The following is a 70,706-nucleotide window of genomic DNA, read 5'->3' on the forward strand; positions in this document are numbered from 1 at the left end:
TGGACTGGAAAACCAGCTGATTATTCAAACCTCCATGTATTTGGAAGTATAGTGTACGTGATGTACAACTCCCAAGAAATTTCAAAGTTGGATCCAAAATCCAGGAAATGCAAATTCTTGGGGTATGCTGATGGAGTAAAGGGGTATCGCTTGTGGGATCCCACTGCCCGCAAAGTGATCATCAGTAGAGATGTTATCTTTATAGAAGATAAACTACAAAGAAAAGAAGACGATGATAGCACTGAAAAGTCAGAGACTACTCAGATACATGTGGAAAAAGAGTTTGCACAAGGAGATTCTTCTGAAGTAGAACCAGCACATGATGAACAAGAACCAGAGAGTTCTGAAGCTCCAACAACTCGTCAATCAGATCATGTGAGAAGACGTCCCAATTGGCACTCAGATTATGTAATATTGCATACTGCCTTTTAACAGAGGACGGTGAGCCATCAACATACCAGGAGGCAATAAACAACTCAGATGCTTCACTGTGGATGATGGCGATGCAAGAAGAAATTGAAGCCCTTCATAAAAATAATACATGGGACCTTGTGTCACTACCACAAGGAAGGAATCCAATTGGTAACAAATGGGTCTTCAAAATCAAGCGAAATGGTGACGATCAAGTTGAGAGGTATCGTGCAAGACTGGTGGTCAAAGGATATGCTCAAAAAGAAGGTATTGATTTCAATGAAATATTTTCTCCTGTGGTTCGACTAATAACAGTTCGAGTAGTTTTGGTAATATGTGCTACATTGAACTTACATCTAGAGCAGCTAGATGTTAAAACAGCTTTTCTTCATGGAAATCTTGAAGAAGAGATTTATATGCTCCAGCCTGAAGGTTTTGAAGAAGAAGAAAAGAAGAACTTGGTTTGCAGGTTGAACAAATCTCTGTACGGTCTAAAGCAGGCGCCGAGGTGTTGGTATAAGAGATTTGATTCCTTCATTATGTGCCTTGGATACCACATACTTAATACAGACCCTTGTGCTTATTTCAAGAGGTCTGGTGATAACGATTTTGTTATATTGTTGTTGTATGTGGATGACATGTTGGTTGCAGGACCCAACAAAGATCATATTGAAGAATTGAAGGCACAATTGGCTAGGGAATTTGAAATGAAGGACTTGGGATCAATAAACAAGATTTTAGGGATGCAAATACACCGAGACAGAAATAATAGGAAGATTTGGCTTTCACAAAAGAATTACTTGAAAAAGATCTTGTCACGATTCAGCATGCAAGATTGTAAGCCAATTTCTACCCCTCTTCTTATTAACTTCAAATTATCCTCCAGTATGAGTCCTAACAGTGAAGAAGAGAGGATGGAGATGTCTCGAGTACCGTATGCATCAGCAGTTAGAAGTTTAATGTTCGCTATGATATGCACAAGACCAGACATTACACAAGCAGTGTGAGTGGTTAGTCGGTACATGGCGAATCCAGGCAAAGAGCATTGGAATGCAGTAAAGAGGATCCTGAGATACATCAAAGGAACCTCAAATATTGCATTATGTTACGAAGATCAAACTCACTAATCAATGGGTATGTAGATTCTGACTATGCAGGGGATTTAGATAAAAGCAAATCTACGACAGGATATGTGTTAAAATTGCTGATGGAGCTGTAAGCTGGGTTTCACAATTGCAGTCAGTTGTGGCTACATCCACAATAGAAGCAGAATATGTAGCAGCTACACAAGCTAGTAAAGAAGCAATTTGGTTGAAGATGCTATTGGAGGAGCTTGGGCACAATCAAGAGTATGTCTCCTTGTTTTGTAACAGTCAAAGCGCCTTGCATCTAGCAAGGAATCCATCATTTCATTCAAGGACAAAGCATGTAACAACCCGATAATATCAAAATAATAGTTAAATGGAATTGAAGATTTAATTGTGAAAATTGGTAATTTTTAGGGACTAAATTGAAAGATTTTAAAACTTGTAGCTTGTTTTAGAGTTAAAGAAAATTCAGGGACCAAGCCCTGAATTTACCCAAAAAAGTTAGGTATTTGGTTTATATATATGATATATGCGTGAATTGGGTTCTGAAAATCAGAACCCAATTCCTCCCAAATTTCCATTTCCTTACCTCAACTTCCGACGACGATTCCGACACCGTCCGAATTCCGATCGTCGTTTTGAAAGTACCATCGTGTTCGTTATCGAGTCAGGAACAATTCCCTCAATTTAATTGAAGCGAAACGCTGCCAAACACCGTGAATTTCAAGTCAAAGCATCGACATTTTTTTTAAGCTCAATCGCCTAGAAAATTCTAAATTCATCGTCGATCGCTACTCCGTTTACGACACCTCCCGCACCATCGTGTTCCTTGTGCCGTTCCGAGTCCGCCGGTGTCATCCTCGATCTCCGTTGACGGCGGCGCGTGGGGAGGTGGATCAGTCAAAGATTCGGCCGAGTCGAAATCGAGCTCTCCCCCGTTCAAAAATTTGAACCGATCTTAGTAAGTATCTCGAAATCGCTCAAAAATAATTTTTAGAAATTTTGCCATGATTTTTAGAGCCCAGGAGGACGTCGCACGCGCCACACGCGCCGCCGTAGGCGAGTGAAAGCTGGAAACCGGTTTTAACTGGTTTTGACCGGTTTAACCGGTTTTGAACCGGTTTGACCGGTTTTGAACCGGTTTGACCGGTCACGACCCGACCCGTTGACCCGACCCGACCGTTGACCCAACCCGACCCGTTGACCCGACCCGACCGTTGACCCGACCCGTTGACCGGTGCTATTCTGGGAATTAATTTGGTTTTGGTGCTATTTTGGGAATTAATTCAAAAAGGGTGCTATATTGGTAATTATTTTAAAAAGGGTGCTATTTGTATAAAATGTTTGCCAGTTTGTTGACCTCTTTTGACCAAAACTTTGATCGGATTTGACCGGCTATTAAACGACCTTTATTTTCGACCACAAATACCTATCCTGATAGTTTTCGACGTCCCGAATCCGTTTTTGGGGTCCGTTTCACTAAATTCAAACTCGAAAGTCTCTAAATCGTCAGTCAAACCTGTTGACTTTATTTTTGACCAAGAATTCGAAATTTCAAAAGGTCATACTTTATGTTTTTCGACGTCCTGAATTTGATCCCCGAAGTCCGTTTTGCCAAATTCTGACCCGAAATTCCCGAATCGAGCTTGTAAACCCAAAAGGCTTAATATTTTAATATTTTGATTATTTAAATGAGATTTGGTCAAGGATTTATTCAATAAAAATATTTTATGAAGGTACTCGTGTTTCACCTGAGCAAGGATCAATTAGGTCCGGTGTTATCCGTTCGTTAGATCAGCCTGAATCGTGTACTACGAGAATTACCCGTAGGTTTCCGTATATTATTTAAATAATATTTAGATTATTTATATTAGGATTCCAATATGGATTTTTCCAATTCGTAGGGTCTAGCGCTGCAGCAGAACGTGATCGACAGACCAGTAATAGGCTTCCCTATCTGATTTCCCAGACTGTTACAGGTGTGTGTTTCCTGACAGTGTTATTTTACTGTTTTAAACTATCATATAAATAGTTTATCTGATTTTTGACCTGGATTCTGATATGATATTTGACCTAAATTTTTATATGATACTTGACATGGACTCTGTTTTGTACTTGACTTGAATTATGTTTTAATTTTTGATATACATATATCCGTTATAAGCGGAATATGATTATTTTGGGGGGAATAATGTTGGAGGAAGTATACCTGGAGGTTCCTCTGCTGTGTGCTCAGGACCTTATTTACCGGCTCCTCTGCTGTGTGCTCAGGACCTTACTGGACTTGTTGGTGGGTGTATGGTTCTGGGGAACCTACACAATTTGGACTTAATGGATGGGGGTAGTATATATATATAAAACATGTTTGATAATTGATTTTACTGGAATATTTTATTCGTACGTTTTATACATTGTTTGGAGCACACTGAGCTTTTTAGCTCATTCTATAGTTTTTACCCTTTTTCAGATAATAGCAGACCATAAGCTAGCAGATTTGGCATCAGGGGAGATCAACTACTTATTTTGTACGAACATATATTTCTATATGTTTTTTCAGTTATATTTTGTGACATGTATTTGCTATCGTTTTGGACATATCTGTAATATTAATATATTTTGTTTAATATTCTATAAGTTGTAAAAAAAACTCTGAACTGGATATGTGACCACTTAAGTTTGGGTCTAACTTACAGACCAGGTCTGGGGGGTTACATTTGGTGGTATCAGAGCTTTCGGTTTTAAACACTCGGACTGTATATGGGTCCTAAATTTTGGATTTTTAAGAAATAAAAAAATGTCACCTTATGTTATGATTTAATGTTTTCTCGAGATCCCTGATGCTAATCTGACACATGTTTCAAATGCTTTCTGTAGAGCCTTATAGATCCAACGATGAATGCTGCTAGAGGTCGTAGGACAGGACGTGGACGTGGTAGAGGGCGAGTCACTCGACCTTCTGTTACGATAGACGATCCGATGTCACCACATGATCCTCCTGTTCTGCAAGTAGATCCGACTCTTTCTCATGATGATCAGTTTACTCCCGTGAGAGACCCTCCCGTCACTGAGGATGAGGATACTGAGATGAATGAAGACGCCATTACTAGAGCTATCTTTCGCACGTTTCAGAGAGCTGCTAGAGCCCCTAGTAACATGACTGCAGTGGAGATTTCAAATTCTTTGGTCGTTGCTGGTGTAGTTCTATTTGAGGGTATTACTGGTGGACCTCCGACAGACGCTGAGTATTGGCTGGAGGACATAGAGAGGATTATGGATGAATGGACCTCAGACCTGAGCAGAAGTTAAAGGGGGCCGTAACTATGTTGAAGAAAGAAAGCTTCAGATGGTGGCAATCCATTTCTGGTAGTATTCCGAGGAACCAATTAACATGGGATCTTTTCAAGACGCGCTTCCGGAGTCGCTACATCGGAGAGAGATATCTGCAAGAGCGACGCTAGGAGTTTCAGAATCTGGAACAGGGTAATATGTCTATTATGGATTCGAGGTTGAGTTCATCCGATTGAGCCAATATGCTCCTGGACTTGTGGACACTGAGATATATCGATGCTTGAGGTTCGAGAATGGACTCAGGTATGAGATCAGGAGTCGAGTCGCTACCCATCGAGAGAGGAATTTTGATGCTTTGGTTGAGATAGCCAAGACTGCTGAGGAAATAGAGCGACTGGGTATGGAGCACAGGAGAGATAGTGATCGATCTCAAACCCGATTCAAGAGGCCTTCTGGTTCTGTTAATTCTTCTGCACATCCTAGCAAGAGAGGCAGGGGTGATTCATTTCAGAGAGGCGGTGCGAGTGTCAGACCTGTTGCATCCGGTTCTTCAATTGTACATTCTTCTAGACATGGTGGATTATCTGGGTTGCAACCTTTGAAGATATGTGATTACTGTAGAAAACATCATATTGGAGAATGCAGAATGAAATTGGGCACATGTTATAAGTGTGGTTCTGGTAACCATTTTTTGAGGGATTGTCCAGAGCGAGATCGTTCATTTTAGACACCAGCTCGTACTCCCGCTCGTACTCAGAGTACTGTTCAGACTCCAACAGTGATTCATAGTCAGGGCAGAGTACCAGGATCGGCTAGTAGAGGCCGAGCATCTCAGAGTAGAGGTCCAGTGAGATCTGATGCCAGATAACCTGCATTGGTTTACACTGCCAGACTTCGACAAGATCGTGATGGGCCAAATATGACTGCAGGTACTATTACTATTCATTCAGTTCCATACTTTGCATTGTTTGATAGTGGCTCTACAAATTCCTATGTATCACATTCCGTTTCTGAGGGTCTAAATATTCCTGTTGAGAATACTGAGCGTTCAGTGATAGTTCAAAGCCCCTTAGGCAAATCCATCGTGTTGGATCGTATTTTTAGAGAGTGCCCTGTAGAGATCAATGGGGAGATTTTTATGGCTGATCTGATGGAGTTACCCTTTGAAGAGTTCGATTTGATTGTCGGCGTAGATTGGTTGGACAAACATCGAGTAAATATTGATTTTGAGACTAAGAGAGCTATTCTGAAGACCCTAGATAATCGAAAGATTGTAATGATCGGGGAACGACGTGGATTTCTGACGAATGTTGTGTCTGCCTTGGTAGCGGAGAAGATGATCAGGAAGGGTTCCGAGGCATTTCTTGCTTATATTTTGGACACTAGGAGATCGCAATCCGATATTGTAGGCATCCGAATTGTTAAGGAATTTCTTGATGTTTTCCCGAGGAGTTTCCTAGATTACCTCCAGATAGAGAAGTCGAGTTTGTGATTGAAGTCTATTCTGGTTCCACCCCGGTTTCAATGGCTCCTTATCGTATGGCCCCAAAGGAGCTTAAGGAACTGAAAGTTCAACTTCAGGAGTTGTTGGACATGGGATTTATTCGACCTAGTGTATCACCGTGGGGAGCCCCAGTTCTCTTTGTCAAGAAGAAAGATGGGACGTTGAGACTCTGTATCGATTATAGGAAACTGAACAAGCTCACGGTGAAAAAAAAAATATCCTCTGCCTAGAATCGACGATCTATTTGACCAATTTTTGAGGGGCTTCTATCTTTTCAAAGATAAACTTACGATCTGGTTATTATCAACTCAAAGTGAAAGATTCGGATATTCCGAAGACTACTTTCCGTACTCGATATGGGCACTATGAGTTTTTAGTGATGTCATTCGGGTTAACTAATGCCCCTGCTGCTTTTATGGATCTGATGCATAGGGTGTTTCGACCTTATTTGGACCGGTTTGTAGTTGTATTCATTGATGATATACTGGTGTATTCTAGAGGTGAAGTAGAACATGAGGAGCATTTAAGGATTGTTCTTCAGACTCTAAGGGAGAATAAGCTATACGCTAAGTTGAGCAAGTGTGAGTTCTGGCTCAGCAAAGTGACTTTTCTTGGACATATCGTCTCTGCTGATGGCATTCAGGTGGATCCAAGCAAAGTGGAGGCTATTCTAAACTGGAAGCAACTCAGAAACGTCTCTGAGATCTGTAGTTTCTTGGGCTTAGCTGGTTACTACTGTCGTTTCGTTGAGAGGTTCTCCCTTATTGCAGCTCCTCTGACGAAACTATTGCGGAAAGATGTTCCATTTGTCTGGTCTGAGGACCAACAAGCTAGCTTTGAGAAATTGAAGACTGTTTTAACTCAAGCCCCAGTGTTGATTCAGCCTGAATCTGGGAAGGATTTTTCTGTCTACAGTGATGCTTCTCATTATGGATTAGGATGTGTTTTGATGCAAGAGAAGAAGGTTGTCGCTTATGCGTCACGTCAGTTAAGGCTGCATGAGCGTAATTATCCTACTCACGATCTGGAATTAGCTGCGGTGGTTTTTGCTTTAAAGGTCTGGAGACACTACCTATACGGAGAAAAGTGTTATATCTATACTGATCATAAGAGTCTGAAGTATCTGCTTACTCAGAAAGAATTGAATTTGAGACAGCGTCGCTGGTTGGAGCTTTTAAATGACTATGATTTTGAGATAGAATATCATCCAGGGAAGGCTAATGTAGTGGCAGACGCCTTGAGCCGTAAGGCGATATCAAATCTCAGAGCCTTATTTGCCAACTTGAGCTTATTTGATGATAATAGCCTGTTAGCAGAGTTACAGGTTAAACCTACTTTGGCCGAGGAGATTAAGGCCAAACAACTCCTTGATAGCTCGTTGCTTCCCATTATTGAACAAGTTAAGCATGGATCGAGTTCGGAGTATATTGTGGATCAGGATGGTATTTTGTGTTTTCACGGTCGTTATTGCGTCCCTAAAGATGATGAGTTGAGACAGATTATTCTTCAGGATGCTCATAATAGTCTTTATGCTATGCATCCTGGTGGGGACAAAATGTACAATAATCTCAAAGAGCGCTACTTTTGGACTGGTATGAAGAAGAATATTTCAGATTTTGTGGCAAGGTGTTTGACTTGTCAGCAGGTTAAGGCAGAGCACCAGCATCCATCTGGATTGTTACAGTCAATTAAGATTCCTGAGTGGAAATTGGAGCGTATTACAATGGACTTCGTTACTGGTCTTTCTCTAACTCCTTCTAAAAAGGATTCTATCTGGGTGATTGTTGATCGACTCACCAAGTCAGCGCACTTTATCCCTATTCGGGTTAATTATTCTCTGGATAAACTGGCTAAGTTGTACATTTCTGAGATCGTTAGACTTCATGGTGTTCCGTTGTCTATCATATCTGATCGAGATCCGAGATTCACTTCCAGGTTCTGGAAAGCTTTGCACGAGGTTCTGGGTACTCGTTTGAATTTCAGTACAGCTTTTCATCCCCAAACTGATGGACAGTCTGAGCGAGTGATTCAGGTGTTGGAGGATATGTTACGGGGTTGTGTGATTGGTTTCCGTGGTAGTTGGGAAGATTTCTTGCCATTAACTGAGTTTGCTTACAATAATAGTTATCAGGCGAGTATTCGCATGACACCGTACGAGGCTCTGTATGGACGTAGATGTCGTACTCCTATATGTTGGACAGAGTTACATGATAGAAAAACTTTGGGTCCAGACTTAGTTCAAGAGACTGAAGATACTGTCAGACTGATCCGTGATCGCTTAAGAGAGGCATTTGATAGGCAGAAGTCATACGCAAATAAGCGACGTAAGGATATCGAGTTTGAGGTTGGAGATCAGGTTTTTCTCAAGGTATCTCCATGGAAGAAGGTATTGAGATTTGGACGTAAAGGTAAACTGAGTCCGCGATTTATTGGGCCATATCGTATTCTGAAGAAAGTTGGACCTGTTGCTTATCAGCTTGAGTTGCCTTCCCAGCTCAGTCGTATTCATGATGTTTTTCATGTTTCTATGTTGAGGCGATACCGTCCAGATCCAGATCACATCATCCAGGTTGATGAGGTAGAGTTGAGACCTGATTTGTCATATGAGGAGGAGCCTGTTCAGGTTTTAGAGAGGGATGAGCGAGTCCTTCGGAATAGGCGTATTCCAATGGTCAAAGTGCAGTGGAGTAATCGTAGCCCCTCAGAAGCTACTTGGGAGACATTGGAGTCAATGGAGGTTCAATTTCCTCATCTGTTTTCATAAGGTAAATTTCGAGGACGAAATTTCTTGTAGAGGGGGAGAATTGTAACAACCCGATAATATCAAAATAATAGTTAAATGGAATTGAAGATTTAATTGTGAAAATTGGTAATTTTTAGGGACTAAATTGAAAGATTTTAAAACTTGTAGCTTGTTTTAGAGTTAAAGAAAATTCAGGGACCAAGCCCTGAATTTACCCAAAAAAGTTAGGTATTTGGTTTATATATATATGATATATGCGTGAATTAGGTTCTGAAAATCAGAACCCAATTCCCTCCCAAATTTCCATTTCCTTACCTCAACTTCCGACGACGATTCCGACACCGTCCGAATTCTGATCGTCGTTTTGAAAGTACCATCGTGTTCGTTATCGAGTCAGGAACAATTCCCTCAATTTAATTGAAGCGAAACGCTGCCAAACACCGTGAATTTCAAGTCAAAGCATCGACGTTTTTTTTAAGCTCAATCGCCTAGAAAATCCTAAATTCATCGTCGATCGCTACTCCGTTTACGACACCTCCCGCACCATCGTGTTCCTTGTGCCGTTCCGAGTCCGCCGGTGTCATCCTCGATCTCCGTTGACGGCGGCGCGTGGGGAGGTGGATCAGTCAAAGATTCGGCCGAGTCGAAATCGAGCTCTCCGCCTTTCAAAAATTTGAACCGATCTTAGTAAGTATCTCGAAATCGCTCAAAATAATTTTTAGAAATTTTTCCATGATTTTTAGAACCCTGGAGGACGTCGCACGCGCCACACGCGCAGCCGTAGGCGAGTGAACGCTGGAAACCGGTTTTGACCGGTTTAACCGGTTTTGAACCGGTTTTGACCAATTTGACCGGTCACGACCCGACCCGACCGTTGACCCAACCCGACCCGTTGACCCGACCCGACCGTTGACCCGACCCGTTGACCGGTGCTATTCTGGGAATTAATTTGGTTTTGGTGCTATTTTGGGAATTAATTCAAAAAGGGTGCTATATTGGTAATTATTTTAAAAAGGGTGCTATTTGTGTAAAATGTTTGACAGTTTGTTGACCTCCTTTGACCAGAACTTTGATCGGATTTGACCGGCTATTAAACGACCTTTGTTTTCGACCACAAATACCTATCCTGATAGTTTTCGACGTCCCGATTCCGTTTTTGGGGTCCGTTTCACTAAATTCAAACCCGAAAGTCTCCAAATTGTTAGTCAAACCCGTTGACTTTATTTTTGACCAAGAATTCAAAATTTCAGAAGGTCATACTTTATGTTTTTCGACGTCCTGAATTTGATTCCGAAGTCCGTTTTGCCAAATTCTAACCCGAAATTCCCAAATCGAGCTTGTAAACCCAAAAGGCTTAATATTTTAATATTTTGATTATTTAAATGAGATTTGGTCAAGGATTTATTCAATAAAAATATTTTATGAAGGTACTCGTGTTTCACCTGAGCAAGGATCAATTAGGTCCGGTGTTATCCGTTCGTTAGATCAGCCTGAATCGCGTACTACGAGAATTACCCGTAGGTTTCCGTATATTATTTAAATAATATTTAGATTATTTATATTATGATTCCAATATGGATTTTTCCAATTCGTAGGGTCTAGAGCTGCAGCAGAACGTGATCGACAGACCCAGTAATAGGCTTCCCTATCTGATTTCCCAGACTGTTACAGGTGTGTTTCCTGACAGTGTTATTTTACTGTTTTAAACTATCATATAAATAGTTTATCTGATTTTTGACCTGGATTCTGATATGATATTTGACCTAAATTTTTATATGATACTTGACATAGACTCTGTTTTGTACTTGACTTGAATTATGTTTTAATTTTTGATATACATATATCCGTTATAAGCGGAATATGATTATTTTGGGGGGAATAATGTTGGAGGAAGTATACCTGGAGGTTCCTCTGCTGTGTGCTCAGGACCTTATTTACCGGCTCCTCTGCTGTGTGCTCAGGACCTTACTGGATTTGTTGGTGGGTGTATGGTTCTGGGGAACCTACACAATTTGGACTTGATGGATGGGGGTAGTATATATATATATATATAACATGTTTGATAACTGATTTTATTGGAATATTTTATTCGTACGTTTTATACACTGTTTGGAGCACACTGAGCTTTTTAGCTCATTCTATAGTTTTTACCCTTTTTCAGATAATAGCATACCATAAGCTAGCAGATTTGGCATCAGGGGAGATCAACTACTTATTTTGTACGAACATATATTTCTATATGTTTTTCAGTTATATTTTGTGACATGTATTTGCTATCGTTTTGGACATATCTGTAATATTAATATATTTTGTTTAATATTCTATAAGTTGTAAAAAAAAAACTCTGAATGGGATATGTGACCACTTAGGTTTGGGTCTAACTTACAGACCGGGTCTGGGGGGTTACACATACAAGTTTAATACCATTTCATTTGTGAAAAGGTGGAAGAAGGGACAGTAGATATGCAGAAGATCCATACCAAAGACAACATAGCAGATTTCATGACAAAGGCGATCAACATTGATAAATTTACTTGGTGTCGATCCTCTTGTGGCCTGTCAGAAGCATAAGCAACATGATGGTACAAGGTAGAAAGAATGGTGTGAAGATATGATTGTTCCAATCAAATCTTCAAGTGGGAGATTGTTGAGCATATGCACCGAAAATACATGTTGAAAAAAAAATCAAAAAGCATTAAATGCATCGAAAGGCACATCAAATTTTGTTGAAATTTACTAATGGGATAATCTCAATTTTAGTCATTGTAATTTAGAGTATTTACAAATTAGTCCTTAAAGCTTCAACTATAAATACCCTAGCTCATTTAGCTTCAAAACCATCCCAAAGCATTCTAGCTTTCTTCCAATACTAGAGAGAATTTAGAGAGTTTCTTGAGAGTTGTTTTTTCTTTTTTATCAAGAGAGAATTATCATTGTTTTCTCCTTGGTAGATCGAGAGAAGTTGTAATTCCTATTTTCTCATAGTGAAATTCTTCTACCGTTGCCCGTGGTTTTTTACCCTATATTATTTAGGGGTTTTCCACGTAAATTTTGTATCTCTTTTATCTTTAATTTTTATTTTCTCAAATTATCAGTTGCATTTTTGCTCTATCCGATAGCCGTCTTCCGCAATATGCGCCTCATCTGAACTCTTCTTCAACTTGTTCGGATATGATGATCAGATATCCTGTGCACACAACCTCCCACTAGTTTGAACTAGCTTCGAGGTTGTTGCAATGCCTCCTTTGGACTTGGTCCATTGTCCAAACAACGTGTCTAACAGTTGCTTCTCTTTGGGTCTAGAGCTTCAACACTTATATTCCTCCCCTTAGATTCTCCCCCCATCACTTTCTCACTTTAAATATCGATTTTGGTCGACGCCCTTCTTTTTCACACTTGTCTAATTCCTATATACTCTCTCTCCCACCACTTACCTTCTTCCTCAAATCCTTCTCCCGCTATACACTTAAATCTTCGTTTTAATTAAACAACTAGATTTATAATATGTTTTTTTTTAAATTGGACTTGGGAATTTACTAATGCTTCCTCCTCGAACACCTTGAGGTTCCATTACCATAAATCATATTTGCTTCTTTTATTTGCTAAAGGATGCTTCTGAAAACTTCATTTGCTCTAGTTATGGTAGGAAAAGTTGAGAAAATTTAGTGCAAAATTTTGATTCAAATCCTATCATATACAAAACCTTTGACGTCTCCAGATCAAAGCTCGCTTAAGATTGGTCTTAATCATTCAACACTTGGATATTCTCTCCAAAGTTGCCACGTGGATACTTGCTTTCTCATTGTGATGTAAAGTTTTGATTCTAATTCGATGATAAGCTTCTTTGAAAAGAATATGAATATGAATAGATACTACGTGATATTTAAGTCAAAAGGACTGCTATTAACTTTAAACAAATAAAATTCTCTATGCCGTAGTTTAGGAGTAGTGGAGTGCTTTTTTCACATGATAATAACTATAATTTGTTCATCTTATTTACTTTTGTTCGATCAAATAATAAACACATTACACATTAATTTATTTTTTAAGATAATAATTTCTGAAATTTTCTCATTTTCCCTAAATTGACTTATTTATCTATTATCTTATAATTGACAACTACAATGCATAGACAAGACTCATATTGGATTAATGTGATTTACTAGGACAAAATTAAAGGTATAATTACAAAATCTTCTTAGTTTTATCAACCTACAAATAGTTATTATAATCTTCCAATTGACACACACTAAAAATCATTATAAATACCCTCATCTGTGACATGAATGAAGGCTCTATGTTACTATGTAATCTTAATGATTTCCATTATCTTTTTTCTCATGAACTCTTCTCTCCATAAAATCACATGAATGAAGGCTCTCTATAATCGTAATACCTTTCATTATCTTTTTCATTATGAACCTCTCTCTCCATAAAATTATTAATTAACGTTTATTGACCGTGAGTCTTTGTCTAAACTAAAATAAGTGAACCACTAACAACTGATGAACCCAACCTAGGCCGATCAAACAATACTCTTATAATTTTGTTTGATGATTCAGTAGTGCTACACATCCATTTACATATGGCTAAATCTAACATTAAAAGAAATTAAAAAGACTTTTCAACTTGGGAGAACCAACCATAAGCTTGAAGAGATATATTAACGGAGCATAAACATTAGAACCCCAATTCTTAGATATTATTTTCAAAATATTCAAGGATTATTGGTTAAACTGAAAAGCCCAATCGGACAATTGATTAAATAAGGAACATATAACAATAAAGCCAGTGTTGTTATCTCTTAACGCTTGAATATTAACAGAGGCACGATTTAAATAATGTGAATCACGCCAACTTTAAAAGAATGAAAATCTTAGTGATAGAGTCATTTTCTCAGTGCCATGACAGTGGCTTAAGTCAGAGGATGGTGCAGCGAGCAGCTTGCTTGAGCTCCTCCGTCTCTTTTTGTGCTCTTACTAGATTCTCTCGAAGCTTCCGAATTTCATCGTTTGATTTCATTTGAGCTAATTGTGCCATCTCTTCTGCCTTCAGCCTCGCCGCCTGCTCCTCTGCTAACTGCTGCTCAAGCCTGGCGGTCGTCTCCTTCAGCTTTGACTCGACCTATACAAACATCATCATTCATTAGACAAAAACTAAAGGACATATCCATGCTTAGACATGAGAAGCAATAAGCAAAAGCACAAGACGCAACCAGCCAACTTGGTAGATAGATGCGATTTTAGACACTACACAAGAAAAGTAAAACACAACACAGTGCACAAAAAATATAACATTATACGTGACTATCTCAATATAAAAATACCGTAAACATGGAAAATACACAAACACGACGCGGTATAAGAGAAAAAACTATATTTGATGTCTAAACAATGCTGACCAATACCTACAGGCATCAAATTAAGATTAGACAAGGCCAAAACCCAACACTTCAAGGAAACAGGAATACAAAGACTCGTGAGATTCCCATCTATCAGATATAATTTAAAGGGGTATATGGGAAAACATGGTGTAAGATTCAAAAGGCTACATGGTTACGTTTTGGATATAAAATGAGGCCATAGCACCAAACTTTAAGTTTTGAAGGCACACATTTATCTCACATCTTGGCTTTCCCTTGTGTTATCAGGTTTTATTTATGACCTGGGTTGCAACCATTGGAATACTCTTACTTTGACTGAATTATATTCATTAACAAAGATCTCTAGAATATGGCCAAGGGGAAAACGATCTTTAAAATCTGAGATGAAAACAGAAATAACGTCATCATTGAATATAACAAGAAAGATACTTAGGTTACCATTTCAGTAATTCGCATAAGCTTCTCTTCATATGATCTTTCAATCTGCTCCTTGAACTCGGTGGAGTAGCCCTTTAAAGCATCAACCACTTCTTTTTGATCACGGAGTTTAGTTGGTCCTTTCTGTGTAATAGATACAGATACAGTAATTCTTTACAATAAAATCACAACAAACTGAAAAAGAAAGTAAAGACTTAACCTTCAGCTCCGCAAACAACTCATGATAACATTGAAGATGAAGATCAAAATCGCACCGCTCGCATCTGTAGAAAAGTCCCACGATACTGGCACGGCACAAGTTGCAGTAATGGCGCGGCATGAAAGGAGTAAGCCTGAGAGGATGCGGGTGCAAAACGAAAGACACTTCTTCAGGGCTGTCGGCACAGTCTCGATGGAGATCGAAATCGCACTGTTCACATCGATACCACGTGCCGGTAACTGGAGTGCCGCAACCATCGCAGTGGAACCCTCTTCTGCCCGAAGAATACTTCGTCAACGGATGGCGATGCAAGAAATGTTTTATGGTTTCCTTTGGTTCGGGTGAGTTGGCACAGTGAAGATGGAGATCGAAGTCACACGGTTCGCATCGGTACCTTGTGCCTGAACCCGGAGTCCGGCAACTGTCGCAGAGGAACTTTGTGCTGGCCCAAACTTCTTTTAATGGATGGCGGTGGATGAAATTTTGTATGGTTTTCTTTGGTAATGGAGCCATCTATCTCTCTGTGTATCTACGCAAGGGATTGTCATTGTCTTGTTTTTTTTTTTTTTTTTGGGCTCAATACATTGTCATTGCTTGATGCATAATATATAGTGAAACTGAGCAGCAAAAATATGCTTTGCGTGTTCAAGTTGTGACAACAGCTACCTGACGATTGATTAAACAGTAAAGTATCTTTTAGGATTATATTCTTGATTAATTTAGGGCGAATATTTAATGAAATGTGATCATAAATTAGTGAATTAAATATTAAAATTATTAATATATCAATATTGTATTAAATTTACACATCACTAATAAATAATTATATATAAATTTAATATTCGGAATTTTTAATAGGATATTATAAAGCATTACATATTCGGATTTTTTTAAATAGGATAACTACTTTGAATTGATTCACCTGTTTTTTTTTTTTTTTTTTAGAATTTTCCAAGAGATAAGAATACATGTTGTATTCCCCCTTCATGGGATTCCATTAGCAAAAGATTTTTCTTCAAAAACATGCCACATAGCGTGTGTTATTGTACTGTTGTGTCGAACCCAATAAGTTATGGACCTAAATTCCAATACCCAACCATTGAACATGCAGGTGAAGGAAAATAACATCATATCATATATGGTCAACAAGGTAGTCAAGTCGATTCAGAGTGACGGTAATGATGAAATCAAATACCATAAATATCTTATCATTGTATTTCGAAGATTGATCTCAAAGTGTAACATCTTAAAATCAGGGTCAGTGACTAAAATGAGAATTTTTGAAATTTGGGGATCAATTTAGAAAAAATAAAAGTTCAAGAATTTAAATAGGAAAATTTCAGTATTTGATAAAAGGGTAATTATGAAAGGATTATAAGGGTATTATGATAATTTAACTTGGAAGATATTTTATCTCTTATTTAGGGAGATAACACGTGGGAAGAGAGATATCTTGAAGCTTTCTTTCTTCATCTTGCTTTCTCTTCTTCACGTGGAGTTTAGCTACAAAAAAGTAAGTTGAATTTTTATGGTTGTTTAGTTGAATATTAAGTAGGTTTTGATTATTTGGGTGTTATATAAGCTTAAGTAAAGCTTACGTAAGCTTAAAACACCAAGAGGAGAGAATTAGAAAGGAATTTTTATTAAGAGTTTAGAAATGAACTTTTGTTATAGAAATGTTTTTGAAGTTCTAAGGATGGTTTTGACTTGTCAATGGGTTAATTAAGAAAGTTAGAAGTGATAGAATTGAATTTAGAACACATGGAAAATTTGATGAAATTCTTTGATTCAAGAATTATGGTGAATTATGAGAGATGGTGAAGTGTTATAGTGTTATAAGAAGGTTTACATATGTAGAGATAAGTTTTAAGGTATAAGGAGGGATTAATAAGTAGAATTTGGGGACAAAGTAAGACATTTTCAGGCTCAAAATGTAATTTCTGGGTTGTGTGCATCGGTACACATTCAATGGGTACCGATGCACTCTCAACGAAATAAACATCGAATGCAATGAGTGCATCGATGCATAGGGAGTGCATCAATACACCTCTTAAAAATGGAAACATCGAAGGTATTTTGTGTATCGATGCATGGGTAGTGCATCGATGCACATGTTAAGGGATGCATCGATACACTGTAGAATGTACCGATGCACTTCAATGGGAAATGGAATGAATCTTTCTTTTAGTCTAAGAAATTATAGATTATAGTATATCAATTGGATACTGATAGTATAAATACATGATTGTGTAGACATCGATCGAAAACAAAGTTCGGATAGATCGTCAGAGGAAGATTCGCAAGAAAGAATAAGAACTTGATAGTGTTCATTGTGACCAGGTGAGTCCATGATATTAAGTGTACGTTATGATAAGGAATTAAGACTTGCAACGAGTCTAATTTCGACATTATGTGATAGGGGTGCTGAAGCATAAACATGTAGTGATATTGTGCTAAATGTATTGTATATGAGTAAATGCATATGTTTAATTGTTGAATGTATCTTTATATGTGAACTATGTAAATGTATGTATGTGTGATAATAAGTTATGTGATCCCATGAGATGAAATATATGTGAAAGTGATATGACTTATATGTGGTTCTACTAAAATATTACATGATATGCTATGTATGATAAATGAGTGATGTGAAAACATGTTAGTGTAATAAACTAGGTTAAATGTTATAACTGAATGAAGGGATTGTATAAGAACATGTATATGCGAACATGTGTTATGAGATAAGAATCATGATTACGATCTTTGTGAAAAAGAATACAAGTAAAGGTGAAAAGCTATGTGATAAGTGAATGTGAATTACATGGAAATATGCTATGTGAAAGTGAACTATGTGCTTACGTGAATATGTGAAAAGATATAAAAGGTAATGCCCATGTCATGTATTATGAGAGCTATAGGTATAGTTGGCATGCCAAGAGTCGAGGGATTATCAGTGGTCCTTCGGGACATAGTGGTCCTACGGGACAAATTTCTATGCGCCCCTAGTGGGATTTATACGAGCTGTGGTGACAGCATTGTGGACAACCTCTATGTACTCACATACCTTAAGTTCTCAAAAGAGTGCATGGACATTAAAGATAATAAATATGTGTTATGATAATATATGTGTTCTTTGTGAAATGATACTTATGCTATATGACATGTATAAATGATAAGCTCAGAATCATACGATAATAGAAAAGAAGATAATGATAATGAGTGCATATGTGTTTTGTGATAAGAGATGATTTGTGATTATGTATGATATGCCATTAGTATTTATTCATGTATTATTGTGTTTTGGAGTTATATTATACATTTATGTCAACTATATGCTCATATGATAGAATAGAATTAATGGCAAGGAAATAAGTATAATAAAAATGTTAATGATTGGTTCAATTGGTATGTAATTATGATGTGCATTATATGATATATGTATGCCTTTTTTGGTTTACATGGTGCATTTACATGTCTCACTAAGTCTATGACTTAGCGTGTAAGTGTCATACACGTAGGTGTGGATAAGTCAGAAGATCAAGCTTTGGATCCGTAAAGCAGCATATCTCCGCACAAAGTTCAGATCATAAATATTTTGTAAAGTATGTTCTGTCATGTAAAGTAGTATGTTGGCATGTAAACCAAATTATTATGAATATACACTCTGATGGAGTTTGATAATGTTTTAAACTAGTTTATGTAAAATATTAACTTTATAGAAAGGAAATTAATTAAATTTTCTATGGTTTTTATAAAGGTATGTGCTTTGACTAATCAATGTGACACCTCAGATTCGTATTCGAGTCGGATCGGGTTGGGGGTGTTACACAAAGTGTGTTCAGTACACATCCTCTTCAACAAACAAACAAATATGGACGAAGATGTCCAAGGCGAAGGACCCCGACGTACTCGACGAGCGTCACATCATTATCATTTGACCACTTCTCGATATCCTCAAGAACTACGAAAATATAAATAAATTTTAGGCTTAAGGGTCACCTTTATCCCTATAGTATACCCAATTTATCATTTTCGATCCTATCATATTTTCGCATCAATTTAGCTCTCTAAGTTGTTTAATTGCATCATTTTATACCCTTCCCCTAAATTAAAAGTTTAGTTACTAAAATAAGTCAAAATTGATTTTTACATACTAATCACTTTACCCTATAAAATTTTAACTTGTTTGATAAAACCAATGCTTAGGTAGTTAGGCCCCTTTCTTCTTCATGTACTCAATTGAAACGGGTTATTCTATAGTAAATGGGGTAATAGTAAGAATAACCCAAGAGTTTAGGGTGAATTCCCATCTAATAACGATTCAGCAATGATGTGTGATGTATGCATATTTGACGAGGAATGTAGAATTAAATCAACGGTAAACTATTACTCTTTTAGCTTTTTTTATAAAAAAAAATGAGTTTATTATTACATAGTTTCAAAAAACAGAAAAGATTTATAATATATCAACTTCAAAAGACATCAACAACTCTGGGTTTTTAAACTCCACAATCATGGTTCTACTAAAATAAGGAAGGGAAGAACAAATAACAATAAGAGAGGCAAGGCATTTGTGGGAACAATCATTAATTTGGCATTGGTTGTATGCTGATGGGGAGGCCCTCCTCGGGAATGGGAGAAGGGATGTAGGAGATCTTCTCTTGGGGGTTGATTTTGGTCCATTTGAAACTGGTGATGAGGTTGTGTATGAATGTCAGGATTTCAAGTCTCGCATACTCTTTTCCTGGACACATCCGAGGACCTCCCCCGAATGGCACAAACGCGTAGGGCGCTGGACCATTTCCTTCGAATCTTGATGGATCGAATCTCTCAGGATCCGGGAAGTATGTGGGATTCTTGTTTGTTGTATGCACCGTCCAAAACGCCTGAACCAGTTACACATCAACATCAACCATAATGAATGATGCCTACTCTCTAGTATATATATGAGAAATATGGGGGGACTTACCTTCCATCCCTTTGGAATGGTATAACCGGCGTAAGTAAAGTCGGGAATGGCCTCTCTGAAAGAACCATTGGCAGGTGGAGCCAACCTCATTACTTCGCATGCCACGCACCACGTATACTTCATCTTCTGTATATCTTCCCATCTCAATAACCCTCCCTCTTTGCTTCTCAATACCTCCATTTGCTCTGCACCACTTCATCATTCAATTCAATCCCCCCACCCAAAACTAATATTAATATTAAAATCCAAACCAAAAAGTACGTACCTTCAAGGACCCTGTTATAAGCCTCGGGATGATCCGAGAGATAGCTAACAATGAAGATGATTGCAGTGCTTGTTGTGTCATGGCTGGCTATAAAGAATCCCACGATCTTGTTGTCGATCTCAACCTCCGTCATTCCATCCATTAGCAAAACTGTAAATGATAATAAAATGAGTGAATCATTTCAGGATTCTCATTTCAACCAATCAAATACATATTATTCATTAAAAGCTTTATTTATTACTATTTATTGTACCATATGTTTCTTATCAATTATGCATCTTATGATACACATAATATGGTATTTTTATATTAAAATGAAGATGAATAAAAAATAAGACAATGGTAAAAATGAAGATGTTTTAGATCTTTTACTTAATTTAGTTTGGTGATGAATTATTTAAAAAAATAAAGTTATTGTATTTGTATTTATGATTTTTTAAAATTGTGTAAAATGAACTTTTCATGTTAAAATGTAAAAAAACATTTATATGTTTTTTTTAATATTGGATGTTTATATGTTATTCATTAAGATTATGGTTGTTATTATCTAGTATAATATTTGTATAATATGTAATTTTTTAATGAAATTATATATATATATAATTATATTTTTTAAAATAAAATATATAAAATAGTATATTAATATTATAATATTAAAATATGAATGTAAAATGTAAAAATATAACATTTTATAAATATTGTATTTTTTAGAAATAAATCACGTTCGTGGCAGTCGTTACGCATTATGTAACATCTGCAGGCATTTGCGACGGACACTGCAACCACAATTTAATACTTCAAAACTTGACATGTTCATTATTGATGATTTCATGGGCTTATCTATTAGTTTCTACGTAAAACTTTGTAAAGAAATATGTGTGTACAGTGTATACAAAACGTATATGACATACCATAGGTTCCACCATGGGTTCATCACGCAGTTGAGGTCCATCGGTGTACTTGCTATACCTCTCAATCAGATCTTGCATGGTCCTTCGTTTCCAGAAAAAAAAGTACTATTAGTTTGTTTTCCCTACATATATAAGGGTTATGCATGCCCATGCATGCATGTATTCTTCTATTTTGAATTAACGTACATACATATTGTTGAAAATGCATGCAATCTCCGAAAGTGCCAAGTAAGTTGGCATCAATAGTTAAACAACATTAATGCACCAAAAAGTAGCTGAAAATTGTTGATTTTTGGGTAAAGGTATAATTGCAATTTAGTCATTGTATTTTAGAATATTTATAAGATTAGTCAATAAGCTTCAACTATAAATACCCTAACCCATTTAGCTTCAAAATCATCCCAAATCATTCTAGCTTTCTCCCAATACTAGAAAATTTATAGAGTTTTCTTGAGAGTTGTTTTCTCCTTTTTATCAAGAGAAAATTATCATTGTTTTCTCCTTGTTAGATCGAGTGAAGTTGTAATTCCTATTTTCTCATGGTGAAATTATTCTATTGTTGCCCATGGTTTTTACACTATATTATTTAGGGGTTTTCCACGTAAAATTTGTGTCTTTTTTTATCTTCATTTTTATTTTATCAAATTATCAATTGCGATTTTGCTCTATCTGATAGCCGTATTCTGCAACAATTAACATCAGAGCCAGATTAGAATGTGTAATATCTACTTATTGTCTTTGTGGTTGCCACTAAAAGGTGGATCCTCCAACATAAGAAAGTAAGAAGATATTACCCGTTCTTTGAAGGTTCCAGAGAACTATTCACGATAGTGAAATAGTGGGAGCTATCCGTAATAGAAGATATGACAATGAAATTTGATATTGAAAAGTTCAATTGGAGAAATTTCTCATTGTGGAAATTGAAGATGAAGGCCATTCTGAGGAAAGACGATTGTCTAGCAGCTATCAGTGAAAGGCCGGTAGATTTCACAGATGAAAGCAAATGGAACGAGATGGACGGGAATGCTATGACAAACTTTCATCTAGCATTCGCAGATGAAGTATTGTCAAGCATCGAGGAGAAGAAGACAGCTAAGGAGATATGGGATCATCTCACCAAATTGTACGAGGCCATATCGTTGCACAATAAAATATTTCTTAAGAGGAAATTGTACACTCTCCGGATGCCAGAATCTACTTCAGTGACGGAGCACTTAAACATGTTGAACACTTTATTTTCTCATCTTACGTCCCTAAGATGTACAATAGGAGAACAAGAACGTGCTGAACTTCTACTTCAAAGTCTACCTGATTCGTATGATCAACTCATCATCAACTTGACAAACAGTAATATCACCAGTTTAGTCTTCGATGACGTTGCAGTTGTTGTTCTACAAGAAGAAAATCGGTGCAAGAACAAGGAAGACAGACAAATAAATCTGCAACAAGCAGAAGCGTTGACAACGATGAGAAGGAGATCATCAGAGCGTGACCAAAGCAGCAGTCACAAATATGGTAGATCGAAGTCGAGGAGTAAGAAAAAATTAAAATGCTACAACTGTGGAAAGAAGGGTCACTTGAAGAATGATTGTTGCAGTATAAATATAAACTCCAATCCACAAGGCAATACTGCAAACACTTCAGATGATGGAGATGCTCTATGTTGTGAAGCGTCAACCACCGTAAAAGATATAAAGATATTTACAGATATATGACTCATTGATTGGAGAGCAACATATCACATTACCTCAAGAAGAGAATGGTTTCAACATTATGAACTTGTCTCAGGAGGATTTGTGTATAGTTGCAATGATCATGCCTTAGAGATCGTTGGCGTTGGAACCATCAAATTGAAGATGTATGATGGAACAATTAAAGTTGTTCGAGATGTGCGACATGTGAAAGGCCTGAAGAAAAATTTATTATCCTACGGATTGTTGGATAGTAATGCAAGCAAGATTGAAACACGGAAAAGAATCATGAAGGTGTTCCGTGGAGTGCTTGTGGTGATGAAAGGCGAAAAGATATCAACAAACTTATACATGCTGAAGGGAGAGACTTTGCTAGAAGGGAGAGACTTTGCTAGAAGCAGAAGCCTCTGTTGCCTCATATAGTTCATATTATGCAATGCTATGGCATCAGAAACTTGGACATTTGTCAGAACAAGGAATGAAAGTCCTTATGGAGTAAAAGCTAATTCCAGGCTTAACAAAGGTATCATTTAATTTGTGTGAGCATTGCATAACAAGTAAACAACACCGGTTAAAATTCAACACATCAAATTCTAGAGGCAAAAATGTTCTAAAATTGGTTCATTCTGACGTATGGCAAACACCAGTTACATCCCTAGGTGAAGGAAAATACTTTGTCTCATTTATTGATGACTACTCCAATAGATGTTGGGTGTATCTGTCAACACACCTTTTTCGTCCTACTAGGATTCAAACTCTCAAAAATAGGATAGAATTCTACTAGGATTCAACTCCTAAAATAGGATAGAATTTTGCTATGTTTTAAAGTCCTAAAGATATGATCCACAAGCACTATAAATAGCCATTGTAGCTCACTATTGTAACACACGATTGGCATACGAAATTACCAGAAAAAATACGAGCAAATAGATTGTTTTGAAGCTATTGTAAACAATTCAGGAGCAATAAAAGGTGAAAGCTTTTACCTTTCGCATTCTTTTCTTCACTTGCATGTGTTGTTATTCGTCTTTGTGCTTGAAAAAAAACAGTTTTGGCCGAGGAAAAGGGGTTGTCATTCGAAACTTTTTCTTTTAGATCTACACAACCCCGAGGCCGCTTTGGAAAAATACTAGGATATTTAAAACGAAGGAAAGATTTGTCGCCGATGAACGGTCCCTTATGTATTATTTTCATATTTTTATTTATTTCTTTTTGATAAATCGTATTATTAAGTATATATATATATAATTATTTTTATTCTAATATTATTTTAATGTTTTTTAAAGTTATTATATATATATATATTTATAACTATTATATTATTATTATTTTACTATTAACGTATATAAATATATTTTCTCTTTTGATATTATTATTATCATTATATGTATATTTTTTATTGTATTTTATTTTTATTTTTTTTTTTAAAACATATGCATATATATACATTTAATTATATTTTTATTTTATACTTCTTTATTTTTATTTTTTTCATGTATTTATATTATATTACATTATTATTATTTTACTTTATTAAATTATTTTTTTTCGTTATTATATTTATTATATATATATATTATCATAATGTTTTTTGTTTATTCATTCTTACTATATTATAGGGATACATCACACTCATTTATTAACTACAGTTCCACCCCTTATCGTCTTTTTCCTTCCCGACAGTTATACTTCACCAAACCTTGACTTTCTTTTTTTACTTTTTTGGTGTGATTGCGTTTTTTATTTTACTACTTATTATCATTATTATTATTTTGCACTTAATAATTATATGTTTTTATTCCTCTTTTAGTTTTTCATCATTTTTTTATTTTTTTTCCTTCTATTTTCTTTATTTCATTTACTCTTATTTCCTTTTTCCTTTAACGCGTTTCTCGACTTTTTAAGGGTACTCTTTCAAATTGATCGGAGGTAAGTAATTTTGGATCATATGTTACCTTTAAATTTTAACTTTCGATTTTCTTAATTAAAAACAACTGGAAATTACGTAGTACCGAAACGACGGTTCAAGGGTGCTAATCCTTCCTTGACCGTAACCGACTCTCGAATCCGACATATCTTTGGTAAGACGCAGATCAAGTAAGATATAAGGTATCCGATTAACTATTTATTTTTTTAAATAAATAATCGGTGGCGACTCCAATCACATTTTTCAAGTCGTAGCCCAATTCCGGGGCCCAACCGAAAGACGGTTACGACAGCTTGGCGACTCTGCTGGGGACACAGGTAAGTGAGTCAGGCTAAGGTAATTTCCAGTTGTCTTTTTAACGAAAAGGGTAAGTTTAAATTTTAAGGTAATATTCCGATCCTTTTTACTTACTTTTGATTATATTTTCGAGTAAATAGTTGGACTAATCGTTTTCTCATGATTTCAGCCTTCAAAGATTTTTTTTCATCTAAGGCTCTATACCCGAGCTCCAATTACTTTTAAGTGGGGGTGAAAGAGACGCCTTCGTGTGAATTTATTCACCGTGTGGGCCTAGCAAGTAGCCTTCGGGATACATATACCTTATGCCTTCGTGTGAATTTATTCTCCGTGCGGGCATAAGGGAATGTTTCCTCTCGAGTTTAACTTAGTCCACATAAGCTTGTAATGGGCTTAGGACTAAGGGTCTGGCAAGCCCAATGGGGCACCAGTAAGGAGAACTCGGGTACCTCTTTTAGAACCTAAACCCGGAGAGTACAAGGAGTTAGGGCCCACCCTAAAATCTCATTTCAAACCCTAGGATGCTGGAATTATTTCCTGCTTTACTTTTTGTTCAAAGCATGTGAACTAGAAATTTATGAGATTAGGACTTGTTCAAAACCAACTTACGGGATAGAGATCATGTCCGGGTAGGAATAATAAGCATGAGGGGTAGATATCATGTGGGGTAGGATTTTTCATTTTTATTATTATTTTGATTTACCTCACTAACTCTTTTTGTTTTTGTTCTCTTTTATTTTGTTTTCATCACTTGCATCATTTAAAAGAGGTGTTGATCCACCAAAAGTGTGTTTGTTAAACATAAATAATCTGAATTAATGGACAAAGGGGTTGTAATACAAAAGATAAAAATGCAGAGGACAGTCTACAAGGCGACTATGTGTCATATTCAATCCTGAATGCGTGGTGCCCACAATTGAGGAATATATCACTTTGCCGCGTTATAAAGGACTCAGAATGAATCGGGTCTGCATCAAGCACAATGAAAGATTATCTTGGAAAAACTGACTGTCAGAGGTTGCAGGGGCAAGATGAAGGTTACTAATCTTAGGAGTCCCTTCAGAGACAACAATGGCAAAACGATAGCTGAAATTGGAAATCATAGCTGACGAATTCAATGAACAAACTAATGACTTCACATATTTCCTATCAATCGAGGGCTCCAATGACGCATTCGTTGGGGACAAGCTCAACCAAAGATAGATGCTAGAGATGCAGTCATTCAAGACTTCTTGGGCCAGTACCCATCCAGAGAAGCCGGAGTGGTTCGACATGTTATTCAACCAGTGACATACGAATACAGAAGACTAGTCAACATGTCAAAAGCTGTCAGAATATTTTTGTCTCTTAATAGATAAAACACTTTTGTCCCCAATGAGGATTAGTCATAATAACAGACATATTTTTTGAATTAATGCCTCGAATATATTCATGCATCATGCATTTAGACATATTTTGCATTTCGTTATTTTCATTGCATTCACATCAACTAACGGAAGAATGTCTCAATGAAGGAATAAATACTGGATACACCGCCTCAAGCGTTAGACACACCTCATCCGCATAACACCCGCTTGAAAAAGAAAAGACAAATGGAGGCCAGAATCGCTCAAATCGAGGAGAACATGGCGAAATTGCAAAAAGAACTTGAAAATAAGATAAACCAGAGTAGTCTGAGTACTCTGAATACAATCATGAAGAACCAAGAATCTCTGGTTGATCAGATCGTTGCCAAGTTAGTTGGCCTACAACAGACCAGTGCGCCTGGGGCAGGTTCACCGGAAGGGGTAACTATACCACCTACCCCACAAGTGGTTGTCTCACCTAAAATCTTACTCGGATTACAAGGGGACTCATATGCTGTCAAGGGGAAAGCCATATTTGGTGCAAATATACAAGCTTCCGTGACCAACACTCATCCGGAAGACTATCACATCCCGGATTTTGACAAGGATGATAAGGCAAAGAAGATGGAAGAGAAGATCAAGATGTTAGAAGATCAAATGAAGATGGTCCAAGGGGACCATGATTATTATGGAGTGGACGCAATGGAGCTGAGCCTGGTTCCAGATCTGGTGCTTCCACCAAAGTTTAAACTCCCTGAGTTTGAGAAGTTCGATGGGAACAGCTACCCTTCAGTCCATATCACTATGTTCTGTCGGAAGATGACAGGATATGTAGGGAACGACCAACTCCTGATCCACTGTTTCCAGGAGAGCCTGTCTGGTTTAGCCATCCGGTGGTATAACTAGCTCAGCCGAACTCATATCAAGACATGGAAAGACTTAGCCAAGTCTTTCTTAGAACAATACAAGCATATCAACGATATGAGACCAGACCGGGTTATGCTACAAAGCCTGGAGAAAAAGCACAATGAAAGTTTTCGACAATACGCACAATGATGGAGGGATCTGGCTGTGCAAGTTCATCCACCCTTGGATGAAAAGGAAACTAGGAAGCTATTCATAGAAACCCTGAAAGTGTCTTACTTCGGGCACCTGGTGGCAATCACATCGGGAAGTTTCTCAGATCTAGTTATGGCTGGAGAGATGATCGAGCTAGCTATAAAACAAGGAAAAATTGAGGGAGATGACTCCAGTAAGAAGCCTCGCATGAAGAATATCAACAATGTTAGCACCTACAACGCCAACAAAGGTGTTACGGTCTCCACTGCTGTTGTACCATCCGGTACTTCTAAACGAACTCAGAAGGAACCAAGGCAAGAAAAGATTTGCATCAGTCCAATCCCAATGACGTATGAGGAGTTACTCCCAATGCTAGTTGAGAAAAATCTTATGACCCCGGTCCAATCCAAACCTAGAGAGGCCCCATATCCTGAAGGCCATGATATTAACGCCGTATGCAACTATCATATTGGGAGCTCAGGGCACACCACTGAGAATTATGGGGCATTGAAACGTAAGGTCCAAGATCTGATCAATTCAGGGGCTTTCACTTTCAATATGTAATGGGGCATTCTGATTGAGAGTCATATGGGGCATCCATTAGGAATTTTGTTGCATTATCAAGCATATCATCTTGTTTGAACTTGTTTTTCTTTCGTACTTCTTATGCGTAAACATTTTTAAGTCACTTGACGTTTAAACAAAATGCTCCCCTCTTAGGAAATGAGCAAATTTTAATCTTGAATTCCTTGAATATCACCTTAATTAAAAACTGTTTAACAATTGAGGTTGTAAATCTTTGACAAATGACAAGATTGAACCCTGCAAAACAAAGACTCATTGGTCCTAATTTAAAAGATACATCAGATTACATGTTTTTCTCTTACCAAGCTAAGTTTTCTCTTCTCATGAAGAGTTCATCCAAGGTCTGGCATTCAGACATGTATTAAGAGCGAACAGAATGGGGCAACTAACACATGAGATTGCAAAACTAATTGGTTTATACCTTTGTTTATAATGTTCAGTGATGATAATGATCTTCATAGATGTAATAGTCGAGTAAGCAAATCTGGTTTAGGTCAGTTGTTTGGAAATTGAACTCTAAAGATGAGATCACTTGACTTTCAAAAAACACCTAGACTATAACAGGTTCTTCTTGACAATCTTAAGAAATTAAACCCGTAAAGCTGAGCTATTCCACTAAGGAAATTGGTTATAGAGGAAACTCGAAAGCCCTGGCTTTATGAATAGATTATGTTCAAACTATGACACTGCTCGGACACTTGGCAATTCGATGTTTGCTCCACTGCTTTTGTCAGGCCAAAGACTTTGTGATCTAAAGCTGAGCTATTCCACTAAGGCAATTGGTTATAGAGGAAACTCGAAAGCCCTGGCTTTATGAATAGATTACATTCAAACAATGACATTGCTCGGACACTTGGCAATTCGGTGTTTGCTCCACTGTTTTTGTCAGGCCAAAGACTTTGTGATGAGATGAACCCTTTTGTTAAACCTGATAAAAATGATTATAATAATAAGCTGTCCCTCTAAAGCAATTGGTTGAACGCCCCGGCTTTATGGATTCGGCTAGCCAGACAATGGCAAAATAAATCAAATTTATCTAAAAAAGAAATTTTTGGTAATAATAGACTAAGGGAGTTGAGAAACACCTGTTATAGTCAAATTCACACGAGCACTCAAGAATTTCATTTTTAGACCGATATTTCTGCACTACCTTTGTTGGAAGAGCTTACGAAACTTGAACAAATGGAAGATTTCAGAGAACTGAAACAGAAGTGTTCTGAAAGGTCTAGTCATTGATTATGCTAGTTGTGTCATTTTGTTCGCCTCCGATCAAAATACCAAATCAAGAAAAAGGGGCATGCCATGATCTTCACGATAACCAAATCGATGAAACAAACCCACCTCTAAACCAACTTTTCGATCTTGATATTTGTCAAAGATTTGCAGCTATCAAAGATTAAAAGAGTGTTTGATTCTTTTGATATCCAATGAACTCATGTTTTATGATTTGCTTCAATTGTGAAACCTAGAAAAAGGTAACATTTTCAAAAAGTTCCTTTTGATATTTTTCAAAATTTTGAAAATTCGAAAGAAGAAAAGCATTTTCAAACAAGATAAGTTCTCTGGAAGCATATCTTGGAATTCAACAAATAATCGCTCCGAAGCTCAAGATCGAAAATGAGGCAAAGGAAACCATTTTTGGAAAGAAATTTGATAGGGGAAGGAAAAATTGTCTTGAGGTCTGCAAGAGTACACCCTGGTGGAAATGAAGACAAACTGAGTCAGAGATAGAATGAAGACTACACACGCAACCATTCCCCTCACATCTCAACATATACATCATGTACATACATGATGTATGAAATTTGCATCTTTGCATTCATCATCATGAGCAATAAAAACCTTGATTTTTTTTCCTCTCTTGAGGGCAAATTCAACAGTAAATAAATTTCATCTTGGCATACATCAAACATCCATCATCATGATAGTTACATCCCGATACATTTTACAGATCTTTCAGGAGAAGATGGGATTGTCTTGCTTAAGACAGTCTCATTTAATGCAGATGATTATCTCACTTGAGATTGTTTTTCTTAGAACAGACTTTGTCTCACTTAAGACTGTTTTACTCGAAAGAATATTTATTTCCCTCAAGATTGTTTTTCTTAAAACAAGATTTTTTCTCGCTTGAGATAGTTTCCCTCGAAACAGAAAGTTTTGTCTCACTTGAGACAGTTCTCTTTAAACATAACATTGAAAACATTTCCCTTGAAATGAATTTTGTCTCTCTTGAGATAGTTTCCCTTGAAACAAAATTTTGTCTCCCTTGAGACAGTTTCTCTTGAAACATAAACATTGAAAACATTTCCCTTGAAATGAGTTTTGTCTCTCTTGAGATAGTTTCCCTTGAAACAAAATTCCATCTCCATTGAGACAGTTTCTCTTGAAACATAAACATTGGAAACATTTCCCTTGAAATGAATTTTGTCTCTCTTGAGATAGTTTCCCTTGAAACAAAATTTTGTCTCCATTGAGACAGTTTCTCTTAAAACATAAACATTGAAAACATTTCCCTTGAAATGAATTTTGTCTCTCTTGAGATAGTTTCCCTCGAAACAAAATTTTGTCTCCCTTGAGACAGTTTCTCTTGAAACATAAACATTGAAAACATTTCCCTTGAAATGAATTTCGTCTCTCTTGAGATAGTTTCCCTTGAAACAAATTTTGTCTCCCTTGAGACAGTTTCTCTTGAAACACAAAACCTTTGAGATTGTTTCCCTCGAAACAAATTTTGTCTCCCATGAGACAGTTTCTATTGAAACACAAAATCTTTGAATTTATCTCCCTTAAAACAAAATTTCGTTTCTCATGAAACAACAGATATCTTTGAAATCGTTTCCCTTGAAATGAATTATGTCGCTTTCGAGGCAATTTCTCTTGAAGCATCATCTTTGAATATGTTTTCCTTGGAACTAATTTCATCTCCCCGTGAGACAATTTCTTTTGGAACTAAGTTTTGTCTCTCTTGAGACAGTTTTTCTTAAAACAAAATTTTGTCTCCCTTAAGACCGTTTCCCTTGAAGCAACAAATATCTTTGAGATCGTTTCACTTGAAACGAGTTCTGCCTCTTTTGAGAAAATTTCTCTTGAAGCATCATCTGAACCGTTACACTCAGCTCAGGCACATACTTGGGATAGCATTTCTCAAATCAAAAACTAGAATGTGCACATCAGATTTGAACATTTGAAAAATTTGAGACCATGGATCAGAACTTGAAGATTCCAGAACCAAGATTCCAGAAAAACAACCGGAGTTCGAGATTTCTCTCCTGAGCCCAAAAATAACATATGTTGCATATGCATTTTTGGCATACCTAAGAGCATTGCATCCATCTCATCACATATATGCATAACGTTTTCAGGTTTTAGCTATAGTCAAGTTCAACTTCACAACAAAGGGACGGCTGGTTGCCAACAACAATTTCCCAATTTCGGAACCGATTTCAACTCCACGATGGAGGATATCGTGCTACCCGAGACAACACAAGATCAACTTCACAACGAAGGGACGGCTGGTTGTCAACGAACAACTTTTCAGTTTCATCCGCGATTTCAACTCCACGACGGAGGATATCGTGCCACTCGAGACAACACAAGTTCAACTTCACAACGAAGGGACAGCTGGTTGTCAACAAACATTTTTCAAATTTCAGAGCCAATTTCAACTTCACAGCGAAGGATATTGGACTCGATACAACACAAGTTCAACTTCACAACGAAGGGACGGCTGATTGTCAACAAGATTTCATTCAGAGTCAATTTCAACTTCACAGCGAAGGATATTAGACTCGAGACAACACAAGCTCAACTTCACAGCGAAGGGGCGGCTGACTGTCAATAAATAATTTCCCGGTTCCAGAACCAATTTCAACTTCACAACGGAGGATATTGGACTCGGAACAATATTTGGATTTCAACTTCATGGCGAAGGATATCCAATTCTCAGGCTCAACTTCACGACGAAGGGGCCCTGTACGATTCCAATTTCACAAACAGATTGACCCAACTTCACGACGAATGAGTCATCTGTAACGCATCAACACCGAAGTCTTCAGGTCAAGTTTCACCTTCACGACGAAGTATCTTGATCCAGAAGACGATTCAAAGGCCACTCGCCAAAAGCTTTGAGTTCGATTCCAACTTCACGACGAAGGATATAGTGCTCAGAAGCTTCCAGATGAACTCGACTTCAGGACGGAGGAGTCATCCGTAACTCAATTCGACAGGGAGTTATTGAAACATCAGAGTAAATTTTCAACTCCACCGAACGAAAAGTGTGTTTTTCAATCTTTGCCCTATCCCCGTTACATGACTATGGGCAAAGAGGGGCAGCTGTCAACACACCTTTTTCGTCCTACTAGGATTCAAACTCTCAAAAATATGATAGAATTCTGCTAGGATTCAACTCCTAAAATAGGATAGAATTTTGCTATGTTTTAAACTCCTAAAGATAGGATCCACAAGCACTATAAATAGCCATTGTAGCTCACTATTGTAACACACGATTGGCATACGAAATTACCATAAAAATACGAGCAAATAGATTGTTTTGAAGCTATTGTAAACAATTCAGGAGCAATACATTTCGCATTCTTTTCTTCACTTGCATGTGTTGTTATTCGTCTTTGTGCTTGAAAAAAAACAGTTTTGGCCGAGGAAAAGGGGTTGTCGTTCGAAACTTTTTCTTTTAGATCTACACAACCCCGACGCCGCTTTGGAAAAATACTAGGATATTTAAAACGAAGGAAAGATTTGTCGCCGATGAACGGTCCCTTATGTATTATTTTCATATTTTTATTTATTTCTTTTTGATAAATCGTATTATTAAGTATATATATATATTAATTATTTTTATTCTAATATTATTTTAATGTTTTTTTAAAATTATTATATATATATATATATATAACTATTATATTATTATTATTTTACTATTAACGTATATAAATATATTTTTCTCTTTTGCTACTATTATTATCATTATATGTATATTTTTTATTGTATTTTATTTTTATTTTTACTTTTTTTTAAACATATATATACATTTAATTATATTTTTATATTTTATACTTCTTTATTTTTTTTTCATGTATTTATATTATATTACATTATTATTATTTTACTTTATTAAATTATTATTTTTTTTGTTATTATTTATTTATATATATATCATATGTTTTTGTTTATTCATTCTTACTATATTATAGGGATACATCACACTCATTTATTAACTACAGTTCCACCCCTTATCTTTTTTTTTCTTCCCGACAGTTATACTTCACCAAACCTTGACTTTCTTTTTTTACTTTTTTGGTGTGATTGCGTTTTTATTTTACTACTATTATCATTATATTATTTTGCACTTAATAATTATATGTTTTTATTCCTCTTTAGTTTTCATCATTTTTTATTTTTTTTCCTTCTATTTTCTTATTTCATTACTCTTATTCCTTTTTCCTTTAACGCGTTTCTCGACTTTTTAAGGGTACTCTTTCAAATTGATTGGAGGTAAGTAATTTTGGATCATATGTTACCTTTAAATTTTAACTTTCGATTTTCTTAATTAAAAACAACTGGAAATTACGTAGTACCGAAAGGGCGGTTCAAGGGTGCTAATCCTTCCTTGACCGTAACCGACTCCCGAATCCGACATATCTTTGGTAAGACGTAGATCAGGTAAGATATAAGGTATCCAATTAACCTATTTATTTTTTTAAATAAATAATCGGTGGCGACTCCAATCACATTTTTCAATTCGAAGCCCAATTTCGGGGCCCAACCGAAAGACGGTTACGACAGTATCCTATTAAAAAGTAGTCAGATGTGTTTTCAACTTTCAAAAACTTCAAAGCGCAGGTGGAACTTGATTCTGGAAATAAGATCAAGTGTTTCAGAACAAATAATAGAGGAGAATACACAAATGAATAATTTGATGACTTTTACAGGAAAGAAAACATCAAAAGACAGTTCACAGTGGTGAACACTCCTCAACAAAATGGAGTGGCAGAGCGGATGAACAGAACCTTGTTAGAAAGAACAAGAGCACTATTGAGGGATGCAGGCCTAGAAAAATCATTTTGGGGCAGAAGCAATCAATACCGCCTGTTATTTGGTGAATCAAGCTCTATCAACTGCAATAGAGCTGAAGACACCAATGGAGATATGGACTGATAAACCAGTTGATTATTCAAACCTCCATGTATTTAGAAGTATTGTGTATGTGATGTACAACTCCCAAAAAATTTCAAAGCTGGATCCAAAATCTAGGAAATGCAAATTCTTGGGGTATGTTGATGGTGTAAATGGGTATCGCTTATAGGATCCCACTGCCCGCAAAGTGATCATTAGCAGAGATGTTATCTTTTTAGAAGATAAACTACAAAGAAAAGAAGACGATGATAGCATTGAAAAGTCAGAGACTACACAGATACATGTGGAAAAGGAGGTTTAACAAGGAGATTCTTCTAAAACAGAACCAGTACATGATGAACAAGAACCAGAGAGTTCTGAAGCTCCAATAACTCATCAATCAGATCATGTGAGAAGACGTCCAAATTGGCACTCAGATTATGTTATAGAAGGAAATATTGCATACTGCCTTTTAACAGAGAACGGTGAGCCATCAACATACCAGGAGGCAATAAACAGCTCAGAGGCTTCACTATGGATGATGGCAATGCAAGAAGAGATTGAAGCCCTCATAAAAATAATACATGGGACCTTGTGCCACTAAAACAAGGAAGGAAGCCAATTGGTAACAAATGGGTCTTTAAAATCAAGCGAAATAGTGATGATCAAGTTGAGAGGTATCGTACAAGACTGGTGATCAAAGGATATGCTCAAAAAGAATGTATTGATTTCAATGAAATCTTTTCTCTTGTGGTTCGACTAACAACAGTTCGAGTTGTTTTGGCAATGTGTGCAACATTGAATTTACATCTAGAGCAGCTAGATGTTAAAACAGCTTTTCTTCATGGAAATCTTGAAGAATATATTTATATGTTCCAGCCTGAAGGTTTTGAAGAAAAATAAAAGAAGAACTTGGTTTATAGGTTGAACAAATCTCTGTACGGTCTAAAGCAGGCGCCGAGGTGTTGGTATAAGAGATTTGATTCCTTCATTATGTGCCTTGGATACAACAGACTTAATGCAGACCCTTGTGCTTATTTCAAGAGGTTTGGTGATAACGATTTTATTATATTGTTGTTGTATGTGGATGACATGTTGGTTGCAAGACCCAACAAAGATCATATTGATGAATTGAAGGCACAACTGGCTAGGGAATTTGAAATGAATGACTTGGGATCAGCAAACAAGATTCTAGGGATACAAATTCACCGAGACAGAAGTAATAGGAAGATTTGGCTTTCACAAAAGAATTACTTGAAGAAGATCTTGTCACGATTCAACATACAAGATTTTAAGCCAATTTCTACCTCTCTTCCTATTAACTTCAAATTATCCTCCAGTATGAGTCCTAGCAGTGAAGAAGAGATGATGGAGATGTCTCGAGTACCATATGCATCAGCAGTGGGAAGTTTAATGTTTGCTATGATATGCACAAGACCAGACATTGCACAAGCAGTGGGAGTGGTTAGTCGGTAAATTGGTGAATCCAGGCAAAAAGCATTGGAATACAGTAAAGAGGATTTTGAGATACATCAAAAAGACCTCAAATGTTGCATTATATTACGGAGGATCAGACTTACTTATTAATGGGTATGTCGATTTTGACTAGCAGGGGATTTGGATAAAAACAAATCTACTACAGGATATGTGTTCAAAGTTGCTGGTGGAGCTGTAAGTTGGGTTTCAAAAATTACAGTCAGTTGTGGCTACATCCACAACAGAGGTAGAATATGTAGCAGCTACACAAGCCAGTAAAGAAGCAATTTGGGTGAAGATGCTATTGGAGGAGCTTAGGCACAATCAGGAGTATGTCTATTTGTTTTGTGACAGTCAAAGTGCCTTGCATCTAGCAAGGAATCCAACATTTCATTCAAGGACAAAGCACATACGAGTTTAGTACCATTTCATTCGTGAAAAGGTGGAAGAAGTGACGGTAGTGTAACACCCCCAACCCGTATCTGACCCGAATACGAGTCTGAGGTGTCACATTGACTTTTCAAACTTTGACTCTTGACAAAACTTCAAGGAAAATTTAAAACCTCCATTAACATAAAAGCGGTTTATTTACATAAAATAACCAAAACAACCAAAATCGATCAAAGCATTTATAACTGACACTTTACTTACATGCCAACATACTATACATGACAAAATACATACTTTATCAGTTACTTCTGATCTGATCTTCTGGTAGTGCTGTTGTTATTGCCACTCCTATTTCTGTTCTTCTCGATTCTTGGTACCTACATATAAATCACTTATACGCTAAGTCATAGACTTAGTGAGGCATAAAATAAATATATGTATACACATGTATAACAATGAATTTATGAACATGCATCCCTTACCATTGATCATGACATCTTAACTTACATATATGTATTATACTATAACATATATGATGATAGTATGCACATATAAGACATATATTTTTATTCTAATTTCACTTTAATTTATCTTTGGATTGCTCATGTACATTATTGAGAATAAAGGTATGTGAGTACATAGAGGTTGTGCACTATGTTGTCACCACAGCTCGTATAATTCCCTCAAGGGGCACTGAATATTTGTCCAGAAGGACCACTATGTCCCGAAGGACCACTGATTGTTCCGAATGACCACTCCTTAAGAACCATATACATAATACAATAGACCAAATAAGTGTACCAAAGTACCACATATATGTCCCGAATGACCACGTAGAACCCTTAACTCTTGGCATGCCAATTATACCTACAGCTCTCATATTAACTCACATGGGCTTAAATAGGAATGTATTTCTCATTTTCATATATTCTAATCACTTTTCATATACATATGTATTTCAGTTCATATACACACATGTGATCACTTTCATTATTTCACATACCTGGATTGATCCTCTGACAATTTCATTCTTTCATATAATATCATAGTAAAGCATAAATGAACTATACATGAAATCACTATATCCAATATATATATGTGGATGCATGTACATGAATATGAAATCAGGAATTCAACTATAAGAGATAGACTTATCGCAAGTCTTATCTCCATACAATTCTATCCAGTATGGGCACTCACCTTAGCCTGGCTTTGACTCAATTATAATCTCTCGATTGTTCCGGAACGAGATTACGTTCTAAATCTACATAGTAATACATTAATACATATCAGTATACTAATTGATATATTCTAAAATATCACTCCTTAGGCTAAAAAGAAAGCTATTTTTATCTTTTAATGAAGGTATGCATCGATGCACTACACCATGTATCGATGCATCACTTGACGGGTGCATCGATGCACTATCTATGCATCGGTACATAAATCCCATTCGAAGTTTGTATTTTAAGTAGGTGCATCGATGCACTCCCCATGCATCGATGCACTCCTCATGCATCGATGCACTAATTGCATTTGATGTTCAATTATTTGATAATGCATCGATGCACACAACCCAAAATTTGTATTTTAAGCCCGAAAATCATCAATTATTCACTCAATTCTTCTATTTAAACCCATATCATGTCATTAAACTCAACCATCATTACTTAAACCAACTTATATCCATGAAAATCATCTTTAACCTCAAAATCCTATCTCTCATATGTAATTCAAAAATCATACTCAAATTTTAATATGTTCTAAATACAATTCTAACACTTCATATTCCTTAATTAGCATGATGTCAAGTCAAATTTATCTTCAAATTCAACTTATCAACTCTTTTCCATAAATTCATTTAAAAACTCATTTTCTTTAATCTCTTATAACTTCTTCATCTTGTTACTTTAAAACAAATTAAGCTTTCCATAAGCTTAATTAGCATCTAAGGATCAAAACCAGACTTAAATTTCAGCAAACCATTAGCTTTTAAAAGATCTCACCTTTGTTTTGCCTTCTTCACGTGTAGAGAAAAAAGAGAAGAAGAGAACTCTGTAACCTTTTTTTTCTTTCTTCTCTTCCACGTGGAGTTAATATAAATATCTCTTCTTTAATTATTTTTCATGCAAATGACTATTCTACCCTTCTATTCCTTCTTCCTTGCAATTTAACCCTATACCAATTATAATACTATTCAATTATTATGTTTTAGTCGCCAAATTCTGAAGTTTTACAATTTAGTCACTAACCCGGTATTGGGGCTGTTACAGGTAGATATGCAGAAAATCCATACCAAAGAAAACATAGCAGATTTCATGATGAATGAGATCAATGTTGATAAATTTACCTGGTGTCGATCCTCTTGTGGCCTGTTAGAAACGTAAACAACATGAAGGTATAAGGTAGAAAGAATGGTGTGAAGATATGATTGTTCCAATCTAATCTTCAAGTGGGAGATTGTTGAAAATGTATGCAATCATCGAAAGTTCCAAGCAAATTGGCATCAATAGTCAAACAAAATTAATGCACCGAAAAGTAGCTGGAAAATGTTGATTTTTGGGCAATGGTATAATTGCAGTTTAGTCATTATACTTTAAGGTATTTATAGGATTAGTCCTTAAGCTTCAACTATAAATACCCTAATCCGTTTAGCTTCAAAATCATCCCAAATCATTCCAGCTTTCTCCTAATACTAGAGAATTTAGAGAGTTTTCTTGAGAGTTGTTTTCTCCTTTTTATCAAGAGAGAATTGTTATTGTTTTCTCCTTGTTAGATCAAGAGAAGTTGTAATTCATATTTTCTCATAGTGAAATTCTTCTACCATTGCCGTGGTTTTTACCCTATATTATTTAGGGATTTTCCACTTTGTGTCTTCTTTATCTTTATTTTTATTTTATGAAATTATCAGTTGCTCTATTCGATAGCCGTATTGCGCAACACATATGAAAGTGTAAAGGGGGAGAAGAGAATAGAAAAGACCCTGTGGTGGCTAGTTCATAGAGCTTTCCATGAGCGGAGAAAATGACAACACCGATTTCAGCATCGCAGAGCACAGAGAACTCCTTAGCTTTCTTAAGGAGGCCAGTTCGCCGATTGCAGAAGGTAACCTGCCGGTGCATCGTGTTCTCAATGCGCCTCATCTCAACTCTTCCTCGACCCATCCTTTCGATCTTTGATCTTCTTCTTCTTCTTCAATTTGTTCGGATATGATGATCAAATATCTTGTGCATACAACCTCCCACTAGTTTGAACTAGCTTCGAGGTTGTTGCAATGCCTTCTTTTAACTTGGTCCATTGTCCAAACAACTTTTCTAACAGTTGCTTCTCTCTGGGTCTAGAGCTTCAACACTTATATTCCTCCCCTTGGATTCTCCCCCATCACTTTCCCACTTTAAATATCGATTTTGGTCGACAACCTTCTTTTTCACACTCGTTTAATTCCTATATACTCTCTCTCCCACCACTTACCTTCTTCCTCAAATCCTTCTTCCACTATACACTTAAATCTTCGTTTTAATTAAACAACTAGAGTTATAATATGGTTTTTTTTTAAATTGGACTTGGGAATTTACTAGGACAAAATTCAAGGTATAATTACAAATTATTCTTAGTTTTATCAACCTACAAATAGTTATTATAATATTCCAATTATCACACACTAAAAATCATTATAAATATCCTCAACTGTTTACATGTATGAAGGCTCTATGTTACTCTGTAATCTTAATACCTTCCATTATCTTTTTTCTCATGAACTATTCTCTCCATAAAATCACATGAATGAAGGCTCTCTATAATCTTAATACCTTCCATTATCTTTTTCTTTATGAACCTCTCTCTCCTTAAAATTATTAATCAACGTTTATCGACCGTGAGTCTTGTCTAAACTAAATAAGTGAACACTAACAGCTGATGAACCCACCTAGGCCGATCAAACAATACTCTTATAATTTGTTTGATGATTCAGTAGCTACACGTCCATTTACATGGCTAAATCTAACATTAAAACAAGTTAAAAAGACTTTGCAACTTGGGAGAACCAACCATAAGACCTGTCCTACTAGCTGAAAAGATAGATTAACGGAGCATAAACATTAGAACCCCTATTCTTCGAGATTATTTTCAAAATATTCAAGGATTATTGGTTAAACTGAAAAGCCCAATCGGACAATTGATTAAATAAGGAACATATAACAATAAAGCCAGTGTTGTTATCTCTTAACGCTTGAATATTAACAGAGGCACGATTTAAATAATGTGAATCACGCCAACTTTAAAAGAATGAAAATCTTAGTGATAGAGTCATTTTCTCAGTGCCATGACAGTGGCTTAAGTCAGAGGATGGTGCAGCGAGCAGCTTGCTTGCGGAGCTCCTTCGTCTCTTTTTGTGATCTTTCTAGATTCTCTCGAAGCTCCTGAATTTCATCGTTTGATTTTATTTGAGCTAATTGTGCCATCTCTTCTGCCTTCAGCCTCGCCGCCTGCTCCTCTGCTAACTGCTGCTCCAGCCTGGCGGTCGTCTCCTTCAGCTTTGACTCGACCTATACAAACATCATCATTCATTAGACAAAACTGTGCAAAGGACATATCCATGCTTAGACATGAGAAGCACTAAGCAAAAGCACAAGATGCAACCAGCCAACTTGGTAGATTGATTCGATATTAGACACCACACAAGAAAACTAAAACACAACACAGTGCAAAAAAAATATAACATGAATACGTGACTATCTCAATATAAAATACCGTAAACATGGTAAATACACAAACACGACGCGGTATAAGAGTAAAAACTATATTTGATGTCTAAACTATGCTGACCAATACCTAAACGCATCAAATTAAGATTAGACAAGGCAAAATCCAACACTTCAGGGAAACAGGAATACAAAGACTCGTGAGATTCCCATCATCATATATAATTTAAAGGGGTATATGGGAAAACATGGTGTAAGATTCAAAAGGCCACATGGTTACGTTTTGGATATAAAATGAGGCAATAGCACCAAACTTTAAGTTTTAAAGGCACACATTTATCTCACAACTTGGCTTTCCCTTGTGTTATCAGGTTTTATTTATGACCTGGGTTGCAACCATTGGAATACTTTTACTTGACTGAATTATATACATTAACAAAGATCTCTAGAATATGGCCAAGGGGAAAACGATCTTTAAAATCTGAGATGAAAACAGAAATAGCGTCATCATTGAATATAACAAGAAAGATACTTAGGTTACCATTTCAGTAATTCGCATAAGCTGCTCTTCATATGATCTTTCAATCTGCTCCTTGAACTCGGATATTTCTCGCTTGGAGTAGCCCTTTAGAGCAGCAACCACTCTTTTTGATCACGGAGTTTAGTTTCTCCTTTCTGTGTAATTACTACAGATTAATTCACATAAAATCACAACAAACTGAAAAAGAAAGTAAAGACTTAACCTTCAGCTCCGCAAACAACTCATCAGTATATGGTTTCCCACCATTATGCTCTATGACCATGTTCACAAGTGAGACAAGATCCTGAACTTGTTTCACTCTCATGGTTTCATCCTTAGTCTTGTTGTCAAAAAGAACAAGACGATTTTCACAAAGACCTAGAATATCCTGATCAATTTGAAGTAACAGAAAAAATAAGTATTTGTTGTTATCGCACACCAACAATGCTTAAGTTCCAATACAAGTAAAAACAATAGTAGCATAAGATCAGATTATATGTATCAATATGTGAATTGGAAAAGATTATTCAGCCATTCAATGCATGAAAGAGATATATGCTTCACCCAAAGCCTAAAATTCTATGCCACGCAAGCATCTCCGTTCTCCTCCAATTTCAGAGCATACAAAAATACCAATCATAATTACATTGATAGAATTTTTAAGAATTATCTTGATGCTCAAGGAAATAGTCCACACAAAAATTTGTGCAAATAAACTTTAAATAGAAGGCAGAGACCAGAGACAAAAATGAACAAAATTTATAAATTTCGTATAGAGAAAAGGAACAGTGAACATAAATGCTTATAGGGAGATTACACCAAAACTCGAGATTTTCTTAAACCAAACCACCCATTGATCTAGCAGCCCTTGAAGAAAGACAAAACGAACTGATCATAAAGTTTATGCTATCCAACACAAGCAACAATGATTTGATCACTGATCCCAACAGGCACACATGATACATAATATAAAATAATCATCTAACCGCATCTAAATCAAATTCATGGAAAACATGATATTAAGCCTATTACGACACATTTTTCTTTATAACCATCACCTCATCAGGATAGTAACCTTCAGACCTCAACAGAGAAGCGAACTGATTACAACAAAGTCAAACAAAAATGAAACTTCTTGTTGCATTTAGTTTAGGAAGAAACCTTTAACGGCGGCTGCGGACACTCACGGCCCAAATAATCTTCCAATGTACCTCATTTTCTTCCAGCTCATCCCCACCAGTAAACACAACAATCATGTAGTTAACAATTTGCTTCCAAACAAAGTCTGCAAACTATGCAATGCAGCCTCCTCTTCTTGTGAAAAACGGGTCCTAACCGAGAGAAAACAACAAGAACTGCATGGATTCCATCCTTGGCAAGATCAATACATTTGACAATTTCTTTTCCAATGAATTCAGATCCAGCTGAGAAATCAAACAACCCTGCAATGGCATGTTAAATTAGTCCTAATAGTTAATGCATTGATAGCCGAGGAAAGAATAACCTTTTCCATGACCCGGTTAATGATACAACCATCGAATATAATAGGAACAACGTCAGAAGACACTATACCAGGTGTATCAACGACATTCAAAATTTGCCCATCTTTGAGCACTGTTTTATGCAATTCACAAGTACTTGTAACCCCGGATGAGCTAGCCTTGATTTGAAGGCTTTCTTTCCGAGAATGCTATTGCCAGTTGCACTTTTCCCGTTGCCAGTACGTCCAACTAAAACCACAGTCCTAATACCATTTGAAGGTAAGGGTAACTCCCAATCATCATCTATTGCACTTCCACCATCATATACAATTACCTGCAATACTAGAAAACACATTTACCCTCAACACAATAATTTCAACGTTGAAATTAAAAAAGTGCATCTCATCTGTCGATAAATTCCATTTTTTTCTAATGGTCAAGTTACACTAATCTATGAACCAAAATCACCATTAACCACTTCGCCAGAAAAGGAAAGTAGTCAACTCCAATAATCAAAATAACAAATAGAAAATATAATAATATTGGAACTCAATAAAAGCTGTTCATGGAGTTCTAATAATAATAGAATCGATTTGATTATCCCACTGTATTAAAATTTAAAACGCCTAAATTAAGCTGTAACATCAATTATTACAATCAACCAGGTTAAAAACTCTCCTCAAACCTTGTCACATGGCTTAAACCTCAGTAGAATCGCTATTTTTTCCTTCTAAATACTAACGACAAAAATCCAAATTTCACAAAAAAAATGGAAAACCATGTGCAATAAAAATCCGGGCTCAAAAGTCAAGGACGTACGTAGCTTCACTACAGCTATGAAAATGCAATTTTACGAAAAATAAAAATGTGATCATAAGTAAACGATCGGGTTCTAATAAATTTAAATCTATCCAGCTCGATTTGGGACTAAGCCTTTTAAGGAATCAAGGTTTTGTGCTCACATGGCACTGCGATGCAAAGATTTAATGATTGAGTGACCAGAAAAGATTAAATATTCAAATCCGCTCAGCACGTCAAAGTTCCAAATTGACCATCTAGTCAAACTAGCAAAAAGAATCGGGAAAATTTCAAGGTGCTTTTGTTTTCTAATTCCCGAGTTCAATCCAAGAACCAGACAGCACTAAATTTTATTCATGAGTAAAGGACCGAGCTCTAACAAATTTAAAAGCAAACCCAAAAGAATCTGGAAACTTGTAAGGGTGTTTTTGCCGTTCGAATCGACTTCAATCCAATAACAGAGTACAATAAGCTGTAACAAAAAAAAAGAGAGAGAGAGAGAAAGTAGAATAAGCTTATAGACTACTTACAGGAGAAAAACGAAGCTCAGAAAAGAACAAATAAAAGAATCTAATTTATACAAAGAGAAAGGAAAGGGGACTAGGAAACTTGTTGTTAGAGACAAGCTAGTGCAATATATAAATCCTAATTATTATTTAAATTAAATTATTTCTTGACCTGGGTATTCCTCGAAATTTCTACTGTATCTTATAATATTATCGAACAATATATATTTAATTGCAATTTTGAATGTAATTTATAATTTCGTTTCATTGTTAGGTTTTAATTAAGGTGGTGTTTGATTCAGGGTATCTAACATTATCGTGGGAATGAAATGTCATTCCTCTGTTTGGTTGTCAAACATTCTCAACCACAGTAATAATTTATTCCCAACAGTGATATTTTGTGGTATATTATAGGGAATGTGATTATCTCCTTCTCTTAGGTATTGTTACATTTCCGGCATTTTAGACTAAAATGCCCTTAATTTCCCCCCCAAAAATATCCTTCTTCTTTAGTTGAATAAAAAAAATTATACGAATGTTAAATTATAAATTTATATTTAAACTATTTTAGATTTAAAAAAATTCCATAATTAGAATTATATGAAGTTCAAATAAAATTGTACATTTCATTAAACTTATTTATCTTTTCAATTTTGTAAAAAAATTATATAAATGTTATGAATTTAAAATTTTAAAAGAAAATATATAAATTAATTATAGTAATATTATAGTAGAATTCAAATTGTTAAAAAAACAAATATATAATAAAGACAATTTGGTAAAATATACATTCTAATACTCTTTTATTCCTTTAACCAAACATTATAATCTTACATTCCTTCTAAACGAACCAAACACAAAATACAACATTCTCAGTAATCTTGTTCCTATCGGTAATCCTATTCCCGTCGATAATCTTGCATTCTGTTAACCAAACACACCCTAAAGCTCTTTAATAATATAGAAATTGTAGTACTAACTGTAAATAAAGTCTATCTTTCATGCCATAAAAAATAACAAGTCTAACCTTTACCAAACTCTGATTATATATGTTATGATTTTCAATAGACATCAATTTTGTCTAAGCATAATTGTTAATTATTTTTTAGTGGATACTTTAATTATGAGTTGAAACTATTTATTATTATAATTTTAAGTTAGAATGATTAATTATTCGTATAATAAGTTTAGTTTCAAGGCTTGTCTTCTAAAAAGAATATTTATTTTCGTTTAAATTTTCAAACAAACATCCAATACTCTTCAAATTTGAGAAAAGCTTCAAATCCCGAAAATAATAGTTTTTTTATTTAATTTTGTGAACTTTAAAGAGATTCTGAGAAAATTTAAATTGAAAAAGTGGCAGAGAGCGAAAGTTAATTATTGTCGAAGGTGATCGTAAAAGATGTGAGGGAATGGTGATTTCCAACAACTAAAAATTGGATGAAGTTTTTTTTTATTTTTAATGAAGAAGATGAGATGGAATAAAAAATGTTTTTTGATTTTCCTGTCACTACCACATCAACACCTAATTACTATGTCATCGTATTGATAATATGTTAATGATTCAGTGCAAGTAAAAAAAAATCAGTATTATAATTTAGAAAATTTAAAATCCGATGGTCAATCAACATGAATCTTAAAATTTAATGCTATTTTGTGCGGTTTATCCTTCGAAAATAAGCACCGTTGATGGAATAGTATATTAGCAAGATTTCCAGTTAAGAAAACTAGGTGGAGATTCCAAACTTTGACAGAGTTGGATAAACTTATTATCGTCCAAAACAAAAAGAGGGATAAATGCAGGACACTAAAATTTGGGCTCCGGTATCCTTCCATCGGCAGCTGATTATGACGACTATAAATATACATTAACAGTTGTACATTATCATAGCAGGATGAAGCTTGCAGCCATGGACGCCGTTGACTCTTTGATGCCGTACTGGTCCACTGGTAGTTCTATACGTGTCGGTCGTTTCATTTACTTGCTTACAAATACAAATCCAGCGACGGTGGTGCCACCCGTAACCTTCCTCCCGGGAGAAAGGGTTTCCGTACATTGGTGAAACCTTGGATTACGTGTTGGCTTCAAGATGGGGGGACCCGAGAAATTCATAACGGATAGAACTACCAAATATTCACCGATGTGTTCCGCACATCGTTGCTCGGAGAAGACATGGCCATCTTTTGCGGCGCTGCCGGTAACAAGTTCCTTTTCTCCGGCCAAAACAAATATGTGACTTGTGGTGGGCCCGATTCCATTAAGAAAGCTTTGATGGATCCAGCCAGTGTTGAGAATTCTTCTAAAGAAGAATCCACCAAACTTCGGGCCTATCTGCCTCCTTTCTCAAGCCAGAGTCCCTGCAACATTATACCAGTGATGGATGAAATGGCGAAAGAGCACTCAATCAACACTGGTCACCCTATAATGAAGTCCAAGTTTTCCCACTCTCAAAGAAGTACACATTCGCACTCGCTTGTCGTCTTTTCATGAGCGTCACCGATCCCGATGAGATCGAAAACTTTGCCAAGCCTTCGCTCTTGCCACTGCCGGTCTCATATCGGTGCCATTGATCTTCCAGGCACGACTTCAATCGCGCAGTGAAAGCCGGGAGGCAAATTCGGCAACAGCTATGGCCCTCATTACCAGAAGAAAAACGAGATATTAGAGAAACGAAAAACAGTGGCATCGGACTTGGTTGATTGCATGCTGATGGATGGAATGACGGAGGTTGAGATCGGCAACAAGATCGTGGGGTTCTTTATAGCCAGCCATGACACAACAAGCACTGCAATCACCTTCATCGTTAGCTATCTCTCTGATCATCCCGAGGTTTATATCAGGGTCCTGAAGGTACGTACTTTTGATTTGGATTTTAATATTAATATTAGTTTTGGTGGGGGGATGAATGAATGATGAAGTGGTGCAGAGCAAATGGAGGTATTGAGAAGCAAAGAGGGAGGGTCATTGAGATGGGAAGATATACAGAAGATGAAGTATACGTGGTGCGTGGCATGCGAAGTAATGAGGTTGGCTCCACCTGCTAATGGTTCTTTCAGAGAGGCCATTACCGACTTTACTTACGCCGGTTATACCATTCCAAAGGATGGAAGGTAAGTCCCCCGTATTTCATATATACTAGAGAGGCATCTCATTATGGTTGATGTATAACTGGTTCAGGCGTTTGGACGGTGCATACAACAAACAAGAATCCCACATACTTCCCGGATCCTGAGAGATTCGATCCATCAAGATTCGAAGGAAATGGTCCAGCGCCCTACACGTTTGTGCCATTCGGGGGAGGTCCTCGGATGTGTCCAGGAAAAGAGTATGCGAGACTCGAAATCCTGACATCATACACAACCTCATCAACAGTTCAAATGGGCCAAAATCAACCCCCAAGAGAAGATCTCCTACATCCCTTCTCCCATTCCCGAGGAGGGCCTCCCATCAGCATACAACCAATGCAAATTAATGATTGTTCCACAAATGCCTTGCCCCTCTTTTATTGTTATTTGTTCTTCCCTTCCTTATTTAGTAGAACTATGGTTGTGGAGTTTAAAAACCCACAGTTGTTGATTCTTTGAAGTTGCTATATTATAAATCTTTTCTGTTCTGTGAAACTATGTAATATAAATTCCTTTTTTATAAAAAAAAGCTAAAAGAGTAATAGTTTACCGTTGATTTAATTTACATTCCTCGTCAAATATGCATACATCACACATCATTGCTGAATCGTTATTAGATGGGAATTCACCCTAAACTCTTGGGTATTCTTACTACTACCCCATTTACTATAGATAACCCGATTCAATTGAGTAAATGAAGAAGAAAAGGGCCTCAATAACTACCTAAGCATGGTTTTATCAAACAAGTTAAAATTATAGGGTAAATTACGTGATTAGTATGAAACTATTAATTTAATTCATTTTAGTACCTAAACTTTTAATTTTTTTTAAAATCATACTTAAGTTTAATTTTTATTTTATTTTAGTACGTGTTCAAAATTTCTATAAGACACTAACGAGTGTTAAATGCAGTAATAAGGTATTTACATATTGTTAAAGAGAAAATCTTAGCTCAAATTTTAAAAACCACATTGTTAACAATTAAAGGGAAATTGTTTCTTATGTTAATTTAACAAATTATTACATTTTTCACATGTAGTTTCAATTGACTAAAGATTAAAAATTTCAAAGATCAGAAGAAAAAAAACTTTGAAAAATTAAACTAAAATAATTTTAAAAAGAATAAGAAAAAAATATCATAAGTGTCAAGCATACAGGTTTATGTTAATACCTTTTAATGTTTGTTTGAAGTTTAAATTCGTTTAACAAAAGAAAATCCTAAACAATTACAAAGCCAAAGAATGAGATGTTTGTAAGGAAAGGGTTGGCAATGAAGAGGGCATAGGGCGCCAAAAAAATACGACTTTGGTGTCTCCTTTGAACCGACTGATCATGGCAGGTATTTTTCCCCAGTAGGGCAAACCAGAAAATTATCTGAGAAAATAAGACAAGTACAAGTTTATTTCGAAATCTACGGTAATTTTTGTTACTGTTCATGAAACTCATGTCGAAGTAGTGAGTTTAAAAAATATATTTTTTATTAAAATTTATCAAATCGAGATAAAAATTTTGAATAAAAATATTTTTTTATTAAAATTTATCAAATGAGATAAAAAATTTGAATAAAATATTTTTATTAAAATTTATCAAATGAGATAAAAATTTGAATAAAAATATTTTTATTAAAATTTATCAAATCGAGACAAAAATTTTGAATAAAAATATTTTATTAGAACTCATCACCTCGACGTGATGAGTTTAATGTACTGTGAAAAAATATTGTGGATCTCAAATAAAAATATTCGTACCCTATTTTATAAAAAACATTCGGGTTACTCTATGGGCCAAAAAAAACCTCCATGACATGTACAGGGCCACTCCAGGAATCGGATCATGTTAAATATTCATGAAGTGATTGTATGCTTATAAATTAAAAATAATAAGAGACGAAGAAAAACTATTGAATGATGAACTAAATAACAATTTGTATCAGCTATATAAATCAGTCGATAGATTTAAATGTAAAAATTTATATTAACATAACAGTAGTATATGATTTTCTGATTTATCAGTGAATCATTGGTATAATGAGTTAAATAAAATTCATTAAAAAAGTGTAAGAAAACATTGAAAATTGTACTGTGTAACATGCATGCATGGATGAAAATTTAACCAATAAAAAAATTGACCTCAAGGATGTATATGCCTTATTTTTTCGATTAATCTGGAATAAATATAAGGCAAGTATATTTTCAAGAAAACTCTCAACCTTTTGACATGAACGCTCACACCTGACATCTATTGTGCTCGAACCCGGGTCATCGAGGAATAATACCTATCCTTACCACATAATCCACTTGGTTCGTGCATGTATATGCCCCTTAATGTATATAGAATGTCCTTTTTCAACTCATTGTGCACTAAGATGGTTGAAATGAGCTCTAAGGTTATATTTGGATTTAAGAGAAAAAAGGGGGGGGTAATTTTTTTTTTTTTTGTGCAATGTAGTTTGGAGAGTTAATTGTATTCGTCAACAATCGTTTAAACTTCGGGTAAAGAAATTCAAACCAAAGTTCAAAAGTTGGTAAACAACTACAACACGAAAAAAAAAAAAGCGAAATGGGCAACGAACTTGGTTATGATTTTAAGAAACTCTAACTGCATCTCAAAGCTAGCTACTAGGTCAGGGGGCCTAATGAGATATAAAGCCATTCAAGAACTGGATGTGGGCAATGTAGAGCTTTTGAGAAACTTTGATGACCGAAAGAAACAAAATGCATTTTCTCTCTTTCCTAAGAATTTTCGACATAAGCTAAGTCTATGAACTTTTATATTGCACCTGGGTCAAAAATCCAATTATTCAGTCTATCCTAAACCATGACTGTCCCCTCGTATAATTCTCCCTTGCAAAGATGAGAAGAATAAAATTGAAGGCTATAGACGAAACAAAGTAAAGATACGAGACAAAATATGACCCATGCATACATCCTTAACTGTCCTATGTCATGAAGCATCTGAAAAGGAATCTTGACATCAACATTCAGTAGACAAATATAGTGCAACTACAAACAATAATCATGTAAAATTCAAGACCAAGATAGGAGTTGTTTCCATTTCTGCTTCAAATTGTTTATACTCATGATAGAATTACAGAATAAAAGATAAGTGGATTCGTAATGAACTTTTGGTGCATCAGTTCATTGTTTACCCACCAACATATAATCTTCGTATTACAATGCAGAAGACACTCCCAGGGAAACCCGAAAAGACTAAACAGTATCGCTTATGAAATTCAGAATTTAAACCTGTCAACTAGAGGAACTTCAAATACATCAACTCACTCCTCTTGATCCTGGAAACAGAAAGCGAACTATGTTGACTTCCTATAAAAATTATTGAAGTATATAATAAGTAGAATAACATTGAAATAACTAAATTTTAGAAGCATCCTTAATATGCTGATATTTTAGATAATTAAAACTAAACCGACAGTAACTAAAAGTGTCAGAAAAATTGGCAACATCATCTACTTTAGACGAGAATTGACAAGCATCCTTGATATGCTGATTTCATCAGTATCACAGTTTCACTTAATACAATATATACAATATTTCTTTCTTTTCTTTCCATTTGAAAAAAATCAAGTTATTGTTAGAGAACTTATCTTACGAAAAAAAGTTCACTTGTAATCACCAATTTTTGATTCAGATCGATGACTCATATGGCTCTAATAGAGTTGTTGGTTGGTTGAACGTTGAAGTCGATGATCACAAAATTGGATATCGGGCATTTATAACCTAACCCAGATTGGCTCCACTGGTGCTAATCCATATACTCATTTGATACCTTGAGATAAGTGCTAATAGGTTGAAGAAAACTCTAATATTTATAGACAAAGGATTACCATTAAACAATTAGAACATAAATGTGCAACCCAGAAAAGGAAGAATCAACAAGATTAAACCCATAGTTCAATAATGTATTAGGCCAACCTTGGGTGCAGGAGCATAGTCAAGCTTAGGAGTCAACTTTGGAGAATATCCACCAAAATACTGGAACAATCTGTGTATGTAGATCCAATTCCAACCCCTGCACCAAAAGCTACAGATGCCCATCTAGTCACTGGACTCCCTGGCATGACAAATCAAAGTTATTCAAGGAAGGGTTGGGGAAGACAAGAAAAGGAGAAAGCACAAAAAGGAAAGGCACAGTAGCTACAATGCTTGGACATACAACTACTACAAGAAAACTCAAGCAAACTCAGTGTACTCTGTCTGCAGCCTAGATGAACCTATAGTAAAAGGTTAAATACATAATCACGTTAACTGTTAAGGCTTTGCTTGGAAGAAATGATAAAAAGTTTTAACTCGATGATTGAAGTTGGCTAGGAGGCATAAAACTAAAATCCATTCCTTTTCCTTCTTCCCTCCCTACAAAGCAAAGCAGTAATCAAGTTCTTAATCAATTCTAGGCAATCTACAGCAATTACAGAACGGAGGTAGTTCTGGTATTGGAATTTAAGGCAAATCAAAACCAACACACAGAAATGCAAGGTTGCTCGAACATCTTAGGCTACGAGATTCATTCGATACCATATGGTCTCTCAAACTTTTCTACTTAAGAAAGCCACTTGGTCTGAAACGTTGCCTACTTAAATGGATACTAAAGAATACAGCACCAGATTTAAATAGCAGCCACAACGCCATATTAAATGTGCTATTTTTCAGTTACGTCTCTCTTTGCCGTCAATATTCGCACTTGATATTAGTTGCAGTTGACTCGTTACGTTCTCGAGCACAATAGAAAACGATGTATCCAGAACATGTCCGCTGACTGCAATTTAAATCTTACATATTTCAAGTACATGTATATGCATAATATTTGCATCTAAATCTATGATTGTGGAGTATGCGCATGTACAATTTGAAAAGCCAATGCTACCTTGTGCCAAACAGAAATGAAAAATAAATAATTAGAATATAACGAAACAATAACAAGGAAAAATGGAGGCAAGCAGAAAATCAGAAAGCATAATTCTAGAACCAATTAGGCCAATCTGCAATCCATGATTTTTAATCATCTAGCTTAATAACACTAAATTGTAGCCATTAAATGCGATGCAATTGGGGAAATCGAAAACAATATCTTAAGAGGAGAGAGAAAAAGAACAAAATTAGGGAAAGAGAGACGAACTGAAGAAAATGAGGCCACCGAAAGCGCCGGCTAAGGAGGAGTAAACGAAGCGGCGGAGAGAGAGATCGATGCATTCGTCCCATTTAGCGTTCATGTCATACTTGGACGCCGCCGACTCCTTGTTCTCTTCCATTCCAAAACTTTCTTTGCAGCTGCTAGTTTCGTTGTTTATTCGGATTGTTGCTCAGATTTACCTTTCTTCTGCTTCGTCTTTTGTTGTTTAGATCTGCCGCGATGTCTCCACCATTGTCTGAATCTGACTGATGTGTTTCTTACCATGGAAATGTGATTTTCTGACTTGCCGATAGCATCGTATTTACCTAATTGTCCTTATGTTCCTACTCTAGAGGAGCAAATTAAAAATTCTATTTTTCGGATTTTTTTCTAGTTAGAATATGTTTTAAGTCTCTACTTTTTGTAATTTGAAATTTAGTTATTTGCATTTATTTTCAGAAATTTAATTTATATAATTTTAATTTTAATTTTAAAATATTTATATTCATGTTATTACATCCGTTTTAAAATTATCAATGAGACATTTTATCAATTGTGCAATAAATGAATAATCATTTAATATAATTTTAATTCACCAATAAATTATTAATATGTTTCATCATTTTATTTGAGAATATTTATTTATTTTTAAAAATAATTATGATATAGAGAAAAAATCGTGTGGAAAATTAAATAAAAAATAAATTAATATTATCAGTGTTGATTAAAAAACTTAAAATTTATAAAAAATTTATTAAAAAAATAGATTATATTTAATGACTAATTTATCAAAATATAAAAGAGTGCAGGAATTTAAAGGTAATTTTAATTTTGTTTTCATATGAAACTTTCATCCCTAAAACATTCAAAGGACTCGACCCAAATAGGTCAACTCCCAAACCAAAAAAAAAGGAAAGAAGTGCAAAGGCCCAACGCCCAGTCCAACCAAAACTAAGCCTAAGGCTCTCAAGTCGCAGAATAACGCCAAGCGCCATTAGGGCTGTAAACAAGTTTGAATCGAGCTCAACTAGAGATGGGCATGAGACTCAAGTCTGACGGGTTTTAACCCGACCAGGTTAGGTTTTTTTTTAAATATTGGGTTTGGGTCGAGTCGGGTTTAGAGTAAAAAATATCCGACCCAAAAAATATATAATTTTATTTTATATATTTAAGGATATTTACAATTATATCCCTCCATATTATAATTTTTTCAATTAAATTCCTATTTTTATTGAATAAAATATATTTTTTATCATTTCGGGTCGAGTTGGATTAGATTTTATCTCAAAAATTTGGGTCGAAATCGATTTGGGTGGAGGATGTAAAATTTTGGGTCAGGTCGGGTTGGCCGAAACCCGACCCATGCCCATCAATAAGCTCGACTCAATTCGATAGATTTAAAGTTGAGTTTGATTTAATTTAAAAGCGCATAATCTTAAAATTGTGAAGTTCAACTCAAATTCAAAAATCAAAAACTAAAGCTCGAGCTGGCTCGAAAAAATTGAACTCAAAACATTTTTAAATTTAGCCCGGTTAAAGCTTGAAATCAAGTTCGAACTCGAACTGTATTCAAACTCGAACTCGACCTAAAAACCTAAACCAAACAAAAAAGGAAAGAAGCGTAAAGGCCCAAAGCCCAGTCCAACCAAACCTAAGCCTAAGGCCCTCAAGTCGCAGAATAAACGCCAAGCGCCACTAGGACTGTAAACAAGTTGATTCGAGCTCGATCAGGGATAGGCATGAGACTCAGGTCTGATGGTTTTGACCCAATCGGATCGGACTTTTTAAAAAAATTTGAGTTTGGATCGGGTTGAGTCAATTTTTTTAAAATGTTATGTTTAGGTCGGTTCGATTTCAGGTTTATGGTGGAAAATACCCGACCCGACCCAAAAAAATAATTTTACCTTATATATTTAGGGATAATTACAATAATATCCCTCTATATATTATTTTTTCAACTAAATCCCTATTTTTATTGAATAAAAATAATATTTTTTATTATTTCATGTCGGGACGAGTTCAGATTTTATCTCAAAAAGTCGTGTCGGACTCGATTTGGGTGGAGGATATAAATTTTTTGGGTCAGGTCGGGTTGACCGAAACCTGACACGTTCTCATCCCTAAGCTCGACTCAATTCAATAGATTTAAAGTTGAGTTTGATTTAATTTAAAAGCTCATAATCTTAAAATTGTGAAGTTCAACTCAAATTCAAAATTAAAAACTAAAGTTTGACTTGATCCCGAAAAAATTGAACTCAACATTTTTAAATTTAGCTCGGTTGAAGGTTGAATTCCAGTTCAAACTCGAACTCGACCTCAAACCTTAAATACATAAATATCTTATACTATATTTTTATTAAAAATAATAAAAACTGGATTTTAATTAAATCAAACTCAAATAATCATCTCTTTTTTTTAATAGAAAGACAAACACCCCAATATAGCTGCACCCAACCTACTTACACCATGCACAGACCTCATATTCTACATTCGTGTCAACCACAGCTGCAACACTCGGGGGAGCAATCGGAAATCGATGAAGACCAATAGGGAGATTCCATATCAATTTCGCAAGATGATCGGCTGTAGAGTTAACCTCGCGGGGAACAAATCTGAAAATCAACTCCCAATCTTTCTGCAGCAGCTCACAAATATATATGGAGAACGAGCGAAAAAACGCCATGAAACCTTGGATCGTCGTTCACCTCTGCGGGAGCCTTCTTACTGTCCACTTCTACAATCAACTTCCTCCTATCCAACTCCCAAGACATGCTCAAGCCCTAAAAGATACCCCAGATCTCCGACTCTAACACTGAGCAGCACCCGATATTCTTCGAGAAACCTGAAACATATAAGTGATCACGAATCAACCCTCCACAAGTGGTTCTACCCGTGTCCAAGCCATAAGATAGGGTGCTTATCGAACGAGTCTATCACGAGTTAGGCAGTACTCGACTCTGCACTTTAAAAAAAATTATTGCTCGACTCGTACTCGTTAAAAAAATTATTGCTCGACTCGTGCTCGTTGCTCGTTAACCTCACTAAAAATTTTAACTTGTTTTTAACTATAAGTAAATTTAATAATACTATATGGAACTTAATATATACATAAATTAACAAATTTAACCAAAAAAATATCAAAGAGTATATGAAACAATTTCAAAGTTTAAATTACAAACTAATAATCCACAAATACACCAAATTAACATATTAAAAGCAAAGTAACAATCCATAAATTCACCAAAGTAACAATCCACAAATACATCAAACTAACATATTAAAAACATTCTTGAAAAAAAATGTTCAACAATACTTAATCCTAAAAATAAGGAGATCAACATGTCTTCACTCCATTCATTGGTGGTTGCAATCACCAAATTATAAAATTGGGAGAATAATTTCCTTTGCTTGATCAACATAACTATCATGTCAATAAAAACAATTAGAATATCTTATAATAAGAAACTAAAATAAATATTTTTTACTTTTTCATGAATAATATAAAACTAAATCAATTAACACGCTTAATCTTAAATAGTTTTATCTTATTCTTTCTCTTCACTCCATGGAGAGATCGACACCAATCTCCACTACAAATAAACATTTGCACGATATCCGGAGATAGACGCTCTATAATAATCAATCACGCAGCTCCTTGCACTAAACGTAGCCTCATAAGCTACAGTTGTTATCGGAATTGCTAAAATATCAATAGCCAACCTTGACAAAATACAAAACTTCAAAGATTGATCTTTCCACCATCTTATAGGTTCAAAGTGATCACCTTTATCCATTACACATCCATCCTCAAGATACAAATTAACTTCATTCTTTTCAACATTATTCAACACTTCATTGTTAGCCACTTTATTTATTAAATCAAATAAAGCAGGAGTGTTGATACAAGCTAACATACTCATCATAAAGTTGATACAAAGTTTCTCGAACTTTATGAATGTTATCTCGAACAACTTCTAAAGGAAACATATCCGGGAAAGTCACTTCAATACCTTTCATTTTCAAACGAGGATCCAACACACAACCCATAGCCATAAGTAGATTACATTCACCCCAATACTTATCAAATCTTTCTTTCATATTCTTAACCATATCACTAACAAATTCATTAGGAGATTTCAATTTATCATCCAACAACATTTTAATCTTATAAACTTCACCAAGAAATAAATTAAAGGTTGGATATTCCGATCTAAAGATAGTAGCATTGGAAAACACAACTATAATATCAAGCAACTTCTCAATTTTTCCCAATCACTAGCACTAGGACAATAAACATAATCTTTATCCTCCAAAGCAAGTCTAGAAAATACCTCTTTAAATTTGATTGCACGTGCTAGCATGTCATAAGTTGAGTTCTACCTTGTCTTGCATTCAATAACCAACCTTCTATGCTTTATGTTGAATTGTCCAACAAGTTCTGCAAACTTTTTCAATTGATGCTCACTGCCATTGATGTAATCAACAGTATCATGAACATTCTTGATTATTGTTTTCACTTTCTTCAACCCATGTTGAACCATAATGTTCAAAATGTGAGCACAACAACGAACATGGAACAAATTTCCACCACAAATCAATCTCTTAGTCAATGAGAAGTATCCTTCAAAATTTCTATAAAACATCATTTGTAGTTGCATTGTCCACCGAAATTGTGAAAACCTAGCAAAAAAATATAAATATAATAAGTGAATAAAATTTTATATAACATTAGAAAAAGTATGCAAACATAACTTAAATGAAGAACAACTTACTTTATTTTCAATATCCCACTCCTTTAAACATTTGAATATGCAATTGGCAATGTCTTTGCATTTTCGAGGAGGAGGTATGTGAGCAAAGCTCAATATTCGCTTTTGAAGTTTCCAATCACGATCAACAAAGTGAGAAGTAAGAACCATATACTCAATCTTTTGCGGACTTGAACGTCATAGATCAATGGTTAATGAAATTCCATATATGCTCTTTAACAACTCTTTTAACTTTATCTTCTCAATCTCATAAGTTTTGAAAGCAACACTTCTTATAGTATGACGAGACACACTTTTTCATTGTGGGATTCCTCGTTTCAACATCAAGTTAAAATCTTCTTCTTCAACAACTAAGAAGGTATTTTCATGCATAACAATCCAATGAGCAATGCCTTCTCTAAACTTTAAAACATCAAACTTGTCATCATGCAAAGCACTAACAAATGAAGAATCAGGTGATCCAGCACTTGAATCTGATGGAAGGAAGTTAATTAAATTTTGTTGTCGTAACATCATTCATTTTTGTGGACATTTATCCAAGTGGCGCTTATAATGAGTAGTACTTCCAGAACTAAGTACTTTTAGTTGTTCCTTGCAATGTAAACATCTCACTTTCCACTGATTGCATATCATTTCAGGGTTTCCCAAGTCTTTCCAAACTTCAGATTGTCTTGCTCTCTTAAAAGGGCCACGTGGAGGAACATCAGAATTATCTTCTTGGGTGGTTCCTTGAGTGTTATTTGGAGGCATTTCTTGATCCATTTTTTCTACCTTATCATCTATCTCAACATCGTCAATCTCCACCTCATCATCAACATTCACATTAAATTCCTCAATCACGGAATTTCGAAAAGAAGAATCAGGAGCACTAGAAGCATCTGTTCATATTTAATCAAAATATCAGCGTAACAAGAAACAATCATGGAACACAACAAGAAATCTCTTTATTACATATGTTTCTTGCATGCTCTTTACATCATATATATGACAGAAACATTCACAATAAATATACTACCCATTATTCTAAATGTATAATGTTCAAAAGCCGTTGTTATAAAAACTCACACATTCAAAGTTAAACATTATAAGTAAAGCTTTTGTTCCACTAATTCAAAGCAAATTAATTTGAATTTATTTCCACAACTGTGAATTAATTTTTGCTTTTACTACTTACTGATACACAAATGTCATTAATTTCTCTTTCAAATGAACTTGTTTCACTTTACTGATAAGCCTTAGATAAATATATACAAATCTCAAATGCATCCATATCTGCCACCAATTGAAGTAGAATTGCATGCTTCTTGTTTATAAATAAGATATTGGTTTAATATTTACAATAAAAAGGTTAAAATGTGCCCGTAATTAAATTGTTTGATTCATGTGTTAAGTGCAGTAGTTGAATCCTGCTAAACTATTGAGAAATGACCCAATTTGTCATTGCAAGATCTCATGCCTTAAATAACTTCTAAACCATAAGTCCATACTACTTTTTTCCCTTGTCCAGTGTACAACAAAATGGATACAATATAAGTCCAAATGAATCAAGTTTATTGTATATAAAAGCAAGTCATACTACTTTTTTCTCCATGTAACATTGCAGCAGTGAATCAAGTTTTTAGCTTGGGTGAAAATAAAAGCAAATAAGCAGTGAAGAAAATACCATGTAACAGTGTCGTTCTTTAAAAAGGGAAGAAAAATAATTACAATTTTACTGTATATATCATAGCAAAAGATAAGCACAATTGAATGTAAACAAATCTAAACCCAAAAATAGAGTAATCGAAAACCTCAAACCAAGTTAATTTTAACAAACAAAAAAAAAATACAGCCAAATGAGAATGAAAACAAAGAATTCTAAAATTAAACTATTTAACTAAAATGGAAAAAATAACGAGATAGGTAAACGAACCTGTCGTGGTTGTTGAATTAGAGATGAAATTGTGATTTGTGATTTGTGTTTGTGATTTGTGATTTTGAGATTTGAGAGGAAAAAATGGTTTAGTAGATGAGACTTTGAGTTGTGAAGGAGGCACCGGGGAAGTTGAAGAATGAAATTGAAAATTAGGGTTTCTTTTATTGTATAATAAAATAATATTATAAATTAATAATATTATTATTTATTAAAATATATTAGTAATTTATCATTATTATTATTTGTTAACAAATTAATAATTATTATTTAGAAATATTTTTAAGATAACTATTAAAAATAAAAAAAATAACATACTGTTCGCGAACTTATCGATTTGAGTTGAACTTTACTCGACTCTACTCATTAAGGTCTAGAGTCGAGTCAACCCGAGTTAAATTTTTACCGAATTTTGACCAAGTCGAGTTCGAATTACTCACGAGGTGCTCAACTCGATAAGCATCACTATACCCTACCGGTGGTGGCTTCCACATCACGTTCCGATTAACAAGCAAGGTACTCCCCTGACCCCTCGACACCTTCAGCAGGTTTGCTCTCAAGGTTTCCGCCAACAATATTTCCCTGTAGCTAGAACACTTTCAAAAGGATCATCTCCGGTTCAAAATTAGCATATTTTGACGCTTTCAAAGACACCAAAGGAAGATCCCGAACAGTAAATCCCAGTCCTCATTCAAGCTCGGCCGATATTCCCCATCCTTGATATTAACCATAATCCAATCTTCAAACTCCATATTATAGAACTCACGTAACTGATCTGGTTTCACCACCGTATTCCATGTTGCTCTGGCTGCAACGTAATCACGGAAATATGATGAAGGTTTTCCACAACTACTCCACAGAATTTGCAGCTTGAATCCGCCGTCATAAACCTTCGCATTCGCTCCGCATAGGACAGCAATCGCCCTTTACAAAGAATCCACAACATCGATTTAACCCGAGGTAACCCCCGATATTGATGAAGCACTCTCCAAACCGGATTCCCCTCTTGAGAAACCAACTTATTGCATTTCCAATGCCCTTTTGAACCTCCACTCTTCACTCTCTTCACTGTCTCCACATTTTCATGCGACGAAGAAGCAATGGATGGTGAAACTCCAACCCAACCTCTGCCGCCGCCATCTACTCTAACCGGCTTTGACTCACCTTTGTATTACAACAAGAAGACGCTTCCGCGGTATCTACTACACCGTCTCTGTTTCCGTTACGGAATCTGTCTCAAGACTCAATGGTCATAGTAGAAGAGCAAGAACAAACGCCGCCACCCGAGCTCGTGGAATCCGAGCTTGATTTAACGTTCGAGGTGGGAAAGCAAGTTATGGCTCCACCACCACCGCCTCAACCAGTGGAGTCATAAGAAAGCTTGATTTTAGACCCGGTGGAATTTCCACTGTTTTTCAAGTCAGTGACCTCAAGAATTCTACTGGACCTGGAAGAAGGGAGCATAGGCTGGCAACAAAACAAGTTGCTTCAAGATAACTATCCCGAATTTGTTGCAAAACAGTTTTATTTTGTTCATTAATGCGATCTTCGATTTTCATTTATTCTCAATTAGATTCTTTATAGATGCATTGAATTTTGCTTTCATGTTTGGTTTAGGTGTTATTAATGTTCCTTTGTGGTGCCTTGCATTCTATACAATGATAAGTCCATTCATGAGCTAGAGAACCAAGAGCAAGTTTGTTTTTGAAGGGCCATCAAAATCTACCGAAACCCTTTTCAAGTGAGTGATTAGAATCTTATCTAAGTGTTTTTTTATATTCCGAATTAAATACAAGATAATATTTATTTGTAATCTTTTTTAATCATTGTTTACCTACGCACACTACTTACGTAACTGCTTGAGCTCTGAATCTTTTAGAGAGAACAACACTCTCTTCGGTCATTGAATTTTGATGTGTAAAAACAGATACATACCGCCTGAGCAAGTGCCGATTCTATACGGTGGGTTGAGTGTGGATCACTGTGATTGTAACCCAGAATTCAGTGATGCTAACCCCGCCACTGAAATGACTCTGAAACCGGGGACAAAGCAAACTGTTGAAATAACTATCTACGAGGTGCAGTTTTGTTGCTTCTTCATGCTACGTGTCGCAACCGTCTTTCGGTTGGGCCCCGGAATTGGGCTTCGACTTGGATTAAACGAATTGGAGTCGCCACCGATCATTTTAAAACGATATTTAGGTAGATCGGACACCATCTTACTTGATCTGCATTTTACCAGGAATGTGTCGGGTTCGGGAGTCGGTTACAGTCAAGGAAGGGTTAGCACCCTTGAACTGCCCTTTCGGTACCAATTAATTTGTCGGTTGTCTTAGTTGCGAAAATTTAAATTTAAATTTAAATTTTAAAAAAAATCAATTCGAATAATTACCTTTGATCGATTAAAAATATCCTAAAATGTAAAGAATGATAGATTTTAAAGGTAATAAAATAAAAATAAGAAAAGACAAATAAATAAATAAAATACACTAAAATTAAAAGAGAAAAAAAATGAATAACTAAAATAAAAAATACTAAAATTAAAAAGGAAAAAAATGAATAACTAAATTGAAATAAATTAAAATTGATGGATTAACTTGGTATTAAAAAATGAACTGCAAAAGAAAAAATAAAAAAGTTAGAGGACCAAATCACAATGAAAAATGACTTTAAGCAAACAAATGAAATTTATCCAAACCTGGAAGGACTAAAACAACAATTTGGCCCTAACCTTCCAAGACCAACCGGTTATCCCTTTGAAAATGCAACCAGTACACTGCACGTGTTTTATGAAAGCCAAAATTCAATTTGGCTTAATTCTCCTTTCTTTGATACCTCTGAAATTGATTTGAGAACGACTTCTGAGGCGACCCTTGGTCAAGTTCCTCCTCCTCGGATTTGGAAGACGGTGTTTCATTCCGAGAGCAACGCAGTTTCGGAATCCTGTTCCAAAAATGAAAGTCTCGAACCCTAACGACCAACGTCCCATAAATGTCGTCGCTCCCTCTCTTAACAACGGCCAAGCTCCTCAACGAAAGGAAATTCCAGCTCCGCCGCAGAGGGCTCCACACCTCCGTCACGGAGATGGAACGCAATACCATTTTGCACGCCATCTCAGATCCTTATTATTTAGTATGTGTTTTCTTGTTTTCATCCTCTGATATGCAATCAACTTGTTTATCGGATTTGGAATCGGAGGTCTCGTCTTGCTGAGCTGTAGCATAGCTTTGTTTATCTTGAAATCCACTTGTCAGTTAAGAAAAATGCAAGGGAGGAACTTGGGATAATCATCATCTTAGCCAGCATCACATTCATAGATATAATAAGGGAGTGTTTCGTTTGAAGAAGGCTTGCATTTTCCTTTTCCACATCCCACTTCTTTGCGTACATCATCTTTATCGTCGGAAGAGGACCATCATCGTCACCCAGAACCAAAACGCCCGTGAGTCGTTGAAGCAATCCAGGGCCATTTGGGCTTCTCGTCGAAGCCTTTAGGTGATGGTGGCAAAGGTGGCCACTGGTTTTAGCAAAAGAAAGAATGAAAAGGAAGGAAGAGATGAGAGTGTGGGAAAGAACGGCAGGGGTTTGAGAACGAGGGATGTGGCTGTGAGGAGAGACAGAAAACCCCAAATCAGAGCTTATTTTAGACTATTGCAAAGCTTTTATGAGAGAGATTGGGGTGAACGAAATAAAGCATATTCTAAAAGAGAGCAATGAATCCGCTGGTGGTTTGGCCAAACTGGAAATCAACGATGAGGAGAAGATAGTGAGGGAAGTGTATTCCAGGCGAAGAAAGCCATTCCTTTTTTTTCTCTGGTTTTGGATCAGCCAGGTAAATATGCTCCTCCCCTTCCTTTTCGTTGTAGCCCCCCCTTTAAAACAGCGTGTTTGTTGAATATGTAATGGCCAGAGATTGTGGCCAGATTTTTAGGGGTGTAGTTGAATAGTTGAGATACGTGGTGGTTAGTGGAAAACGGGATTTGGTTGTTTGGCAGGTGGATGATGATCTGGCTTGAATCGGGTCTGATCGGGTTGATATGATGCCTGCAAAAATAGAAAAATATTAATAATAATAATAAAATATAATAATAAATTTTTTTGTAGACCCGGACAAAAATGAGTGTCTACAGCTGCCCCTCTTTGCCCATTTTTGTGTTAACAAGAATAGGGCAAAGATGAAAAAGACAACTAGTTTTTGTCTGGTTCTCTTTTATTTGAGACTTGGTAGTGTTTGTTGAGACACTAAGTCGATCCATTGGGCACGATATCCTTCGTCTTGAAGTTGAAATCGATCTCAAAGCTTTGGCAAGTAGCCCTTGAATCGTCTTCTGGCTCAAGATACTTCGTCGTGAAGGTGAAACTTGACCTAAAGACTTCGGTGTTGCAGTGTTGCAGATGACTCATTCGTCGTGAAGTTGGGTCAATCTGTTGGAGTTCGATACCCTTCGTTGTGAAGTTGGGATCGTATATGACCCATTCGTTGTGAAGTTGAACTTTGGAATTGGATATCCTCCATCGTGAAGTTGAAATCCAATGTAAGTTGCACTGTTTCGAGTCTAATATCCTTCGCCGTGAAATTGAAATTGGCTCTGAAACTGGAAAGTTTATTGACAGACACTCCTTCTTTAAGTTGGATATCCTTCGTCGTGAAGTTGAAATCCAATCTAGAGATGGATGCTGCTTGTGTGCACGATTCCCTTCGTCGTGAAGTTGAAACCGCGGGTGGCCCCTTCGTCGTTAAGCTGAGCCTGGAATTGGATATCCTTCTTCGTGAAGTTGAAATCCAAGTAAGTTGTATTGTTCCAAGTCCAATATCCTCCGCGTGAAGTTGAAATTGGCTCTGGAACTGGGAAATTGTTTGTTGACAACCAGCGGTCCCTTCGTCGTGAAGTTGAACTTGCGTTGTCTGGAGTCCAATATCCTTCGTTGTGAAGTTGAAATTGGTTCTGAAATTGGGAAATTGTTTATTGACAACCAGCGGTCCCTTCGTCGTGAAGTTGAACTTGCGTTGCCTCGAGTCCAATATCCTTCGCTGTGAAGTTAAAATTGGCTCTGAGATTGAGAAATTGTTTATTGACAACCAGCGGTCCCTTCGTCGTGAAGTTGAACTTGCATTGTCTGGAATCCAATATCCTTTGTTGTGAAGTTGAAATTGGCTCAGAAATTGGGAAATTATTTATTGACAACCAGCGGTCCCTTCGTCGTGAAGTTGAACTTGCGTTGTCTGGAGTCCAATATCCTTCGTTGTGAAGTTGAAATTGGCTCTGAAATTGAGAAGTTATTTATTGACAACCAACGGTCCCTTCGTCGTGAAGTTGAACTTGCGTTGTCTTGAGTCCAATATCCTTCGCTGTGAAGTTGAAATTGGCTCTGAAATTGAGAAGTTGTTTGTTGACAACCAGCGGTCCCTTCGTCGTGAAGTTGAACATGCGTTGTCAAGAGTCCAATATCCTTCGTTGTGAAGTTGAAATTGGCTCTGAAATTGGGAAGTTGTTGTTGACAACCAGCGGTCCCTTCGTCGTGAAGTTGAACTTGCGTTGTCTGGAGTCCAATATCCTTCGTTGTGAAGTTGAAATTGGCTCTGAAATTGAGAAGTTGACAGTCAGCGGTCCCTTCGTCTTGAAGTTGAACTTGTACTGTCTTGAGTCCAATATCCTTCGTTGTGAAGTTGAAATTGGTAAATTGTTTATTGACAACCAGCGGTCCCTTCGTCGTGAAGTTGAACTTGCGTTGTCTGGAGTCCAATATCCTTCGTTGTGAAGTTGAAATTGGATCTGAAATTAAGAAGTTGACAGTCAGCAGTCCCTTCGTCTTGAAGTTGAACTTGTACTGTCTTGAGTCCAATATCCTTCGTTGTGAAGTTGAAATTGACTCTGAAATTGAGAAGTTGTTTGTTGACAGACAACTTTTCTTGACTTAAGTTGTGCTGTAAATTTCCTTTATATGAATGATGGCCCCTTTCGCCAAATTTTGTGAGCCGGATATCTTTCGTCGTGGAAATGAAATCTGGCTTGAAAGTGTTAACTGGAAACATGCTGCTCATGGTTGAGCTTGTGTCGAACTGGATTTGTTTTAAACTGGTTCTCAAACCTATCTGAAATTGGTTCTAAGATGTCAAGTCGGTTGAGGTGTAGCTTCTTACTGCCGAGTTAATCAACCACCCTTCCTTCTTTGAAGGCGGTTGAGAATCGAGTATCCTTCATCCTGAAGTCAAAACTTGACTCTAAAAGCTGCAAAAACGTGTATGCTAACATGATGAATGTGATGCACCTAAGTATGTCTAAGATACATGCAATATGAATGAATTATGTGTTATCTCCTGGATGGAGTCTCGTGCTTTGTCTGTCAATGAGGTCCTTAGAATCGATCGTGCCCCACTATCTTCTCGAGCTTTGGCTTTACAGATCTTTCAAATCTGAGACTACTCTGTTTGAAAATGTTTTTCTCATTTTTCTTGTTTTAGGAGAAAAAATGTTGAAAAATATTGTTGACAATTGACTCAAATTGTAAACGTGAGTTCAAAGAATATCAAAGGAATCAAGAGCTCTTTTAATGCTTTTAGAGTCACAGCTCTTTGACAAATGTTCAAATGGATGAGTTGGCCTTAGGTTGGTCTCCTTTCTAAGGTTTTGGTAACTCAAAATGTCATGTTTTTAAATATCGCAACATGTTTTGGTATTTCAATTGGGTGCGGACAAAATGAAGCAACTAGCATGATCACTTACTAGACCTTTTATTTCGGTCCTCTGAAATCTTCCATTTGTTCAAGCTTTGTAGGCTCCTCGAACGAAGGCAGTGCAAAAAATATCGGTCTAAAAATGAAATTGTTGAGTGCTCGTGTGAAATTGACTATAACAGGTGTTCCTTAACTCCCTTAGTCCATTTTACCGAAAATTTCATGCTTAGATAAATTCGATTTAATTTGCCGTTATCTGGCTAGCTGAATCCATAAAGTCGGGGCATTTAACCAATTGCTTTAGAGGGACAACTTATCATTATAATCATTTTTATCAAGTTAACTGAAGGGTTCATCTCATCACAAAGTCTTCGGCCTGACAAAAGCAGTGGAGCAAACACCGAATTGCCAAGTGTCCGAGCAATGTCATGGTTTGAATGACATCTATTCATAAAGCCAGGGCTTTCGAGTTTCCTCTATAACCAATTGCCTTAGTGGAATAGCGCAGTTTTACGGATTAAATTTCTTAAGATTGTCAAGAAGAACCTGTTATAGTCTAGGTGTTTGTTGAAAGTAAAAAATTTTATCTTTAGAGTTCAATTTTCAAGCAACTGACCTAAACTAGATTCACTTACTCGACTATTCCATCTGTGAAGATCATTATCATCACTGAACGTCTTAAATAAAAAGTATAATAATGTCATATGCAAAAGGATGCCCCATGTTGCCCGCACCTTATGAAAGGAAAATGTTATATTTGGCTAATTGCAAGAGCAGGGTACAGTGTTTGAGGGTATATTCTGGGTAAGGTCAAGGTCCTTGTTTTAAAACATGTTACTTTGTCAAAGATCCGTAACTTTGAACCATTCACAGAGTTTCTTAATTCAAATGATATTCAAAGAATTGCAAGTTTGCAAATGTGATTCATTGTTTAACATCTTTAAAGTAACATAAATTTATTTAAAAATCCTTACAAAAACTTGAGAAAAAAATGAAAAAACAAATTCAAACAAAATGTCTCAAATGATGAAATGGTCCTCACTTGGATGCCCCCAAGTTGTTGAAGTCGATCCGATTCTTGTTACGTATTTTATGTATAATTCTCTTGATTGTGGAGTAATTCTCGATAGTGCGCCCTGGGACTCCGCTATGATTTTCGCAATGAGCGTTCTCATCATACTACATGGGGTATGGGGCTTCATGGATTTCTCTGGATATGGTGACACCACGTGTGCATCAAACAACTGTTGGTAAAACTCCTTATATGTCATAGGATCAAAATTTTCTCATTTTTGATGAGACATGTGAATGTAAAAAAAAGGAAAAATAATGCGAATGTAAAAAAAAAATAACAAAATGCACAATATGTCTGAATGCATGATGCATGAAATGTTCGAGGCATTGATCCAAAAAATGTACCTGTTATTATAAATAATCCTTATTGGGGCAAAAGTGTTACGTCTTAAGAGACAAAAATATTTTGAAGGCATAGACCCCGAACAGCTTCTGAAAGGTTGACTAGTCTTCTGCCTTCGTCTGTCACCGATTGAACACCTGTCAAACCGTTCGGGCTCCTTTGGCTAAAATGTGCAAATAACGAGCTGCTTGCCCCCAAAAGGTCTCGAAGGACTGCATCGCCGGCTTTCACTCTATGTCGAGCTTGTTCCAAACGAAAGTGCCATCGGAGCCCTCCACCCAAAGTTTATCGACTTGTTTCTAGAATTTATCAATAATGATCTCCAGATTAGCTAGGGTTTCGCCACCTTGAGCTCGCAGTTTTCGAAAGGAGCGTCCGTGTAACATCCGCAATACCGGGTTAGTGACCAAATTGTAAAGTTTCAGAATTTGGTGACTAAAGTAGAAGAATGAAAGAATTCAATGATTATTTGAATATATGTTGAAGGTTATTTGGTAATTATTAAAGGAAATTAAGGGTATTATGGTCATTTGACCAGAAAGATTTTTATAATTTTTTTAAGGGTAATAAGACGTATGTAAGAAGAGTCACAGAGCATTCCAGAGCATTCTTCAGTCTTCTTCTTCCTCTCTCCACCGTGAAGCTTGGTATAAGGTAAGTGAGTCTTTAGTTGGTTAATTCTTTCGTTTTAAAGCTTGTTTTGATTCTTGGGATATTAAGAAAGATTAAGGAAAGCTTTAGGGGGCTTAAACCTCAAAGATTAACAAGTATGAGAAATTAAGAAAAATGAGTTTTTAAGTGAATTTTTATGGAAGGAGTTAATAGATTGTGAAGTTGAATTTGACTTGTCAAGGATTAAATTAAGAGGTAGGAAGTGTTAGAATTGGAATTAGAACACATTGGAAATTTGGTATTTTTGAATCTTATGGAAGATAGAATTTTGAGGTTTAAGATGAAATAAATGAATATAGATTGGTTTAAGTATGTGTACTAGAGTTAAGGATGAAAAGGGGATGATATATGAAGTGTTTGAGAGGAAATGAAGTAATTTTCGGGTTGAAAATATGATTTCTGGGCAAGGGGAATCGGTACCCATTCAAGGGGAACCGATACCCCTTCAAACGAACAAGAATTTCCAGTATGTCATAGGGGAACCGATACCCCCATGGGGGGGAACCGATTCCCCCTAAAGGAAAATTGGGGATATGGATTTAATAAGTTCGTTTAAATTGATAGTATCCAATTACAAGGTGTAAGTATCTAATGATGGTCTCGAAATGTACATTATGTAGATTCTACGCATAAAGCAATTCCGGAACGTTTAGCAAGTAAGATCGATCAAGGGAAAGATAAGAGATTGGATTTGGCTAGTGAGGCCAGGTGAGTGCATATTAGTTAGGTTATGGTGCTAAATGGAAACAAGACTTGCGACAAGTCTATTTCCTATGTTAGAATGCATGAATATATATACGTATATGAATGACATGAATTGTATGTATGCATGATATATGTGTTGACATGCTTTTGAATGTAATGTTATGAGAAGTATGTGCTATATAAGGTATATATATATACATATGTGAAACTGAACTATGTGACTGCATGAGAAAGATATGAGCCATATGACATGATATAGGTGAACATGAGAAAGCGAAGTATGAGATATAAACTATGTGATCATAGTAAATATAATTATATTTTTATATGATAAGTGAAATAAACTGGATAATATTGATCTATAGGATGAAGTGAAAATAGTACACCAACTAGGGGATTTGAACATAAATGATAAGATGAACGTATAAGATAAGCTAGATGGGAAGATTCATAGGTTTAAATAAAACTATAACACATGGGTTGAATGATAGAAATTTGTGAAGTTATATGAGAAGATTATAAGAGCTATAAGAAATTGAATTAAGTAACAGATTAGATTATATATAGAAATAATAGAAGTGAGATATGTTTAGTCTGCCCTAGATGAATACGAAATATAAGAGTGCTATATGATTTATTAGGATAATCTTGAGGATATATATATATATAGATAGATATGAAATGAAATGAAATGAGTTATATGAATACCCAATTATGTGATGAAATGGTGAATTACCTGAACATGTGAATATATGTTTAAGAGAAGGCATACGATTAAGATATAAGCAATGTGACTATAAGTATATGTGCTTTAAGTGATATGACTTATAAGTATTTCTATTATAATGTTACATGATATGTTATGTATGTTAAAGGAATTATGTGATGGCATAAGAATTGATAGGAAATATATATGTGAAAACAAGTATATGATACGAGACAAAACTTATGACTATAAGCTACGTGAAAGTGTTCTAGGTGTTTCGATATATTATGAAGTATATGATTTTAGGTGAACAAGATATGATAAGTATGTTTATATGAATAAAGGTGATTGGGTGAGAAATGATAGAAATTATAGGAAAATGACATATGTGACATGTGAATTATATGGAAATGATCTACGGGTAAGTGAACTACGTGACTATGTGATCATATGAAAAGAAGCTATGTGATACGTGATATGTGAAAGTGAATTACAAGTTTATGTGTATATTTGAAATGAAAAAATAACGCCCATGTTATGTGTCATGAGAGCTAGGGGTATAGTTGGCATGCCAAGAGTCGAGGGTTTATTCGGTTCTTTAGGACATATGTATATCCTTTGGAACCTGTGTGAAGTCTTGAAAGACACATACTTGATCCATAGTATATGTATATGATTCTTAAGGAATTCTACGTGGTCCTTATGGACATCATTCTACGGGCACTACGGTGCAATTCTACGGGCACTTCGGTGCAATTCTACGGGCACTTCGGTGCATTATATACGAGCTGTGGTGACAGCATAGTGCACAACCTCTATAGACTCACATATCGATAGTTCTCACATATGTACATGGGCTAATCCAGAGATATGAACAAATAAGTTAGTGATAGGATAAATGCTATAGAAATTATATGATGTGTGTATAGTGTTTGATTGAAAAAGTATGTGATTATATGATAACATATGAATGATGAATTATGTGTATGTATGAATTTACTGCGATTAATCTGATATGATCTATACGATATGAAAATGCCTGGAATTGCTATAATATGATAGAACAGAACATGCATGTATCAATATATGTTTTAAAGTGCATTATAAGTGGTTATGCCTCACTAAGTCTTCGACTTAGCGTGTGATTGTTTCACACGTAGGTTTCGAGAAGAGTAAGGAGTGATGCAGAGCAAGACAGGTCAGTTTTCCTTACCAAAAGATCATCAGAAATATTTGATAAAGTATGTTTTTGGTTATGTATAAAGTGTTGGCATGTAATAAGTCATTAAGTACGAGCACTCTGATAAAGTCTGTATTTTGTTTTAAATAAAGTTTTAAATTTCCCGGGATTTTTCTGAAGAGTCAAGGTTTGAAAAGTCAATGTGACACTTCGGACTCGTATTCGGGTCGGATACGGGTTGGGGGTGTTACAGTCCGGGTCTGTAACATTTTCCTTGTTTTGCTCTGCAACCTTTGGCAGTTAATTCTTCAA

General features: G+C 35.9%; 1 protein-coding gene, 2 long non-coding RNA genes and 2 pseudogenes across 3 annotated transcripts; 1 reads left to right on the forward strand and 4 right to left on the reverse strand.

Annotated features, from left to right (window-relative positions):
* Positions 1–13,939: 13,939 nt before the first annotated feature.
* LOC120158924 lies at positions 13,940–43,155 on the reverse strand (annotated as a pseudogene).
* Positions 19,641–20,301, reverse strand: LOC120158884 (beta-amyrin 6-beta-monooxygenase-like). Its single transcript, XM_039169614.1, has 3 exons — positions 20,289–20,301; positions 20,024–20,208; positions 19,641–19,940 (listed from the first exon to the last, which is right to left on the reverse strand). Exons 2-3 carry the CDS (start codon positions 20,201–20,203, stop codon positions 19,641–19,643), a joined length of 480 nt encoding a protein of 159 aa, XP_039025545.1. The 5' UTR covers positions 20,204–20,208; positions 20,289–20,301.
* A 2,844-nt stretch (positions 43,156–45,999) lies between the features above and the next one.
* LOC120158925 lies at positions 46,000–47,681 on the forward strand (annotated as a pseudogene).
* Positions 47,682–50,288: 2,607 nt separating this feature from the next.
* On the reverse strand, positions 50,289–52,690 carry LOC120158891. Its single transcript, XR_005519290.1, has 3 exons — positions 52,364–52,690; positions 51,163–51,301; positions 50,289–50,522 (listed from the first exon to the last, which is right to left on the reverse strand). It is a non-coding gene; the product is annotated as an uncharacterized LOC120158891 (long non-coding RNA).
* A 2,105-nt stretch (positions 52,691–54,795) lies between these two features.
* On the reverse strand, positions 54,796–59,150 carry LOC120158894. The gene is made up of 4 exons (XR_005519291.1): positions 59,039–59,150; positions 57,130–58,004; positions 56,689–57,037; positions 54,796–55,199 (listed from the first exon to the last, which is right to left on the reverse strand). It is a non-coding gene; the product is annotated as an uncharacterized LOC120158894 (long non-coding RNA).
* Between the last annotated feature and the right edge of the window lie 11,556 nt (positions 59,151–70,706).

Source organism: Hibiscus syriacus, unplaced genomic scaffold (assembly GCF_006381635.1).
Source record: "Hibiscus syriacus cultivar Baekdansim isolate YM2019G1 unplaced genomic scaffold, ASM638163v2 tig00111332_pilon, whole genome shotgun sequence".
NCBI classification, from domain to species: domain Eukaryota; kingdom Viridiplantae; phylum Streptophyta; class Magnoliopsida; order Malvales; family Malvaceae; genus Hibiscus; species Hibiscus syriacus.

What these genes read in the sequence shown, in the direction of transcription:
- LOC120158884 (XM_039169614.1), bottom strand. Translation starts at nt 20,203, where the DNA reads ATGGAGGTATTGAGAAGCAAAGAGGGAGGGTTATTGAGATGGGAAGAT. An exon ending in CCATTCCAAAGGGATGGAAG is followed by an intron (nt 19,941 to 20,023) that starts GTAAGTCCCCCC and finishes TAACTGGTTCAG; the next exon opens with GCGTTTTGGACGGTGCATAC.